Here is a 68,021-nt window from a genome sequence, read left to right as displayed (position 1 = left end):
TCAAGCTAACACAGAAGAGAACAACAGTCAGTCGACAGCTACCAGTAAGGAAATATTGTTGTTGATAATTATATATATAGTTAATACTTTTGTCTCATTAATTATATAATTATAATTATACTATCTATTATCATGTAGTTGATGCATCTGCACGTCGCAGTTGTGGCTATACACGTGGAATCTCTTTTGAAAAAAATAGAAGACACGAAAAATTGAAGATCACAATTCCTGATAATTCCACTGGAGGAGTGGATGATAGTGCAGCAGCGCTTTTCTCCTATATTGGCACAGTAGTTCGAGCTTATGCTCCATTTTATGTGCGCTCATGGCGAGATGTTCTGAATGAGATTAAGGAACACATTCGAAGTCGTGTGCTGGTGAGTTTATTTTTCAGTACATTTTTTTCACCTAAATTAGTATATTATATTTTTGACCTAATTCTCTTGTTAAGATGAAATCGACCTCGACTTTGGCTGTAGTGAGGATTTGAGAACCGTGAATGAGTTGATAGCTACACTATTCCGTCGTCACAAAGGACGATGTCATGACCACTTCAAGAAATTTGAGACGTTCAAAGAGGCTGCGTAGTCTCATTTTCAGCAGATAAAGTTAGATGATTGGAGAAAGTGTTGTGATCTTTTCGCATCTCCAGATTATCAGGTATTTTACATTTATATCTTTTAATTATTTACATTCATATTCGTTCTATATATTATATGTATACATATTACAATTAACATTCTTAATATATTTTGTAGCACTTGAATTCTACAAATTCACAGAATATTTCTGCTCTAACTGTCCACCATCGTGCTGGTTCAAGGTCATTTTACCGTCTTACTGAAAAAATGGTAATTAAAAAATTATAGAATTCATTTATTTTCCTGATATTCATTTATTTAAGTAATAACATTATCTTTTTAAAATTGCTAATGTCGCTTTGTTAGAAACGTGATGATCCTAAAAACTTTTCCCTCATTCATGTCTATACTGCTGCTCACACTAATAAGCATAGTGAGTGGATGGATCCTGTCACTGCAGATAATTATGTAAGCAGTGTTAATTTTGTTAAATAAATTATTTATATAACATTTGAATAATTTATTTTTTATTTCTATTTCTTTTAATACGTTACTAATTATTTACGATCATTACCTTTTAAATTGTAGAAAAAAATGATGGAGATGCAGTTGGCTTCTGAGGAATCCTCTCCTAGTGACATAGACATATTCACGCAAGTGCTCGGGCCGCAGTCTAGTATGGCAAGAGGTTTGGGACGATCTATCAAGCATAGATGTTCATCCTCCTCAACCTCATCAGCTTCACAAATTAATAATCTTATGGCTGATTTAGAAGCTGCACGGCATGTGAATGAGTATATGAGGTCGAGACATCAAGCATTAGAGTCTATCTTAGAACGACAGTCTCATTTAGAGACACGTTTCTAGGACCAACAGAGAGACCAAGAGGAAAGAATACGCAGTGAAGTGCAAGAGCAAGTGCAATGGGAGATGATAGTGCAAATTGAGCGTGTTATGTAGTTGCAACAGAATCACGGTGGGCCAGGAAAAAAGAAGAAATAAATTTTATCAATATTTGTGGCTAGTTTTAATATCTAATTTTGTGCTTTTATAAGACATTGTTACTTGTTAATTGATGGTATGTAATATGATACAATTTGTATTATGTTTTTAAATTTTATGAAATTAGTATTTCTGATCTGTACGTTCGAATGCAAATTAAAATCTTTCGAACATTGGTTCACATTCGAACCAACGTTCAAACGTAAATATATAAATTGGATTGTTCGAACGTAAAACTCTACGTTCGAACGTCCTCACGCTAAAACGAACAAACCGTTCGAACGATAAAGCGATTAACATTCGAACAAAGAACTTGCATTCGAACGCTCCTTCATTTACATTCGAAATAATGTCCGAACTTTAAACACGTTATGTTTGAACATTTACGTTTACGTTCGAATGAAAAATCAAACGTTTATTGTAATTAACGTTCGGACGCATTAACATTCGAACGTAAATATGATTCGTTCGAATGATAATCAACGAACGTCAAATTCTCTCATTCGAACACCAATCGGTCGGGTTAACGCCCAAACATTTAATTTTACGTCCGAACGTGACTTTCTGTGACAGTTCCCAACCGTCACAAAAAAAGGAACGTTCGAACGTTGTACCAAACTGAACACTTCCAACCGTCACTAAAAATATTTTTTGTAACGGCTGAACAGTAAACCGTCACCAAATGTTTTCTGTGACGCACTTTAGGTGACGGTTTCAAACCGTTACCAAATATCCTTTGTGACAATTTTCCATTTTTTTGTGACAGTTTCCACTATCACAAAAGACACATTTGTAGTGGTTTAAAACATTTGGCAATGTCCTACTAATTTCATTTAATATTTAAACACTAACAGTAGATCTAATCTTTCAATTATACTTAATAGCATAATTTATACTTACTACAAATTTATTAAGCAAGTCAAATAAAACTCAATTAAAAAAATAGATTTAATTGTATTCAAAATAATTAAAACTTGAATTCTCATATGATATCGTAGTAATTTGGTTTATTAAAAAACATAATCCAACTAGCACAGCCCATAAAAATTTCAGTTAAACCCAATAATAAAATGAGAAAAGATATTTAAAATTATGAATTGTGTAACTGCCGTGTAATCATTTTAAAAAAAGTGAGTAAAACATGGGATCTACATAAAAAAAATTAAAATTTTAATAGTAGACTCCACTCTTTTTTAAAGAAATTACACAACGTTTATATATTTCACGATTATATGTAAAATTACTCTAATAAAATTATCATGAGTAAAGCTCACATTCTCAAAGCCCATTTACAAACTCTCTAGAAATTAACAAGTTACTTAACCAGTAATGACCAAGGGTTGAATTGTAAATACACTAAATTAAAAGGCTTCTAGAGATTTCAATTTTCTACAGAAAGCTGTCTTGAAATGTTTAAAGGGTAGTTTTGTAAATTTATTGAAAAACAAGCATGCAAGGCTTTAATGAAAAGCAAAAGAAATCTAGAAATCTGTTAACATACGAAGAAAGCCGAAATGAAAAGTTTCAGTGAAGAAGAAAGGCATCACGCGATAGGGAGAAATCCTATTTTTCATTCACAAACCAAGCACGTTGCCATAGATTTCCATTTGGTTTGTGAGCAAGTTGCCCATCGTCATCTCAGATCAGTTCAGTTCATTTCTGGCAAGGACCAACCAATAGATCACATCCTCACTAAGCCACTTGTTGCCTCTAAGTTTGCCTTTCTTCTACACAGGCTTAGTACTGTCCTTGCAACCCCATTGAGCTTGAGGGGGCGTAATGATGATGACATCAATATCACCGAAGACCAAGCCAAGATATCCTCCTCCACAAATCATGACAGAGCATCCGAGGATGAAGCCATATCTACACAACATGATATTCAGCCCAATATCAAGCCTCCATGATCCATGGAGTTGACCCACTAATGGCTAATCCTTTCCTATTTTATTTGTGCAATTATGTTGATCATTTTGTATATAATACTGTGACTGTAAATGTAAACTGCGTGAGCTATAATATCAAGATATTCAATATTTCTTTAGGGTTTAACAATAGTGAATTGTTTTTCTAGAAATATTAGATTTGTTGATTTCATATAATAAAAATGTTGCTAAAATGATAGCTAAAGCTCAAAAAAAAAAAAAAAAAAAAAAATCACTGTAAGAAATTTGACTTTTAGAGACGAAATTTGTTAGGGACGAATTAAATTTCATCCCTAAAAGTCATTTTTGGAGACAAAATTTACATTTCATCTCCAAAAATGCTTGAGCTACTAAATTTATTCGAACAGAGAAATATCTATTCGAATAAGATATTTTGTGACGAACAAAATCATCTAAAAAAAAACCATTTGAACGGAACAAAATTGATTCAAATATAGAATTAATGTTTGTTCGAACAGTATATAATCTGCTCGAATAATAATATTGGCGAGAAATTAATTTATTTTTTCCGGAGAAAGTTAATAACCTTTCAAACTTAAATTTCTTTGTTCAAACATACATTTTTTCAATTAATTTATTTATCAGTATGGATTTGTGCATATATATTTTTTTTCATTAAAGTAATAAATATTTTTTCCATTAATTTGTTATAATTTTCAGAATATAAAAATGTGTATATATTATATATTATGATTTGTGGTGAGTTAAAGTATTTATAAATTCATAAATTAATTTTATGTAATTAATTTCAAAACTTTATAGTGATTTCTTTTATGTTAAATTGATATAAATATAACTTTAAAGATAGTATCATTTTTTATATCATCAGGAACAACAAGTAAAATGAAAAAATAAACAAAGTAGCAAATACAAAAAATAAAAACCATACATTAATTACATCTCAAATATATAATGCTCAATATAACATAAAAAAGTAAAATAATAACTAAAATGATCATATGGTCCTTAGTAGATCAACATTATCTTGTAATATTTTAATACATCGTTCCAGATTCCTAAGCTTCTCCATGATAGGCTTAACGAATTCCACAAACAGAGCTTGTACCTGACCCAAAGTAGCCCCAGGAGGCTTTCTCTCAACAGCAGCAATACTACTAGAAGCTGGATCTGTGGGAGGATCACTAGGCTGTTCTGGTGCAGTCTTCCGTAAGTGCCCATTGCTCTTGCTGAATGTGATCTTGTTAAGGAGCCCCATCTGTGGCGACCTCCGCACAGTCACAGACACTGTAACCCCCAATTGGAGTAGGAGGCTAAATATCAGCAGTGCAAATGGTAAACTACCTCCACTGGAAAAGCGTGACTCCAATCAAATGTGAAGAAAGAAATACAATGCCAGATCAATGGGGCCCCCCGTGCTATCCGCAGCAAAAATCTGGCTCTATCAATCTCGAAATCAATCTTTTGTTTCTTCGGATTGATGTTATAGCCAACAATCAAATTGAGCATTCTGAAAAATGCTATACAATTGGCCTGTCGGTTCACCTTCCTCCCATCATATGGAGGAGCCGATGTGTCTCGCACTAGCTGACGCACCTGATCTTCTATAAAACCATCATCAAGTAGATCCTCATCCTCACTACCATTTGAACTAGTATCCGACTCTACATCCGGGGCTAGCTTGGAGGATGCGACCGGTGTAGCCGCTGCAGGATATGAGTCGGCCACGTGCGGGATGTTAAGGAACTCATCAATAATGCGGGGAGAGAAATTAATACTCACTCCCAGGACCGATAAGGTGTAGGACAGGGCATCATTGTTAAGTTCTCCTATGGCATGGTAGAACTCACCGACCATGTCTGGATATGCAGTTCCCCGCTGCTGATAGATCGATATCCATCTCCGCTCGGTGTAGATGGACTGTACGCTCCATCCGTCCCATGAAAGATCCGAGAAATCAGAGAAAATGATCTCATGCTCGACAAGTATAGGCCTTGTCTCCTGAGCATGAGTTGCTCCACTACTTTGGTTTGGCTGATCTCTAGCACGTTTTCTTCTGCTGGATGCCATTGATATATTGTTTAACCATAAGGAAAGTAAGAATATAATTAGCCATTATATTTAAATTATATTATTGAAGAATTATACTATATTAAACTGAGAACGGAACATATTCTGTTCGAACTAGTAAAATCTATTCGAATAGACTGTTCTATTCATTTGAATCGGTAATCTTTGTTCATTCGAACAAATTTCTTTTGTTCGAACAGAAATAATGCTGTTTGGCAACTGAGCGTTCGAACGCACAAGAGTTAGTTCGAACGGGAACAAGCCAAACAACCATGGCTGAGTAGACTCAGCCCCGAACTTAGAGACCCAATCTAGATGTTATCGTTTGTTTTAATCGGTGAAGTGATTACTGAGTGAAGCTCAATCATTTGTACCGATTATTTTGATGTTATTTTTACGGAATACACCAAAATGGGGGATTTCGGATTCATACCCCCCCTCCACCCCCAAAACACAATCCATTCGAATATAAAACCAAATAATAGATGTAAAGACTTGACCCATACCTCTTAGAAGTTCAAATGTGGGGTTGCTACGGCGGTTGAGTGGCGGTTGAGTGGCGGAGATAAGGGGCAAAATCGGAGGTCTTGACGGTTGCTGGTTCAAACTGGAGTGATTTGTTTCATTATATTCGAACTAGGTCTATAATGACCGTGGAGTCTCGTTCGAAATGGATAAATATTCGTTCAAACGGTTATTATACTAATATATTTATAATTATATTAGTAATAGTAATATATAATAATACTAATATTACAAAGTACAAAAGTATAAAAATAAAACTAATAATAGTATTATAATACTTTTAATTAATATATTTAGTACATTATTTGTAAATATATTTATTCTATTATACTAAGTACATATTAAGTACTTAGTATAATTACAATGGCTTAATTATATAGCTACTATATATAAGTTATGATAATTATGCTCGTATATTTTATATAATATTATAACACTAACTATAGTTACTACTTATATAACTACTATAGCTATTATAAGTTTCTAGTAACTATACAAGTTAATATAATTAATATATATATATATAGTAGTTATTAGTTATATAGCTACTACAATGTAAGTATTATATATAGTTACTATATAGCTATAGTTATTATAAGTTACGATAACTATACAAGTTAATATAATTAATATATATATAGTAGTTATTAGTTATATAGCTAATATAGTGTAAGTATTATATAGTTACTATATAGCTATTATAAAACTATACAAGTTAATATAATTAATATATATATAGTAGTTATTAGTTATATAGCGACTATAGTGTAAGTATTATATATAGTTCTTATATAGCTATAGCTATTATAACTCATGATAACTATACAAGTTAATATAATTAATATATATATATATATAGTACTTATTAGTTATATAGCTACTATAGTGTAGGTATTATATGGTTACTACATAGGTATAGCTATTATAGTGTAACTATTATATAGTTATTATAGTTACTAGTTACTATTATAAGTTATCATTACTATATTTATTATATTTTATATTACGAGGTAGTAAGTTATATAATATATAGTACAAAATTAGAAATATAGTTACTATATATATATATATTAATAAGTTATGATAATTATACTTATATAAGTTTAGTAATAATATAAACTAAGTACTATATATTAATAAGTGCTATATATAATATAAGTATTATATTAACTATTAGATGAAAAGTATATTATATATTATCAAGTATAATATAAAATAGTTGCTATAGTATATACATATATATATAAATATATATATATATTATATACTATATAATATTAATATATTTTATACATTAGATTATTAAAATTATAGAAAATTACTTATAAGTATAATAATACTATTATTAGTTCGAACTCAATAACATCCTGTTCCAACGGATTTAAGGGCAAGATTTTATTTAAAAGACTAATAAGATATAAAAAAAATTATAGTTAAAATATAAATTAATATTGTATAATTAAAATTGTTAATATTAAAATGGAAACTTAAAATATAATATAACATAACAATTGTTAGAGCAATGCTAGGGAGCCCGATTTGGGCTCCCCTTTTTTTTTTTTTCCATTCGAACGAATTTCATAACATAGGCATTTTTGGAGACGAAATGTAAATTTTATTTCAAAAAATGACTTTTAGAGACGAAATTAAATTCGTCTCTAAGAAATTTCATCCCTCAAAGTCAAATTTCTTGTTGTGTTGTGATAAGTCAACGAGGGAGCAAATGTCTATAGTTTTAAGATCTGTCGACAAAAATGGCTTTGTGCCAGCTAGAATGGTTTTTTGGCCTTGTGCATGTACTACTTGATACTGCAGCTTTAGCCCTAAAATAACGAGATATATGATGTATTATTTGTTAGAGTTTCTGAATGTATGATTTTTATAATTGTGTGGGGATTGATTGAACGAATTGGTCGTCCGAGGTATTAATTTGTTAGGTCTTGATCCACCGATGGATTTCTATTCCTTGGAAAGTGGAAATTAAAATTGCGTTCCAAAGTTCGTTGAAAAGCAGTTTTCGTACAATCCCAACAACTTGATGATGGGATCACTGATCAGCTACCCTCGAATGTCTATGCAAAAATAGTCTTTTTTTTTTTTTTTTAATGCTTTCTTCTTTTTCTTTCTTACTTTCTCTTTTTTTTTTCAGCTGTACCATCGACGTTTATCTTGTTTGGGAAGTAAACCCTCTTCGTTAAGGTTCCTCGGCATATAAATAGACGTGCTTGACACTATTCTCCGACTACTTTCAGCACTACTCTCTGGCTATAATCTAAGATCTGGTGGTAATTGTGTCAATATTGTGCGTGTGTTTTGGGAAGGAATGGAAAAGATGGCGAGAGAACACATAGAAGAGATACGCAGAAAAAAGTTTTCAATCGGAGGAGAACTGAACCCATTGACGGAGGATCTTCATCAGGCCGTCAAAAACCTGTCTGCTGAACTTTACGCCAAGGATGTCCACTTTCTCATGGAACTCATTCAGGTATCTTGATCTCTCATATGCATGCAAGCCGTTTGCTTTAATTGTGTGTGTGTGTTTGATCTTCGTACATGCACGCATGTATCGGTTCTTGATGATCTCGTGCATGCATGTATCTGTTCTTGTTGATGTATATGTATGTATTGCTGTCCACTATATGCATGCATGCAGCATCGTCCATAAACTCTAGTTTTTATTTTTTTTAAAAGCTGGTGTGATCATGATCATCAAACGGATCAGCATGAGAATTATTTTTTTAAAAAACATTGTGTGTGTGTGTGTGTGTCAGAATGCGGAAGATAACGAATACATGGAGGGGGTGGATCCATCGCTTGAGCTCCTGATAACCTCGGAGGACATTACGGGCACGGGAGCTCCATCAACATTGCTTATTTTCAACAACGAGAAAGGTTTCTCTTCTAAAAACATAGACTCCATTTGCAGTGTTGGTCGGTCCACCAAGAAAGGCAACAGGAAACGCGGTTATATTGGAGAGAAAGGTACGTATAATTACGTCTACTTTAGTTTTCACACTTCAATATTTAATACTCCACTTTATACGATCGATCGATATTATTGCATCCATGCAGTACTACTACTAGATCTCACGTACTACGTTTCTGAAAAATGTATGCATGCTAGCTAGAACGAGCATGCTGCATAAAGATCATCGATGATCATGGAGTTACAATCTTGAGAACGAAAGGAAATTAGAAATAAATTTAAAGTAATGCTACATGTATTTATAATTTTACTTACAAAATTTATTTTATTAGTTTTATTTTAAATTTCAAATTTTATGATTTTTAACGTATTAATAACTGACATGTGGAGAAGTAAGTTTTTTATAAATTTTTCTTCAATATATTTAGCATTTTTCATAAATGTAATGGAAATTATATTTGCATGTATATATATATATATATATATATATAATCCTTCTAACTGAACAGTTTCCACCAATATATGTATTTATTTCTGTATATATATATATATGTATATACTGTACACATGATGATCTAATTAACCATGCATGCTACGTGACTATTTATTTCTGTGACTATTTATCATGCGTACGTTTGAGAATCATGTGATGTTACTTTGATGAGGTTTTGTTTTGTTTCTTTTATTTTAGTAAATAAAAATATTATAGCTGATAAGTTATCACAATCTTGGCCTGCCTTTGAGAAGTGTTCAGTGTAACTTTTAGAAATTACAAGCTTAGTCCTTAACGTTTGGATTGAGAACTCATCTTATCTCATTTTATTATTACAATTTTTTTTTTAAATTTCTACAGAAAATATAATAAACAATTCAATTTTTTAAAATATCAAAACAATAATAATATTTAAAAATAATAATCTAACAATATTTTATTCAACTTATTTAAAATCATCTCAACTCATCTCTAAATCCAAATTAGGCTAATAGCTCTCTCTCTCTCAATGCTCAAGAAATTACTTGATGATCTGTGCCATCATATATGAATTAATTATATGAGCTGTATTCTTTTCTTTTCTTTTTTGGCTGATCTGTGAGAATGGGAAGGATATGTATGTTCTTATCTCTAATTAAATTACCATATGGTTAAAAATGCAGGAATTGGGTTCAAAAGTGTATTTCTCATTACTGCTCAGCCCTACATATTCAGCAATGGGTATCAGATACGATTCAACGAAGAGCCTTGCCCACATTGCAACCTTGGGTACATAGTTCCAGAATGGGTGGAGGAGAACCAAAGACTTTCTTATATACAACAACTATATGGTTCCAAAAAATCTCTTCCTACAACAACAATTGTCTTACCTTTGAAGCCTGATAAGGTCAAACCTGTGAAGCAGCAGCTCTCAAGCATTCATCCTGAAGTTCTTTTATTCCTAACAAAGTTGAAGCGGCTCTCAGTCAGGGAACATAATAAGAATCCTAAGCTCAATACCGTTAGGGCAATTGCTATTACAAGCGAGACTAACTTTGTGATGAGGAAGAAGATTGATGCTGAGTCCTCCACACTCCATCTCTCTGCTAAGAGAAAGAATAATGGGTCTGATATTGCAGAATGTAGCTACTATATGTGGAAGCAAAAGTTCCCTGTAAGACATGAAAACAGAGTGGATAGAAGAATGGAAGTAGAAGAGTTAGTGATCACGCTAGCTTTTCCCTTTGGAGAGCGTCTCAACAGAGGGACTAGTTCACTTGGGATCTATGCATTTCTTCCCACAGAGATGGTTACTAACTTTCCCTTTATAATTCAGGCAGATTTTCTTCTTGCATCATCGAGGGAAACAATTCTCTTGGACAGTAAGTGGAACCAAGGGATTCTTGACTGTGTTTCCTCCGCTTTTATTGATGCTTTTGTCTCCCTAGTTCAAACTTCTGATCAGAATGTTCCACCATCAAGTTTGGCTCCCATGTTCAGGTTCATTCCTGTCAACAGCTCTTCCTATCAAGAGTTGAACAAAGTGAGGAATTCAATCAAGGAAAAGCTTGTTAAAGAAAATATTGTCCCGAGTAAGTCATACACGCAGCAGAAGTGCTTTCATAAACCATGCGAAGTCGGTAGGCTTATGCCTGATTTTTGGAACATTTTGGAAAAGGCAGGGGAGCAAGGGGTGAGCTTGTTTAATCTCTCATCCCATGGAAAGTATATACTGTGTTCTTCACTTGATAAAGGGGAGTATGATTGCATATTGAGTTTCTTAGGAGTAGAACCAGTCAACAATGAATGGTATGCCAAGTGCATCCAGAGTTCTAACCTTGTTGCAGGTGTCACCGAGGACGTGTATTTGGAGATTTTACTATTTGTTGCCGAGAATTGGAAGTCAAAATTTGACAGCACCAAGATGAGGAACATACCACTCATAAAATATTTGGGTGATGATAAGGATGTATCTTTGTGCAGCATAGAAGAATGCAGAAACTCTTTCAAGGTGGTGTCCTCATCCAAGTATTCTCGTCATTCTTCATGGCTAATTAATTGGAACTGGGAATTCCATTGTGTTGCGAGTCTTTTTTTTATGCCACAAAGCACACAAGAAGCTATCCGACTCTTTCCTAAGACGATGACTTTACAACAATGGCTTCGAGAACATGTCAAGGTTAGTGCTGTGGATGTATATGACTATGCAATTCACCTTAATGGCTGTATCAATAATGACTGTAAGCTCGCCATTGCCTTTGTTCACTTCTTATATCACTCTTTCTCAAAGAAACTTCTGTCAAAAGCTCAAATAGATGATTTATGTGGTATTATGCCCCTCGTAAATAAATATGGGAAACTAATCAGACAGAGGAAAGGGGTTCTGGTCCCTGCCAACCGAAGCAAATGGGCGGGATTGAGTGGTTCAAATCCGTGGATAGGTCAAAGCTATGTGGAGTTAGGAGGAGAATACTTGCGCCCGGGTTCTTTTGCAGGTGAATCTTGTTCTGGAGAACAGCTCTTGGAGTTCCTTAAAACTCATGTTGCTGCTTCTGATATCCCTCATATAGCTCCTCCCAATGTCGCAATTCCTGCTGTTTCTGCACCTCTCACCAAACAAAATGCGTTCTTGCTTATGGATTGGATTCAAAACTTGAAATGTAGGGGAACTCCAATTCCAGATAAATTCTTGGCGAGCATAAAGGAAGGTAGCTGGCTGAAGATTACTACCAATGGCTGCTCGGGTTACAGGCCACCATCTCGGTCATTCATGCTTACTTCTTCACTAGGAAACATTTTGCAGAACGGATCAGTGCTTGCTGATATTCCATTAATTGATCAAAGTTTCTATGGTGATCAAATAAATAAATATAAGGAGGAGCTAAAGACAATGGGAGTCATGCTCGAGTATGGAGAAGCATGTGAATTTATTGGGAAGCATCTAATGTCTCTTCTTGACTCCTCCACTTTAACGAAAAGCCAGGTGTTCTCTGTTTTGAATTTCATCAGGTTTTTGAGGGCCAATTATCTTGCACCGGAAAAATTCATCAGTACTCTCAATAGAAGAAGATGGTTGAGGACATGCAGAGGTGACATGTCTCCAGTTGGATCTGTTTTGTTTGATCATGAATGGAAAGTTGCATCTCAAATCAGTAACCTACCCTTCATCGATACAGGTTACTTTGGGGATGAAATCTTTTCTTTTAAAGAGGAACTCAGGTCCCTTGGTGTGTTAACTGGCTTCAGTGGAAGTTACAAGCTTGTTGTAGACAACTTAAAATCACCTTCATCCTTGTCTTCTCTGACAGCAGAGGTTGTTATATTCATACTGGAATGTATGCGTCTTTCAGGGAAATCCAACAAACTCAAACTCATCAGGACATTGAGTGGTGTGAAATGCTTCAAGACAAATATTGGTTACATGTCTCCAGGAGAATGTTTCTTGTTTGACTCTCAGTGGGCTTGCATTCTACATGTTTTCAATGGTTTCCCACTCATTGATCATGATTTCTATGGAGGCAACATCTTCTCGTACAGAAACGAGTTGCAGCAACTTGGAGTAAAGGTGGATTTTGAGGTGGCAGCCGAAGTATTTGCCCAGAGTTTCAAGCAGCAAGCGACTTCCATGACAAAAGAAACTGTTTTGTCCATTTTGTCATTTAAGTTACCTCCAGATCTTAGGAAATACGTCCGTGAGGTGAAGTGGCTGCGCACTAGGCTTGGTGATCTCAGATCTCCAAGCAATTGCATTCTGTATGGTCCAGATTGGCAATCAATTGCCCCAATTACATTGCTCCCTTTCATAGACGATAGTGACAATTATTATGGCAAGGACATTCACGAATACAAGAAAGAGCTGAAAAGTATAGGGGTTGTCACTGAATTCAAAGATGGTGTAAAGTTTATTGCTGATGGTCTTTTTCTCCCCCAGGACCCTTCCATCATAACTCCTGCAAATGTGGTTGCCCTGCTGGAATGCATCCGCATTTTATTGCATGATCATGGAGGGAGTTACAAATTTCCAGACACTTTCTGCAAAAGAATCTCTAAAAAATGGTTGAAGACGAATGATGGTTATAGGCCTCCAGATCAGTGCTGCTTGTTAGATTCTATGTGGGGCTCTCATTTGAAGCATAGCGATGGAACTTTTCTTGATGAAGGTTTTTATGGTTCTAACATTAGATCATACAGAAAAGAGCTTAAAGCTATTCATGTTGTCGTGGGTGTAAAGAGAGGATGCCCCTTGATTGCCAGGCACCTTGATTTCCATCATGAATTTTCCACTATAGTTCGAATTTATAACTACTTGAGTGAATTTAATTGGGAGCCGGACACTGAAGCAGCCAAAGGGATTTGGATCCCAGATGGAATTGAGAATGGAAAGTGGGTCAGCCCCGGAGAGTGTGTTTTGCATGACAAGGATGATCTCTTTAGTTTCCAGTTGCATGTTTTGGAAAAATACTATGATCAGAAGCTACTCTTTTTTTTCTCAAGAGCTTTCAATGTTAAAAACAATCCCTCTGTTGATGATTACTGCCAGCTTTGGAAGGTTTGGGAAAGTTCAAGACCCCAACTGCCACATGAAGACTGTTTCAAGTTCTGGGTCTATGTTTCTAAGCACTGGAGTGGAAAGACTGAGAGAACTCTCACTGATAGGTTGGAGAAATTACCGGTTTCTTCAGATTCAGATGGAATTTTGCTGTCCAACAAGCATGATGTTTTCATTGCCGATGATCTTCAGCTAAAGGATCTTGTTAAACAAGTTTGTCCTCGACCCATATTTGTCTGGTACCCTGAGCGAAGCTGGCCTTCATTGCCTCGGACAAAGTTGCTTGAAATGTACAGGATAATCGGAGTCCGAACTATATCTGAATCGGTAAAGAAGGTAGAAGCATCAATGGTGGATGTTGCTCAACTCAATCAGGTGAATCCAAAGGATATGATTAAGAAAGGGTTGGTAAGGCTCATCCTCGGTTTTCTAGCAGATCCTGTGTTGAAGATGGAAGCAGAGAGGCGACATGAAGCTGTCAAAGGGCTGCTGAATATGACTTTCTTTGAGACAGTTGAACCTATCACTGTAAACTATACCTTATCACTTTCTTCAGGGGAAAACGTGGAATTGAAACTGAACCGGAAGATACTTTGGGATAGAGAGGCCTCAATGGTGTTTGCACAAAAGTTGGACAGATCCAGTGGATATAAGAATATGATTGAGTATGCTACAGATTTCTCTGAAGCAATATCCGAGGGTTTGTTATGGGAAAATAGTGATCATATTGGTGCACTCTTTGAGCTGATAAAGTGGTGTTTCGTTCTTGAATATGATGAGGAAGCAGTAGGGTTTGTAATGAAGTCCAAGAACATGCAGATTTTCATGGAGGACGACGAGTTCCTTGCATCTATCTTCCCATGATTCACACTACTTATTCATGTGTATATATATATATATATATATATATATATATATATATATATATATATATTGCAGCTTTATGTATGGGAGGTTTTGTTTGGCTTGCGCTGATAAGATATTTCTATATTATTAATTTTGTTTTGAGTTTAATTAAATTTGAATTGAGAAATGTTTTAGCAGTAAAAGTAAACCTACAAATTTATGTTAGATTGTAAAATTATTTTATATATGAATTTTTAATTTCATTGCCCAAGCTTAGACTTTATTAATACAACGTGCTAGACCATGTACATCATAAAATTAGACATCATCAATACTTGATGCCTTTCTATTTATAGCTCACGATGTAGACATCATCAATACTTAATGTCTTTTCATAAAATTAGACATTATTAATACTTAATGCCTTTTCATAAAATTATTCACTACTATTTTATTACTATTGTAACGGCTCAATCCCAGAGGTATAGGGAGTTAGCTCATGTTACCTAAAATCATCTCCCATAACACATTTATATATACTCTAAAAGCTCCATAAAATATAAATTTATTTGTTCAACACAAATATATATGTTCCCCCTCAGGGACACCGAAGAAATACCTCAACGTAACAAATTAAAATCTCTACAAAGACTGGGAAACATCCATTTCTCAAAATATCCAAAATAACAGAAAATAATAAATCTACTAAATAGGAATCTCCAACAATTTCTTGTACCCTTTGGCACTTATTACTATACTATCATCAAATCTTGCTAATACTTCCTACTTTTGATTTCCTAGTTGAACCATCATAATTATCTAAAAAATATTGAAGAGATAAGGGATGAGTTATCAATAACTCAGTATGTAAAGAACATATGCTAGTATGTAAATATGAGCATTTACCAAGTTTAGAATGTAGAATAAAACATTTTTAGTTTCAGAATGTAGAACCATAAGATGTTATAAAAACATTTATTTGGCATTGCATAAATGAGTATCATCATCATCATATCAAAGCATCATATTATAATAGAGACCATATTTATCCCCCGTGGTAGGGTTCTGCATCTGCGGATAGTCTAGCAAAACCTAAATCACTCTATCACCAAAATGGTGTGCACTCATACAGAGACCACTACTATCACCCGTGACAGGGTTGTATTCCACTATTATTACCTGTAGCAGGGCCGTTTACAGCTATTATTACCCATGGCAGAGCCGTATACCACAATTATTACGCGTGGAAGGGCTATATACCATTATTATTACTCGTGGCAGGGTCGTATATCCCTATTATTACTCGTGATAGGATCGTATACCACTATTATTATCCATGGTGGGGCCTTAAGGAAACTGATCAGAAACAAAACGTCAGAACCAGAACAAAATCAGATGTAGAATTAGCAAGTCATGCCAAATGTTTTCAAATGCCACATGATATCAAAACAAAGTATTAAAAAAATTCATATCATCTTAGCAATATCAAAAATAGATTTAAACCATCTTCACTTAATCGATGAAAAAAAATTTCAAATCTCAAATTTGCACTTTTCGCACATTTTAGAAATAGAATGCCAAACATAGTTCATGTCTACACTAGTCACGATAGAAAATACTTTCTCATTATACAAAGTTAGTTTTATGAGTAATTCAGAACACATGACATGGGTTGTTTTCACATTTCTTTTCGAAACTTATTGAGCACATTTTTCATAAAACCAACCTCAATCCATTCATTTTATGCAAAGTCTAACATATGAACCCTGCTTACTTAGACTTTTTAACTTTTCTGAATATTTCCACAATCGTGCTGAACAAGTATCAATCATCACTTGTAAAAAAGACACTTAACTTATTTAAATCTTCTAATTAGACATGCATTTTGATATTTAAACCCGAAATACTAAAATAACTTATTTTTCCTAAAAATTTAAAATTCTCGCAACCACAAAATGTCATCACTTCCCAATTTTATCAATATCCACTTAACTTCTCCGGCTAATGCATTGAAGTCTAAATTATTTCTATAAGATAAAGTGTATGGCTAATATCTTTACTTAATTAAACTCAGCCCATGTAAAATACATCTCCACTTAATATTCACTTAACAAAATTCCAACTCGATCACCAATCTATTTAAAATCAAGCCTAGACCCACACAAGATATTATAGGTGTTTTGTAACTAATACAATCAGACTCAACATTCGACCAAGACCCATTTGAAATAAAATAAAACAATTTGCCATGACTTCCAACTAAAGTGCAGATACGTAATTAATATTAAAAAGGCTTAGAATCTTTCATTCGGAGCTAACGTGATCTTAAGGGCTTTTATGTAATTATATATAATAAGTGGGTAAAACTCAAAGGCTAGAACTTGAAGAAAAACAAGCTTAAGAGGAAGTGCATCTAGTGAGGGAGGGACCGAGCGAGATAACTCACCGAGAGAAAAACCAAAAGCCGTGCGACGGAGCTGGTGCGATGACAGACCTAGTGGCTAGACGGAATCGAGTTCAAGGAGGCAAGAGAGAGAGAGAGAACACGACGTGAGGGGAAGAGAGATTACTGAGAGAGTTTGTAACTCCCTCTTCCCGTAGGCTATGAGTGTCATGTGTTTTCCATAAAATAAACCCGACAAGAGATCTCATATTTAATAAATGATCTTTAAGATTTATTTTGTAGAAAAAGGTCTAATAAAATGTACTCCAAAAATATTAAATGAATAAACTAAATAAATTTATGTCATAAAAGCATATTTTCTTCTACAAAGTCTGAGACTAAATCAATTACTCCTTCTAATCTTGGTCTACCTGCTCGTATTCATCATTCTCACATGGGTGGTTAAAAACATTAAAACAAACTAAAATGAGTCGAAGACTCAGCAAGAAATCCATCACAACGTAAACATAATAAACATACGGTTTTCATAAAATGTTTTCATGCTGAGAGCTTAAAATCATGACTGTTCATACTGATGCTTATGCTATGCATGACTTGATTTATCTGAAGTAACTGACTGATTTGACTTAACTGACTGATCTAACTAGCTAACACACTTAACCCTATGTGCGGGGTTGTGCACCCGCTCCACGTCCCACGGCCAGGAGGGGAGTTGCTGATAGTATTCTGGCATACTATGATGGACCACGCTTGAGTTCGTGGGTTACACATCCACCTTAAACTGAACTGCATTGGTACCATGCATCTGAATGACCATTTTATTAACTGATCTTATCTTATCTTGTACTTGAACTTAAGATAGTTTACGTGTCTTATACATATGAGATGCATGACATAATACATACATAGTTATAATTTCTGAATTTGAAGATTGTGTGGAATGAGATGATTGTATACTATGTTGGATGACATGTCTGCATATGGCATGAGTGGTGTATAAATAATAGTTGTCAATGAACTGGCTTGAATAATACTTATATATAAACTGAACTGTGATGGTCCTAATTTATGATCAAATTACTTACCTCGTTGCGCTTCTTCTTGAATCTCACTTTGTAGCTCGTCACCTATATGCAGTGTTAACCATTACTAAATCTGTCTAGGAACAACATGTACTAATATCCTACTTAATTAAATTCATAATCTAGAAGATAGTCGAATAAATCTTTTGTTTAACACCATAATCAATAAATCATGATATTTTAAATTACTTAAATACTAATAACATATTATAATTTAGTAGAATACATGGGCTTTTCTAAATAAGTCATAAAATCCCAACTCTTAAAATAGATTTCTTTTCTTAACATAATTATTCAATCTTATAAGAAATCTCATAAATATCATTTAAATATTCTTAACATATTTCTTAATTTTTCTACTTAAAATATAACATAATAATTTTATTAAAATCCGACTAAATAGACAAAGAAGGATATTAACTAAAATAATAAGCTCAATAATATACTTTAAAATAAATTTCAAATATTTTATACATTTTCTTATAAAAATGAGTCTTTGACTAATATATTTATTTAAGTAAAAGCTCGCCTTTAAAATATTAAGCCCAATAAAATTACTAAAACAATTGTTGAAATAATATAAGATCAAGTCCAATTTAAAATACAAGTTCATTTAAAGATCACTAGAATCTGTAAAAGTTACAATCTGGCACATAATAATATTACTACATGAGTCCATCTAAATAAGCCCAGTATACTTAGGGTCCAAGGGCCCATTTGTGAATCAATGGTTCTTGGAGTTTTAAAGCACACAGACAAAACAAAGAAGAAAAGTGGTGTGAGAGAAAACAAAGGGCTCATCGAGAGAGGGGCACGCGACGGGGATGGGCTGGATGGCAGCTCTGGGTGGCTGGGATTGAAAGCGGCGCAATTGGAGGCTTTTCTGTGGTGGTACGATGCCGAGAGAGGGAGAGAGGGTTTAGAGAGGGAGAAAGGATTGATTACTAAAAACGAGAGAGGGAGAATGGCGGACAACTGTGGCTTACCGGGATGGGGTGGGTGCGACGGGGTTGTGTTGGTAGGCTTTTTCTGTGGCTGTGGAGAGGTGGTCCGTCGCTACCTAAGGTGGTTTGCGGTAGGTTGATCATAACACACGGGGCCTCTTTTGGTTGTTGACAATGGAGAGACGCAGCTGGCCATTGGCTTATGGTGGCTGTCCAAGGCGTCGACGTATTCTGGGTAGTGGTGGTTGGCGATGGTGGGCAACTGGTTGCTGGGAGGGAGGCTGCGGTGGTTGTTGGAGAACAAGGCTCATGGTTGGCAGCTTGAAGGGGATTCGTTACGAGGCTTAAAAGTTTCTGTGTTTATTTAAGAGGCTTTGTGGGTTTATATAGAGGGAAAATGAACGTTTGTTGATAGGATTTTAGAGTTCGTTTCCCATTAGGATGATCAACTACGAGGTAAGAATGAAGATGAGATTAGGATTATCCAATCAAAAGACAAGAATGAGGCTTATGGGTGGAGATAGGGAGAAATAATGTTTAAATTCAAAACAAAAGTCTAATGGCTATTGCAAAAAATGGGTCATAATAAAATACAAATAATAAAATGATAATAATCTTATTATAATTAACAATATAAAATCAGATGATGATGATGATGATAATGATGATGATGATAATAATAATAATAAATTTATAGTTATATGAAAAAAATATATAGTATTTATCTTATGGCCTAATCTTAGGATCTGGTTGTTACAGAGTTGAGGGCTATGCACAGGGTGCTCAGCGATGGAGACCCATTGTGTAGCAGTGACCAAACATGGCAGCTTTCGCCGTCGATTGAGATGTGGAGACATGCAATTTTTGTGTGTCATGGTGGGGGAGCAAGTGTTGTGTTCTGATGAGCAAAAACAGAGCATGCCGTGTGGGGTTGGATGCATGCAGGTTGTTGGCGTGAAGGAAAAGGATGTCTGACGGGGTTGGCTTGGCTTCAGGGTGCTAGTGCATGATTAGTGGTGTGAAATGGTGTGATACCCTGCAACTTACTTCTTACGTACGCTTCTTCTTTATGACGTAAGCAAATCCTGAGGGCAGAGATTTTGTGATTTGTCTGCCCCTTCTATCTAGCAACTGCGAGACTCGTCATGCATGCCGAACCATGATGGCGTGTTTCGAAAGATATCGTGTGACTTCTAGGGCACGCCCAGTGTTTCAAATATGCTGGAAATATTTATAAGGAGTATTTCCAGTGTTATTGAATTAAGATCGATCTTAAATATGACAATCATAATATTCTTGAAGAGCTCCAAAAATATTATAATTATCGGAAATCATTTTAATATTATTATTAAAATGATTTCAATTATTTAAGATATTATGAGATATAAATTATGTTGAAAGGTTTTATTAATCAAATGATTTTATTCTCTTCAATATGTTAAGTGAGACTTGATCATTTTATTAATGATGAAGAACATTATTTTATAAACTAAAGTTAGTATAAAATAATATGCTACCTTAATTCCTCTAAGCGCTTTTAATTAAGTTAATGTTTTACGCATTTTCAAATTAGTGTTTGAGATCCATCGTTAGATCATTACGTGGATCTCCAGACGAAGGGATTGGGTTAAATACCCAGACCCCCTCTCTTTCTCCCTCATTTCCCCTAGCTCTCTCTCTCTCCTCCCTCTCCCCAACATACGTTGTACGCAGCCCATCCCCCGCGTCGTTTCCTCCACCCCTCAGCTCGGCGCCGCCATGCGTCGGCAGCCCTCACTGCCGGCACCACCAGCTCCACCTCACACCGGTGAGTCCTCCCATGCCAGTCTCTCTCTCTCACGCTCCCTTTCTGTCTCTCCGCTGGCCGTGCATTGCCCGAAGGGGCTCAATGCTTACTGTGCTGCCGTGCGCCATCCTCCGGTGCCACCACCTCCACAACAGCTTCCCCTTCCACCAGCCATCATCCTCTAACAAGCTCAGCCTCCCTCTCCCCCTCCGTCGTGCACACGCACCATACCCATGAAAATGGGTTCACACAGCCTTAAGGCCACCGATGTCCCTAGTGTCGCTATGCGCGACCACCTTGGCCACCAGACACCACCACGAGCTACTCCTGGTCTCCCCTTCCTCCTCCACCTGATCTGAGGCCCATAGCCTCCCTCCAATGCACGGGCTCTCTCCCTCCTTCACGCACGAGTTTCACACCCTCCACCACCATGCACCTCCACCCACGGCGTGTAACCACTACCTTCAGCCTCCTCAAGCCACCACCAAGCCATCCCGACCATCCACGACCCCGATCTGCCACCCATGCACGCACACTCTCTCTCACTCTCCCATGGCTTATCCCCCCTCCTACACGGCCATTCCCTCCTTCCTCCACCGTGAGCCACCGTGGCGCCACCCCAGTGCCACTAGGAGCTCCACCAGTAACCCCTCAGCCCAACCTTAGGTCCAAACCACCACTTTTGAGTGGTAGGTAGTCACTGCACGTGATGGACAACCACTGCGCGTGGCTGACCGCCACTGTACACTGTTAGATCCGCCATGTTACGCTCCTTGCCATCATCACAAGGCCTTCACGAGCCCTTCCAAGACCACACCTAGCTATCCAAACGCCAAAACAGTTAACATACGTGGGTTAGCCTCCATGTACGACACTTCCCGTCGATGGTATAACCCTCTATCCCTCGTTAATTATGCTAGATATTGATTAGTTGACTAGGTTATGGATTGTGCTGTTGGTATTTGTGGAGTGTGGTATTGTGATGTGGTGTTGTGTGATGAAGTGTTGGGCTTACCTGTGTAGTGAGGTGATGTGATGTGATGTGATGCATAGTGAGGTGTTGGGCATATCTGTGTTGGGTGGAGATGTGTTGTACTGTGTAGTGTATTGTGAAGTGTTGGGGCGTAATTGGGAAATGTGCTGTGTAGCGTTGTGGATTGTGTTGTAATGGTGGCGTGGTGTAGGTGGAATAGGAACAGTACACGCTGAGTGTACTCTGTGTGTGTGGCGTAGTGTGAGATAATGAGAGTATATGTAAAATATACCCTGCTGGCATATTGTGGAACGGGATGAGTACAAGTGGAGTGTACTTTGTGGCGTAGTGCCTGTAAAAGGAGTACACGTGGAGTGTACTCCATGTGGTGGATTGATGCACCATATGACGGATTGATGCACCATATGGCGTGTACGCCATAGTGGTGATGTGGCATAATGCATATGAAGGGAGTACACAGGAAGTATACTCCATATGGTGGAATGATGTACCATATGGCGAGTATGCCATAATGGTGATGTGGTGTAATGCAGGTGAATGGAGTACACATGGAGTGTGCTCTATGTGGTGGAGTGATGCACCATATGACGGGAATGCCATAATGGTGATGTAGCGTGGTGTATGTGAATGGAGTACATGTGGAGTGTACTCAATGTGGTGGAGTGATGCACCATATGGCGGGTATGGCATAATGGCGATGTAGCGTGGGGTATGTGAAGTGGAGTGTACTCCATGTGGTATAGTGATGCACCATATGACGGGTATGCCATAGTGGTGATATGGCATATGTGAAGGGAGTACACGAGGAGTGTACTCCATGTGGTATAATGATGCACCATATGGCGGGTATGCCATAGTGGTGATGTGGCGTATGTGAATGGAGTATACGTGGAGTGTACTCCACGTGACAGCGACACTCCGTGTGGCTTGTCGTAGAGATAATGATGGTTATGTGATTGATAAGCGTGCAACGTGATGGGTAGTGTCTGGAACTGTGGAACAGTGTCCCGAAATAGTTATGACATAGCCTGTAGTCTGAGGAGGCAAGTGTCACGGTGATGGACTTATGGCTAGAAGTATTCGTGAAGTAGCAGAACAAGTGTAAGAGTGCGCAGCGGAAGCATGACTGGGGAATGTCACGAAGTGACATGACTATTGATAGTCGTGCTTGTGATGGACAAAGTAGCAGAACAAGTGTAAGAGTACGCAGCGGAAGCATGACTAGGCAACATCACGAAGTGACATGGCTATTGGTAGTCATGCTTATGATGGGTGAAGTGTTAGAGTGTAGGAATGGCGTAACGGGAACGTGATGAGATGTCACGGTGTAACAGGAGTACGTGAGGAACCGTACTCGTGATGAGTTAGGAGTTGACGTAGTAGAATGTTGGATAACGCGACAAGGTCATAGTGTAGCTTTGGAGCAATCTCGAGCTATATGACGTGACATAAGGCATAGTTGTGAATGGGGTCTTGTCGTATTAAGTGTTGGGAGGAACTATCAAAAGGGACGGGTAGCATGAAGAGTCATGCTAGCCGGGTTAAGTGAAGGTTAATGTCGGAGTATGGTGCTTGTTTATACAAGCAGGTGATCAACGTGTCACATGTTGATCTTAGGTGATAAAGGGGTAAGGTACATGTGTAATCTGGTTAGACACATGTGCTGGACGGATTCACCATGTGTAATGGGTAATCTGTTACTAGTACAGTTACACGGTGCTTAAGCCTCAGAGTTGGCTTAGAGTCGTGTGGCCTGTATGGATGAGAATGAGGATTAATATGGGCTAAGGTGTATGAAGATAGTGACGGGTGTATTATCTAGGATTGGGATACATGATTCCATCGGTAGGAATCATGCGTCGGAATTTGATTGTAAGAAGAGTAAGACGAATGTCTTAGTGTCTTAATCCTAAGGTGAATCATGGGTTCACTTTAGTGGATGAGCACTCGAGACAAGACTTTGAGTTGGAAGATGTGGTGACCGTAAGTGGTCCTCGAAGGGTTTAGCATAGTAAAAGGCACATAAGTGCACGTGATAAAAGGAGAGTGTTCTAAGTGTTGTGTAGCTCTATTTTTAGTTTAAGTTGCTTATGCATTAGATAGAAAATGACGTTAAGGATGTGTATGCATGTAGGTTGCCATCTGACAAGCACATGAATGGACTGCATGATATGCAAGTAGCATGGAGTCCAGGTAAGTGTTACGTTCATACTCTTCTAGAGTTTTCCAAGATACAAGAAACACTTTTCTTTTAAGATGCTTACGAAAAGAAACAAAAGACATTTTACGAAAGAAAATGCTAAGTGTTCAAAGGTATAAGTATGTACGGCCCCTCCTTGGCAGCCACTATTTACGCACCCAAAGTATTAATTGTACGCATGTGAATGGATGACTATACGATGTATCTATTGTATGTATTTTCTAAAAAAATCCATAAACTGATGAAAATGCATGAAAGGCATGACAAAGGATGCTTTTATGGATCCTACGAACCGATGCTTTTGTGTGCGCCACGAGGTGATGCTTGTGGATGCCATGATTGACGACGTTCAAGGTGACGCTTATAGATGCCATGAAAGCTGGCGTTTAAGCCCATGTATGTTCTTAAATGACGTTTTCATGAACGAACTGTTAAAGAAATGATAGAACTGAAATGGATTGAGAAAGGAAAAGACGATTTTTGGGCTTACGCCCCAAACGATGCTTTCTCATGAAAAGGAAATGTTTTCTCACGAAAGGACTGTTAAATGAAAAAATGAACTAAATGAAAGCTCCAGCTCTTTCGAGCTGACATGAATGAATGAATGAAAAGCAAGAAAGACATGAAAGCATGAAATGTATGAAGATACGTAATAACCACATGAATGAATGAAAAGGGTACCAATGAATGGGCAGATTGCAATGCTGGGTAAGTAGTACTGGAAGTGCACCAGTGCTGCCCTCTATGAAAGGGATTCCCAACCCGTGACCACGGGCGGAGTCCGGGTCCAAAGGAAGACATTTAACCCCAATACACGGGGCGTAACAGTGTGTACTGGCCTATGAAATTGATAAGAACGAATGGATGTATATGCATGAATGTACGAACGCACGAATGCTCGGACCTTTAAGAAATGAAGGCACTGACGGGGGACACGTTTTAAAGAAAGGAAAGCATTTTGAAAGAAAACCCCGTCCAGTGACGTTTTTAGAAGAAGGCACGCATGCACGAATTCTTGAAGAAATGAAGGCACTGACAGGAGAAATGTTTTACGAAAAGAAAGCCCATGTTTAAAAGAGAAAAACTCCATCCAGTGACGTTTTCAAATGAACACATGTATGACACGTATGCATGCACGTAATAGTACGCATGAATGATGAATGTATGAATGAAAACCTATATTGTTATATTTTAACTGTATGAAGTAATGCTTACGAGTCTTCGACTCATTTTAGTTTTTATGCATGTCCCTCCCCCCACAGGAACTGCATGATCAGGACGGACACGGCCCATGGGGAAGAGCATGAATGTGATACCCCATATGATTTGAAACTTTTGGAAGAGTATTAGCAATGTTGGAGTTGATTATCAGGTGTTTTGAGTTAACTCCGGCGTTACAGTTGGTATCAGAGGCAGGTTTGAGATTCTGTAGACTATAGAGTGTAAGATTTTGGAGTATAGATAGGCTTTAGGAAATCATTTCAGATTGGATGTGATTGTGGAGCGGGCTATAAGGAAGAATATCATAGGTATTTGAGATATTAAAATTTACAAACTTTGGGAATGATTTTAACGTGTAGGGTTTTATAGGTATAGGAGTTGAATTCATGTTGTGTGTGGTGTGGTTTCATTTTGGAGACTTTTAATAAATAGATTTGATATTTTAGACTTTGGAGATTAATCATTACTACTGTTGCGCGTACTTCTTTTCTCTTCATTACAGGATGCCACATCGTCGTCGAGAACGAAATATGTCCGATTTGAACGTGAACGAGAACGTGAGGGGAGCAAACCCGAGTGCTTCCAAAGTACTATGAGCAGCAGCCCATTAGTTAATAGATGATCTCGCACAGAATCCATTGGGTCACCAACGCAACTATAATGAAGGAGGGTGTACCATAGAATAGTTCAATCGGATGCACCCCCTTCATTTGATGGGAAAGGCGAATCCACCCTAGCTGAAGATTGGGTGCAAGATATTGAAGAGATGTTGCGGGTGTTAACCTGCACAGATGAACAAAAGGTGGCATATGCAACATTCAAACTAACCGGTGAGGTAAAAAGATGGTGGATCTCAGAAAGAACTATCCGAGAAGCAGGGGGGACAGAAATAGTTAGTTGGCCACATTTTAAGCAGATTTTTCTTGAGCGATTTTTCCCAAGCTCGGCCCGAGAGGATAAGGCAATGGAATTTGCCACTCTAGTGTAGGGAACCATGACAGTACACCAATATGCAGCTATATTCATTGAATTATCCCGTTTTGCCGCATATATGATTCCTAACGAAGAAAAAACGGGGCGCAAATTTGAACAAGGGCTGAATGAAAAACTTTATGAATGAATAGTGGGCTTCCAGATTTGGAATTTCTCAGAGTTGGTAGCTAAGGCCACAATTTTTGAGCGAAGCCTTCAAAGGAGCGCGACATTGCATGATCAGAGGAAGAGGACTTTTCCATCGGGGCCTCATTTTGGTATGGACCAGGGATCGTGGAAAAAGAGAAATGAAGGGAGCAGCTCAGGGCAAAAGCGGACGCATGAAAATCAATCGAATAACCTCTGCAACTTTTGTAATAGTGCACACATGGGAGAGTGCCGAAAGGAAATGGGGACGTGTTTTCGATGTGGAAAGTCTGGACACTTTATCAAGGATTGTCCTTTACTCATGTCGGATAACAAGAAGCCTAACCCACCTCCCATTTCCCAACAGACAAGTCAAGGAAATAATCAACGTAGAATGGGACCAGCTTGAGTGTTTGCATTAACATCTGAAGATGCGGAGGACGACAATAATGCGATCATAGGTACCCCACTCTTGTTCTCCTTGAAAGCTTTATGTCTTAACTGAGTTGGGATTAATCTTGCTTACGTGGAAAGTTTCTAGTAGTATAGTTTAGAATATTAAGGTTTGGTTGAAGAGGTTTGCAAAGGGTTTTAGACACAATATTTTATATCTATGAGATTCCTTTAGCTTTAGTTGTTTGATGGGTTAGTTTTTGTTTCGAAAGCGAGAAGTTTAGGAAAAGTATGGTTGAAAGTAGATTTTCTATGGATTCCGGAATTTTGTGAACTGAAGTTACTTAGGACTTAAGTTTGGAACATTGATTATATTATTCTTCGGAGGTTCTAAATATTATTTTGGGAGTTCACTTTTAGTTATTTGTGAGGTTTGCTGTTGGTGAAGTTTAGTTCTCTTTTAGTTATTATTTTTGGGGCTTGCAAATCTATGACTAAAAATTCATACTGTTAGGTTTGGAGTTGAAGTCGCGTCTGAAATCGACACTTGGATTTTGGAGATTTCTGAGTTGAGGAGTATTAGAAAGTAAGGATTGTTGAAAATATGAAGGATTGGTGTATTAGACATGATTTTGAGTGCAGCAAATTTTGAGGACAAAATTTATTTTAAGGGGGGAGGATGTAACACCCGGGGCAAGCCAAGCCACTTTAAAAAAAAATTTGAGTTATAGTTATGAAATATCGTTTGGGATTACAAGTAAAATTTTTAGAAGAGAGTTTGAGCCTAAGATATTTTTGGCAGTATATAATTTCTCTATAGGTTTGATAATTAGGTTTCAAAGTCTTTAATGGATCAAGTGAATGTTCATAAGAAAATTTATGGGATAATTATATTTGTTTTAGGTTGATTAGAAACCCAAAACTTTAGATAAAAGCCATACAATAATCAAGTTAAGAGTCCAAGTCGTGGGCCTAAGTATATTTTGTTTTTCTTTACTTTATGTTATGTTATGTTATGTTATGTTATTTTATTTTATTTATTTTTTTATTTTTATTGTGATACCCCATATGATATGGATAAGGGTAGGTGGTGTATGAGATCCCACATTGCTTGGGAAGAAGAAGTTCTTGCTCTTTATAAGGTTCCAATGAGACTCCAATTGTATCATTGACTAGTCCTTTTGGAGTATAGGGCATGTCGTTTGGGCTTTCCATTGGGGCGTTACAAATGGTATCAGAGCCTATCCCAACCAGAAATGTGGGACTTAAGCTGTGCCGCCTACAATGGATAGGCCCGACGAGGACGTCGGGAATTTAAGGGGAGTAGATTGTGATACCCCATACGATATGGATAAGGGTAGGTGGTGTATGTGATCCCACATTGCTTGGGAAGAAGAAGTTCTTGCTCTTTATAAGGCTCCAATGAGACTCCAATTGTATCATTGACTAGTCCTTTTGGAGTATAGGTCATGTGGTTTGGGCTTTTCATTGGGGCATTACAACGGAAGTCTAGGCACGAGTTTGAAACATACGAGAGTCCTTTTATTGTAAAAATTAATGTTTTCCGTTGTAAACCTGTTTTATTGTCAAAGCACATTTTAATTTATAAAGGTAGAGTCTCGCACCCTGGGTATGCAAGTGAAAAGTTTTAAATCGGACGGTAACTCCCGTCGTCTTTTATAAAAATATTTTGTAAAAGTTCCACCACAAGGATGGGCGTTACATAGTTGGTTTCAGAGCAAAGCCCAGGTTATGCTAAACTCTATAGTGTTCTTTTCAAAAATAAAAGAGAGAAAATCCTTTTTTTTGAAGAGATAACTTTTTCCAATGAAAGAAAACTTTTTCAAGGAAAGAAAACTTTGAAGAGAGAATTGCATGTGAAGGAAAAACCTAGACTGACATCTTCCCAAAGCATGTCTGGTCTTGCAATAAGTACAAGAAAGTATTTTTATTCTTATACTATGATATTTTCAAAGTATGACCTAATGAACGCATGTATGTCAGATTGGCAACTAGAAAGAGGTAGTCATGCTAAGTGCATAGAATGTAAGAGGTATCAGAGACTGAGTTAGAGAATAAGGAATGAATGATGGAACGTTAGGACATGCAGCAATAGCTGCATGCTAACTAAGGAACAGACTAGAAACGTTAGGAAGACTATAATGGTTAAGAAACACATGAATGACCACGAACTAAGCTAAGACCGAAATGTAAAACGAGATGGCGACTTCAAACCTCACCGCCAAGAATGTCAGAATGGAAGGTATGAGCGCTACATGATGGATGGACTCAAGTACATCAGACTAACCTTAAGTATGTCGATGGAGGAATGACAAGACGTGAGGGCAAGTATTGTACAAGACGTGACTAAGATGCTGAATGTGTGCGGAGATGCGTAAAGACAACACGAGGACACGTATGAATAGATCCCTAATAAAGATGAGCAAATTCCTTAAAATACTGCACAAAATTCTTAGAACACTAAGCAAATTCCAAGAGTACTAAACAAATCCCTAGAACCTTAAGCAAATTTCGAGGACAAAATTTATTTAAGGTGGGAAGATTGTGATACCCTGCTCATTCCTTCTTACGTACACTTCTTCTTTATGACGTAAGCAAATCTCGAGGGCAGAGATTTTGTGATTTGTCTACCCCTTCTATCTAGTGATTGCGAGACTCGTCATGCATGCCGAACCATGATGGCATATTTCGAAAGATATCGTATGACTTCTAGGGCACGCCTAGTGTTTCAAATATGCTGGAAATATTTATAAGGAATATTTCTAGTGTTATTGAATTAAGATCGATCTTAAATACGACAATCATAATATTCTTGAAGAGCTCTAAAAATATTATAATTGTCGGAAATCATTTTAATATTATTATTAAAATGATTTCAATTATTTAAGATATTCTGAGATTTAAATTATGTTGAAAGTTTTTATTAATCAAATGGTTTTATTTTCCTCAATATGTTAAGTGAGACTTCATCATTTTATTAATGATGAAGAATATTATTTTATAAATTAAAGTTAGTATAAAATAATTTTCTACCTTTATTCCTCTAAGCGCTTTTAATTAAATTAATGTTTTACGCATTTTCAAATCAGTGTTTGAGATCCATCGTTAGATCGTTAAGTGGACCCCAGACGAAAGGACTGGGTTAAATACCCAGACTCCCTCTCTTTCTCCCTCATTTCCCGAAGGTCTCTCTCTCTCCTCCCTCTCCCCAGCATATGTTGTACGCAGTCTATCCCTCTCGCCGTTTCCTCCACCTTTATTTAAGGTGGAATATTAGTGATTGTTGATTAAAGGCAATATTTCCAACTTGCAAATCTCAATCGTGAAAAGGATTTTTTCAATGTCGCCGTGCAATTTCTCCTAAAAAAGAAATAGATTTGTCTCAAAGTGTAATATTTTCGTCCACATTTAGTCACGTGTGTTTACTCATATTAGAAAACACCTTTACCCACCGTTTTCCCCTTGTCTCAAGTAATTTGGCCGCAAGTGCTAAAGTGTTTTTTTTTTTGCGTCAGTATTTTATTGTAATAAAGTAGTAGTTTCCAAAAATTTAATTTGTAGAAAAAGAACTTGCGGAAAACGGGCATAAATGTTGTAGTAATATTCGAGATTATGAAATGTTTTCTGGACGAATGTGCAAAATAGGGCAACATATCAATACTTTTGGGATGTTGTTATATTCAATACGGGATACCAGATAAATAAATACGGCATGTTGCTCTTACCTTTCGTGAGTGTAAACCATCATCATGCTTAATCAATCATTTTTTAAGCTTAATTGATGTCAAGTAAATATATAAAAGTTTTTGTGTGCTTGTTTCAAACCAAGTTAAAATGTACAGATGAAAAATACTATTATAAATAGCCGAGTTAGGAACATAAAAAGCATGGTTGTCATTGCCTTTCGAGACACAAGACAATTGTCTATGGCACATCATGAGAAAATAGTTGAAAAAGCTAACTTCCCATGCTCAATACAATTGTAGCCTAAAAAGTGCGTTACAACAATGTGTTTATGATTATCAAACTTGTGAAGAGTTTGAGATGCCCTAGAATCTATTGAGTAATACATACAATTTTCATTATGATGGCTAGCAAGTTTATACAATGAGAGAACGTTTTGGACACTGATATATTTGAATGATGCTTTTTGTGCTCAAATCAATGCTACACAATGGATTAAGAGCTTGAACGCCTTCTTTGACGAGTTTGTGCATTCGAGGACACACTATAAATTATATTTCAAAATAAGATCAATGCAAGTCTTAAAAAGTTAAAACACATATTTATAAAATTCAATAATACTTCTAAATCCTCAATCCAACTATTAAAAATATAATCACTAATCTTCGTCACAAAAAGGGGAATAAAAATTTGATTTTTAGTCATCGAGCAAATGGGATTAAAAAAGTTAAGAAAATAGTCTTCAGATTTAAGAATTGGAGTGAAAATTGTGAAAATACATTGAAAATATAAAAATTTAAAATTTTGGTAGGCACATTGAAAATTGGCCAGTATTGACTGAAACGCACCGATACGAGCAGTATTTGACCCAATATGAAACACATAACTTCCATGGCCGTATCAGCCGGTACGACACAGTATTTAAAACTCTGGTTGCAAATAGTACTTATTTGAGACGAAATTTAAGTTCATTCCAAAACATGGAAGCGGTTTTTTATCCATTCGAATAGATAAGTATCTACTCAAACTATAGTTTCTGGGACGAAACATAACATCCCAAAAGAGAAAATCATTTGAGCATAATGTAATTGTTTCAAACGGTAATGTATTTTACATTCGAATGATGCGATAAGAGTTCAAACAATATTTGTGGCGAGAAGTTTTATACAATTGTGGCTGGAGAGGGTTACACATAGCTCAAACATAAGTTTCTCATTCAAATTGAGACTGAGACCATTCGAAGGTATGGTATTTTCCATTCGAATGTTGAGATAATAATTCAAATGATATTTTTGGTGGGAAGTTATATACAATTCTAGAACGGATATTTGATATCTCAATCAAACATTAATTTTACATTCAAACAGATTTATAAATCGTTCAAAAGCTCAAAAGATTTGTTCAAATGGTGATGAACAAAATTGAAATAACAGTTGTTATAGAAATTTATTGAAGGCATTCAAAAGTTTTAAAAACAATCATTATTTGAGTTTATTAATTTTCATTTCTAAAAGATGAAAAATTTACCTATACTGGTTTATTATTTATGGTAAATCAAAATAGATTATATATGTCGTCCCAAAAATTAATATAATTAGTTGGAAATATAAATTAGTAGTTTTTTTTATAGTAAATAACAATTTGCAAATAATTTTGTTCCTCCAACGAAACTCATTTTTGATATCGCTAAATGATAAGAAAAAAAATCATTTTTAATGAACAAACAATATATGTAAAATAAAAATTATCCAAAAGTGACAATGTTTGAGATAAAATAAATATTCGATACAAAATAAAACTACGTTGTTGGATTATATATTGAGGTCCTCCTGCTTCACAGCCATGCGTCCCTCAACATCATTTAGTCTGAAAATGATAGGCATAGTGATCCTCTCCATGATCCTCTCCTTGTCCTGGACTGAAAGTGTGCGATGCTCCTCGAATAGGGCTCGCATCTCCCTAATACTAGTCCCTGCATAAATCACAATGAACAAAATAACCCATTTAAGAAAATGACCAATTAATTTTGAACCCAAAATATATGACATAATTGAATAAATCATTAATAACTTTTACTTTTACTTATCAAGAAAAAAAAATCACTAATAACTTATATCCCATAGAACACCTTACATTAATCACTAATAACTTATATCCAATTTTAAAAAATGACCCAATAAGTTATTATGCCCTAACATGCTGATATCCAGTTATTGTCGTTTACACGGATAAATTATTTAGAGTGTTTGCATAACTGTGTTTCTATCCAATTTAACATTAGACTTGTTTGAGAGTTATACCCCTATTATTCGTGATGAATGTTTGGGTACAACTTTTGAATTGTCCCAAATAGACAATTTGAGTTCTATCATCTATATAGTAGATATATTTAGTTTAAACTCTAATGTTAGCATTGAGATTTTGGTTCAGTTTTTCCCATTCTTCGAGTGGATGGTCTGTAAGTATCTCGTTCGTAGATAGGTGCGAACCTTTTCTGCGACTAGCATACTTAGAGAATTGGGGGGAAATACAGTCAAAATTTCAATTAACATGAGTAAAGAACTGAGTATGTATGTGATAGACGTAATATCTCGAATGAGATATTTTTTTTACACCCCTAATGATCACACTGGTGGCCAAGCAGATCTGGCAGCTTGGCTTACTTCCTATGTTGGCACCCTTACCTGGACATTTGCACCCATGGCTAGATCCTCCTAGGCCAAGGTTCTCCAAGATGTGAAAGACCACATAAAAACTCATTGTTTGGTAATAATTTACTAAGAAAATAATTTTATTTAATTATTACTTCATTTATAAGTAGTTCTTTTTGTTCTTATCGTTCATAATTATTTCAATGATGGGCTTGAACTTAATTTTGGTAGGTGAGAGGAGCAAGTAACGGTTGATGAGCTGATGAATAATGTATTCTACAGGTACAAAGGTAAATACCATGCAACCTATCAAAAGTTTAATAGTGCAATAGAGGTGCGTCAAAACACATTCCAAGACATGCGTCGAGATGAATGGGAGAAGTTTTGTAATATGTTCGAAGATCCAGCATATCAAGTAATTTTGCTGCTACATTTCATTATGTTATGTTAAATGCATGAAACAAATATAGCAATGAAGTTATTTCTTTTCTTGCAGCATCGGAGTATTGTCAATAAAGCAAATAGATCAAATTTAAATATATACCCTCATGCAGATTCTAGATCTTTTCATCTACTATCAAAGAAATTGGTAACGTATATCAACATTTGTGATTGAAGTTATAATATATATTTCCCTTTTGCAGGAACAAGATAGTCCTACTGACTATAATCTGACCCAATTGTATGCTAAATTGCATACAAATCGCGATGGTGTTTGGGCCAGTCTTGAGGCAGAAGCAAATTATGTAAGTTTAATCCATTTTTATTGCCTAATAATATTTATGTTATTTATACTACCTATAATATATTTTTTTTTGTAGGACAAGATGGTTGCACTTCGGCAAAATGTTGCATCTGATGAATCCTTCGTTAATGATGTTAAGAGTTTTTTCTCAAATTCTTGGACCCCGTTCTAAATATTTAAAGGGTTTATAATGTTGCATGAAGCATTCCTCCTTAGCCTCACCCTCTTCTTAGAGCAGATTGGATAACACCTCTCGAGATTTACAGGAAGCAAGGTGCAAATTCAAATAGTTGAAGTCAAAGCAATGAGAGTTGGAAGATCAATTACATCAGATAGCAAATATAGAGGCATGATTAAGAGAACAACAACAACAACACTTGAGGAGGGAGATAGAAACTCAAACCCAAAAACTATTTGAACAGATGCAGTTAATGATGTTCCAAAACTTTATGCCACCACCAACTTATAACTTATTCTCTTAATTTTTATGTCTTTTAGAATTATTATACTAAGTTTGTAAGATGTTTTAATGAAACATTTGAACAATTTTGATGTTTTAATTACAACTTTTAAATGTAGTTTTGTTATTTTAAATTTATAATTTACTATACCATTGATTACTGTTCGAATGGAAAATATTCAGTTCGAATGGTAATAATTATTTATTAACTTTCAAACACATTTACTATCGTCATTCGAACGACCAACATAAAAACCATTCGAATGAAAATGAAATCGTCAATCTAGTTCGAATGGATTGCTACTAAGTTCGAACATTTTGCATGTGTGAGCATTCAAACGCATACAATTCGTTCGAACTAAACCCATCAAGTAACTCAACCGTTCAAACATAGTTCATCGATCTGAATGTTCAAACAGAGTTCCATTCGAACTATTTTCATGGACGTTCAATATGATTCTCTATGTTCAAACACAAACTTAAACCTTTGAACAACAAGAAAGTGTTCGAGAACTTATTGCATTCGAACAGAAGCAACCAAATTCGCGTCATTCAAATCAAATTACCAACTTGTCCAAACAGTTAATCATATGTTCAAACAGAATATATTCAATTTGAACAGGATTTTGGGATGAAACTATTTCATCCCCAAAAAGGAATTTCGTTTGAACCTCTTTGAATGGGTCGGTCCCATTTCCTCCCTAAAAATATTTTTTGAGATGAGATTAAGATTTTCATCTCGAAAGACCTTTTGTGACGATCTTTTAGGGATGAATAGGTGACAAAAGATTACCGGAAACACTTATTTTATTATTTCATCTACCTCTCACTTTTTCCTTCCCTCGTTCTTTTCTCTTTCTACTACCCGAAGTCGCCCATTTCCCTCGTTTTTACTTTCTTCTCCTGAAAGCTCCTAGCATTTGATCCTTCGTTTCTTCAGCCCGCAAGCACTCTTCTCTCCGTCGATTGTCCACGCTGCCATCATCTTTTAGTCCAAACGATAATCTCATCCTCGCTCCTCGCTCCTCTCTCCCTCTTCTCTGTATAGGCTTTCCTCTCCCTCTTATCTTTCTATTTTCTCACATTAACATAGATCTCGTGTGACGACGAGAAGTCGCGCCTCACACCGATGAAGCTTTGTTGAAATCTCTATTTCATTTTCGTTTTTCTTTTCGTAGTTTTAAGTTGTTCTTAGAAAATCAAAGTAGGAGTGACAATCCGAATTTGGTGAGATTTTTTTTTTCCTTTTTGTTTTCATTTTCTCATTCTCTTTGTTTCTCCTTCAAGTCTTCTTTGCCTCTCTCTGGCTTGTAGTATTGTCAAGGTAACCCTCACAACATTTTCAGTTGACCCAAAAGAAAGCCACTACTTCTCTCCTTTCTAATATCTATTATTCTATAAATATCATTTTAAACCTTCCTGCATTTCAGCTTTCGTGCAGGATTTTGTTAAACAGTTATGGAACTCATAGTTAATGTCTCTCATTTATTTTGCTTTTTATGTTCTTTCTCTTGTTCTTGGTTGAGATGTACGAAGTTACAGTTTTGTTGTTGCCTTATTTTAGCAATGGCCTTATGGCTGAAGTTGGATCCTCAAGCGTTGGGTTAAATAGTTAGAGATCACCAATTAATAGAGTAGTAAAACAGGGGCTGGATCATGAAGATTCACAGCTGGAAAATCAAGCTTTGGGTAGAGTCGAACACTGAAAATGGTTAGAGAAACTCTTCCCATTTGAAAATGTTGGGTTAAATATCTTCGCTCTTCCTTTTTTTTCACTCCAGTAGGGAAGGATTCTTCCGGTATATTTTCAGTTATGTGTTTGATGGAGTTTCCATCCATGACCATATTGAACCAAATTCGCGTAGCTATGTTTGGATTAGGGACTTTGAGGAGAGATTTGAATTTGTAATTTTAACCTTGATATTTTGTTCAAACTCTTTCCACCACTACTTAGTCGTTGTGACCATTATTGTGATTCTAAAGATTTTTCTTAAAAGGACAGAGTGATTAAGCTTTATAAATTATTTCAGTGAGTTTGAATGATAACTTGAACATACCTTTTGGGGTATAGTGAAAACATAGTTAGTGTCTCTTGACTGGTGATTGTCAAAATTAGATGAAACACTGTATGAATGGACAAATTCCTTGGCCTTGAGGGTTCTGTATATTATATAATCTGTACAAAGCAATTCTATACATGGAAATAAATCAGTATGCGCCTAATTGTAGCCCTATACATGGAAGTTACAATCTGACAAATATTAACTAGAGAAATAAGGAAAGAGTTGTATAAGGAAAGAATAAAGAACAATAATATGTAGCATTGATGTTCATTGACAGCCCCCCTCAAATTGATGTGGGTTGATCAACAAGCATCAATTTGCTACTTAAGAAGCAATGTCAATGGTGAGTGAGAGTTTTGGTGAAGATATCAGCAATTTGTAGTTTAGTGGAAACATGTGGAGAGTGATAACATGGGCTTCAAATGCTTCACGGATAGAGTGACAGTTGACTTCAATATGCTTCGTGCACTCATGATAGACAGGATTGGCCATGATCTAAATAGCACTCGTATTATTAGCATGTAAAGGTGTAGGGTCGGTCTTAGAAAATACTAGCTCAGCAAGCAAACCTCAAAGCTAAATAATTTCAGAACGAGCAAGAGACATCGCCCGATACTCAGATTCGGTAGATGACTTAGAGACTCTATCTTGCTTCTTACTCTTCCAGGAGATCAATGCATCACCTAAGAACACACCAACCAATGATGGAACGACATGTATCCGCACAACCGGCCCAATCGGTGTCGTTATAAGCAGTAAGACGAGGAGAAGTGCCTGAAGGAAAGAATAAACCATGGGCAGAAGTGTCCTAAACATAGCGTATGTTCCTACAGATAGCAACCAAATGAAGATGACGAGGAGTCTAAAGAAACTGACTGACTCGCTGTACTGCAACGGAAATGTCCAGTCTAGTAAGGGTGAGATAGACAAGGCTACCTACCAACTTTCGGTATAAATTGGGATTAGCAAGTAAGTCACTCTCTTCTTTGTGAAGCTTGACATGCAATTCCATGGGAGTATCAACGTGGCCTTCTGTAGGCTAGCTGTAGCCACTAGATCATTAGCATACTTCTGTTGGTTGAGAGAAATACCAAATGGACTACGATGCATCTCAAGACCGATAAAAATATGTGAGAGACCCAAGGTCTTTCATATGAAAGGGCTCAGAGAGATGAGTCTTGAGCTGGCCAAGTAAAACAGAATCGAAACCAGTAATCACAATATCATCAACATAAATCAAAAGAACAACAATACCCATGTCTGATTTCCGAAGAAACAAGGAAGTGTCATACTTGCTATGCTTGAATGAGAATTGTAATAAAGTGGTTCGAAATTTACCAAACCAGGCCCTCAGAGCTTGTTTGAGACCATAAAGGGAGCGACAAAGCTTACACACATGTGAAGTTGATGAAGAAAATAATCCCGGGGGTGGCTTCATATAAATACACTCTTTAAGATCCCTGTAAAGAAAAGCATTCTTAACATCCATCTGATATAGTGACCAATCATTGGAAGGAGCAAGAGCTAGAATCGTATGAATAACAGTCATCTTAGCCACATGAGCAAATATTTCTTCATAATTGGCACCATACTCCTGATTATTCCCAAGTGCAACAAGCCGAGCTTTGTAACGATCCAAACTTCCATCAGATCGAACCTTAATTGAGTAAACCCATTTGCAACCCTGAGGAACAATTGTTGGAGGACATGGCTCAATGTCCCAGGTGTGATTGGCCTCAAGAGCAGCAATTTCTTCCTGCATAGTTTGGTGCCAACACTCATGCTTGGCATCTTGTGAGTAGGATGTGGGAATATCAAAATTGGACAATGCAGCTGTAAGAGCTGAAACCCATACCTATCTGGGGGTATCGACACTCGAGGAGAGCGACGTACCAATGACGCTAGAGGTACTGTAATCGACTGATTCTGGAGCATGGTAGGATCAGATATCAGGGGAGCCACTGAAAGGGATTGTGGGCGAGAGCGTCTTGTATACACAATACCTGATTTAAAGCAGGTTTTGACTTAATGATGAAGATCTTAGAACTGCTACTCAAGATAGGGAAGGACAACAGTAGAAGAGGAGGGCACAAAAGACAAAAGAAAGAAATGCGTGTACGATGTAATGTAGGATCATAGCAAACAAATCCCTTTTGACACACATTATTTCCCAAGAATGCACATATAACAGATTGAGCAGATAATTTATGTCGCTCATGAGGAGGTAAATAAACAAAGCATACACAACCAAAGGTACAAAGATTATCGTAACTAGCTTGCTTAGCAAATAAGTGGAAATAGGGAGACTCCATGTGTAAGACTTGAGAAGGTAAACGATTAATCAAGTGAGTAGCAGTTTTTAGAGCCTCGACCCATAACATGGATGGAACAGAGGATTCTAATAAGAGAGTACGTACCACATCTAGGAGATGACGATTTTTGCATTCAACTACTCCATTTTGTTGTGGAATAGCGAGTCATGAATGTTGATGAATAATACATTTGGAAGACAAGAATGCCTGAAACTCAGTAGACAAATATTCACCACCAAAATCTATGCATAATGTCTTAATAGAAGCAGAAAATTGATTATTAACATAAGCTAAAAACTCAGTGAAAGCACGAAAAACCTTAGATTTAGAGTGAAGAAAATAGACCCAAGTAAATCTGCTATGATCATCAATGAAAGTCCCATAATATTTAAAATTTTCATGTGAACTAACAGTGGAGGGTCCCTAAACATCACTATGAATAAGATCAAAGCAGTGAGAAGCTCTACTAGCATGCAAAGGAAAGTGAAGAGTTTTGCTTTTACCAAGTTTGCAAGAATGACACTCAAGAGATAAAGAATGACGTTCTTTATTACCAAGAAAATTAGAGTTCAATACATGAGATAAGATCTGAGTATTGGGATGGCCTAAACGACGATGCGTTACCATACTAAGAGCTGGAACATTATTACAAGCAAAATATTGAATAGAAGAAACTAAAGAAAGTGTTGGAACAGGCAAAAATAGTAGAAACAAGTGCCTCACATTAGGTCCCTTCACGATCAGCTTCCCTGTTACCTGGTCCTGCACAACACAACCATTACCAGAAAAATTAGCAGCACAATTGTTATCAACCAATTAACCAATAGAAATAAGATTCGTGGAAAGCTGAGGAGCAAGAAATACATCAGTGAACTTAGAAGAGGCATCTCCAACAGTAGTTATTGGCAAAGAACTACCATTGGTAGTCTGAATGGCAGATTGACCAGCATAGGGCCGAACATGACACAGAGCGGTGGGATTATTCTACATGTGATTAGAGGCCCCCGAGTCTACATACCAGAGTTTAGTAGAATTTTTACCTTGGAACCCCATTGCCGATAATGTCGAAATGAGCATCTGTTGCACCAATTCTGGTGTGCAGTAATTTGCTGCTGGAGGTGCAAGAACAAAGGAAGCACCTGAAGAAAAGTCATGTGCTGCAGAAGTTGCCGCTGGAGGGTTAATAACAGAAGTATGAAATGCTTGGGCCTAGCGATTTTGGGGGTGGATACGACATTCTTTGATAATGTGACTCTTTTTCTTACAATAAGAGCAGTATTTCTTAGGAAAATTTGCAGCAATATGCCCATATTCCTTGCAGCAGAAACACTGCAAGTTTTTAGAATTCATAAGTGGTCCTCGTCCCTGGGCAGCATAAGCCACAGTTGTCGTCCCTGAACTGCCATGAGATTGCTCCAAAATTGCTTGAGTACTAAGACGTTGTTCTTCGCGAAGTAACTCATGAAAACAAATATCAAGAGAGGGACCAGGAGATCTGTTCAGTAGAGAGGAGCGAACATATTCATATTCCGGGCGTAGTTTCATAAGAAACTGATCACGCCGGCTAGTTTCGTGAAGATTGTGAATAGTCGACAGAGCAGCAATAGGAACATCCGTTGTAACCAAATCAGTATATTCATGCCAAAGAGTAAAAAATGTCGAGTAGTAGTCTTGGATGGAAAGACTACCATGTTGAAACATGGCAATCACATGTTCCAATTGAAAGCGATGAGCATCATTAGCTTGATGATAAACCTTCTTCAAGTAATTCTACATGGATTTAGCTGAGCGATGAGCCCGCAAGTTGGTAACATTATGTGGCTCCACTGAGCCAAGAAGCCAAGAGATAATCTGAGCGTCAAGAACAGCCCATGAAGGAGAGGCCCAGAGATCCTTGGATGTGTTAGTAGTGGATGTTTGGGCAACATTCATACCGTCAATATGATCCTGAAGATCTTTTCTCTTGAGAAAAAGTTCAAACTGAAATGCCCAAATAGAATAATTTGTGCCCATAAACTTGACACTCACAGGTGCTGAGTCTATAGCAAATAAATAGAACCCGAGACAAAAGAATGGACCAAAATATTACTGCTTTGTACCGAGAGACAAAACAAAGAAGCCAAATGTCGAAAGAGCAGAGCTAAAAATAAAAAAATAGGAAACCCACCTGCCGAACAACCAAAGGACCGAGACACGTTGAGTTACCACGCGAGAGGGACAGACTGAGACTTCACCGAACAAGGAGAAGCCCACTGTTTCGATATGTGGTCGACAGCCACAGATGAACAGACTGTCACCTAAGCTCAAAAACTGCCGAAAAGAACACCAAGACCTCAAACAGAGGCTGTTGAAAAACAGCAAGACGACAGCCGAAACGTGTCGATGAATTGAGAAGGGCCGAAAATGGTCAGACCTGAGCCAGACGACGCCGACAAACACCAACCCAGAAACAAAAGGACGAAAACAAAGAACCTTGAACGTCGGGTTATCGAACAACAGCACAGAACACGCCAAAAACATGAGAAATACAGAAACCGAGAAAAAAATTCGAGCGCGAGAAGAACCTTAGCAGTTGGCTCCGAGAAAAAAATTCGAGCGCGAGAAGAACCTTAGCAGTTGGCTCTTGATACCATGCCAAAATAAGATGAAACACTGTATGAATGGCCAAATACCTTGGCCTTGAGGGTTCTATATATTATATAATCTGTACGAAGCAATTGAAATAAATCAGTATGTACCTAATTGTAGCCCTATACATGGAAGTTAGAATCTGTCAAATATTAACTAGAGAAATAAGGAAAGAGTTGTATAAGGAAAGAATAAAGAACAATAATGGACAGCAATTGACAGTGATATCCTTGAACAGACTTTTTATTTTTTCTTTTACAATAACTTGTTGAGACCAAAACCAAGAAAGTATATCTTCATAATCACGAAGTCACTAATCACTATTATCATCATCATCATTATAGCTATTTTATTGATCAGATTTTTTACTCTAAAAAAATGCTACTTTACCTTTATCCTTGCACATTTCATTTGTCAATTTCCATCAGAACAAGAATTGGCACGACTAGATGACTAAACAACCTGATGAGTTGACTTGAACATTTACAAATAAACAACCAGAATTCTTCTCTTTTACTGGTGGATTATAGGAGTATTGCGTTTTGGCATTCTAGAAGTAATAAGAGTAGCCTACAAAAAAGAGTAAGTTGCTAGTAAAGTAGGAGCTTATGAGTAGTAGGAGTAGGCTACAAGTAAAGCAGAAGAGTTTATGGGTGGCAGATAGAGACAATCGCAATAGCTATCTTGGACACCTTCTGACTATTAGAGATAATATCGAAGATAACCAACTGGATACACATTTGTTATCTAATGTTCCTAAAGCAAGGCAACTACTTGATCACATATAAAGTAATATTTCCTGAGACTTATCTTATCTGATAAGCCTTCCCTCTTGTTAGTTATCACTTGTATTTATCTCTTATTATTTGAACTTTGTACTTATATACTGCAATCTTATGTGTTGGCTGTTACTTCTAACTCTATATATATTTATGGTATATATATACTTGTTTTGGTAACTTGACCAAAACACATTCCTTAAAACTCTTTCATGGTACCAGAGCAATACTAGGCTCACGCCCTCACGATCCTATGGAAACTTCAAGTTCAAATCCCACCTCTTCCGCTTTCACCTTTCCCAATTTCACTCACTTAATTTCCATCAAACTTGATGGAAACAACTATCTTTTGTGGCTTTCTCAACTTGTTCCTGTTTTGAAAAGTCATGATCTCATGGGCATCGTTGACAGATCTGAGCTGTGCCCCTTTTCCACAATTCGTGATGATCTTGGCAAAGAACTTACCAATTCAGATTATTTTCTCTAGAACAAGAAGGATCAAGTTCTCTTGAGTTGGATCAATGTCACTCTTTCAGAGAAAGTGTTGTCCACTGTTTATGGACTCCACACCTCTAAACAAGTGTGGACTGCTCTAGCAAATAGATTTGCTTCACAATCTCGGTCTAGAGTGTCTCATCTCAAGCGCCAGATTCAAAGTCTGCAACAAGGATCAAAGACTTGCACTGAATATCTTTAGTTGGCAAAGTCTTGGTCAGATCAACTTGCTGTTGTTGGCAAGTCACTTGATGATGAAGATCTTATTTCCTTCATCATCAGTGGTCTTAATCCATCATTCAACATTTTTATCACCTCCTTCACACTTGCAACTAGAGATAATCCTCTAGCATTTGATGATTTTCGGGATGAATTACTCAGTCACGAGATGCTGCTAAATCAGCAAGCTGCTGTTGCTGAAACCAATGCATTTGCCTTGCTTTCCCAATGCCAAGGGCACTTCAATGCCAAGAACAGAGGAAAATATCCTCCATTCAACAAGTTCTCTTCCAAAGGATTAGGTCATCACAACAAAACCAATAAATTCCAGCCACAAGGTCGTCACAACTCTGCTGGATTTCAAGCTTCATAGCAGACTACTCCTTCAACAGCACCTCGGGCTTCTTGTCAAATTTGTGAAAAACGTAGTCATCAAGCCCTTGATTGCTATCATAGGATGGACTATTCTTATCAAGGTAGACACCCTCCTCCTCAGCTAGCAGCCATGGTAGCTCATACCAATGCTGCAATAGAAGAACAAGAGTGGTATGTTGGTAGTGGAGCTAATGCTCACATTACCAATGATCTCAACAATCTGCAAATCCAGTAGCCCTTCCAAAGTAATGATGCTGTTGTTGTGGGTAATGGTGAAGGACTCTCTATAAGAAATAAATGGTTCCTCTACTCTCCTCTCTTCTAACTCTTCCCAACCTTTTTCTCTTAAATCTCTTCTTCACTATCCTAATGCAGCTGCTAACCTATTGTCTATACAAAAATTGTGTCTTGATAACAACTGTTACTTCCTACTAACCCCTTCCCATTTTTATGTGAAGGACAATTAGACGCATGCACTCCTTCTGGAAGGCAAGAGTAAAAATGAACTTTATCCACTACGGCTACAAGGAAATTCTCACAAGAATCAGCCATCTTTTACAACTTTCTTAGGAATAAAAACCAGTCTCTCTGGTTGGCAGTCTAGGCTAGGTCATTCATCTCATAAAGTTGTATCTAGAATTATTAAGACTCATTCTCTTCCTTTGTCAAATAATGATCTGAATAAAAATATTTGCAATGCTTGCCAATTGGGCAAAAGCATTTGTTTGCCTTTTTCTAATTCCACTCGTGTTTCACTTCAACCACTTAATTTAATTCATAGTGATGTTTGGTACTCACCAGTTCAATCTATAAATGGCTGCAAATATCATGTCATTTTTGTGGATGACCACTCTAGATATCTATGGTTATACCCTTTTCAAACCAAAGCTAAAGTTTTTGGAGTTTTTGTCAAATTCAAGTTGTTAGTTGAAAATCAGTTTACTTCCAAAATAAAACAACTACAAACTGATGGTGGGGGAGAATACTTTTCCAATTAGTTTCAAACCTTTCTCAATCAAAATGGAATAATTCATCGCAAATCATGCCCACACACTAGTCAACAAAATGGCTTAGCTGAAAGAAAGCTTAGACACATTCTTGTGACTGGTCTTTCCTTGTTGGCTCACTCTCATCTCTCCAACAAATATTGGGTAGAAGCCTTCCTCGCAACAGTCTACATTATTAATAGATTGCCTACTCCAGTCTTAAAATATCAATCCCCACACTTCACAGCCTTCAAAAAGCTCCCTGATTACACTATACTTCGCACGTTTGGTTGTAGATGCTATCCATTGCTGAGACCCTTCAATAGTCACAAACTTCAGTATCGCTCTAAGGCTTGTCTTTTCTTAGGTTATCGTCATGCTGGATACAGGTGTCTTGATCTGGTCATTGACAAGATCTATCTCTCTAGGCATGTTGTTTTTTATGAGAATTCCTTTCCTGCACTGGATTTGGCTCATTCTAATCATACCTCCAGGTTGAATGCAACAGCTAATTCTCCTTTGATTATACCTTCAACATCTCAACAACAACAACATTCAAACCCTGCTACTCCAACATCTCAAGAATCCTCCCAGGTATTGACTACCCCTATCTCAAGTTTACCTCTTGAACATACTACCCCCATCTCAAGTTTATCTTTTGAACATTCAGGCTGTCATTCTGATCACTTTTTACAAGAATCAGTTCCAATTAGTACCAACCACTCAAAAAATTCTGGTAGCATACAATCTAATCCAACAACCACTACAGCTCCCAATCATCCCATGATTACCTGAGCCAAGACCAACTCCGTCAAACCAAAAGACTACCCTGATTACCATCTATATTATTCAACCAAGTACCCTACAACCTTTCACACCACTCTTATTGAGATTACTTCCACCTGTTATACCAAAGCAGCAACTGATTTACAATGGAAGGCTGCAATGGAACAAGAAATTGAAGCTTTGATGACAACTGGAACCTGGTCTCTGTGTCCTCGACCCAAACATCATAATGTCGTTCATAACAAATAGGTGTATCGCATCAAACAAAAATCTGATGGTAGTGTTGAAAGATTTAAGGCTAGACTAGTTGCCAAGGGATTTGAGCTACAATATGGGGTTGACTTCATAGAAACTTTCAGTCTTGTGATCAAACCACCAACCGTTCAAATTCTACTGGCCTTGGCAGTACAATTTGATTGGGATATTAGGCAGTTGGATGTCTCCAATGTCTTCCTTCATGGAACATTATTGGAGGATGTTTATGTGGAGCAACCTCAAGGGTTTCGAAGTCAAGAGCATCCAAATTATGTTTGCAAATTAAACAAGGCCATCTATGGTCTTAAACAAGCTCTACAAGCCTTGTTCACTCGCCTGTCTACTGCCCTACTTGAAATTGGCTTTGCAGCATCTCTAGTTGACAGCTCCCTCTTTGTATATCACCGTGGAAATATACATATATTTCTACTGCTCTATGTTGATGATATTATTCTCACAGGTACTCATCCTCAAGCTTTGCTTAATGTCATAACTAAACTGCAACAGACCTTTCCACTCAAGGATCTTGGACCTTTGAGTTTCTTCTTGGGAATTCAAGCTACCCGCAACTCAAATGGTCTACACCTTACTCAAGCAAAATACATTTATGACCTGCTGCATCGAGCTCGCATGCTAGGTGCTAAACCGTCCAAAACACCAGTTGCTTCTGGTAGCAAATTGTCACAATTTGAGGAAGAATCGCTACTTGACCCTACTGAATATCGCCATGTTGTTGGAGCTCTTCAATACTGCACATTAACCAGACCAAATATCTCTTTCACTGTGAACCAACTTTGTCAATATATGCATGCTCCAACTTCTTCTCATTGGATTGCAGCAAAAAGAGTCCTAAGGTATCTAAAAAACACCATTGATCATGGCCTATTCTATTCTAAGGGAAATCTGCAACTTACAGCCTATTGTGACTCAGATTGGGTAGGCAACCCAGATGATTGAAGATCTACCTTTAGTTTTGGCATATTTCTTGGGAACTGCCTTATATCATGGAGTGCAAAGAAGCAACCAGTGGTGTCTAAATCAAGTACAGAGGCTGAATACAGATCTTTAGCAATTGCTACTGCAGAACTTTATTGGCTGAGGATGTTATTTCAAGACCTCTATATTCCACTTACTTGTGCACCCTTAATATGGTGTGATAATGTTAGTGCTCTAGCATTGGCCTTTAACCCTGTCTTTCATGCTCAGACAAAGCATATTGAAGTAGATTATCACTTTATTCGGGAAAAAGTGATAAATGGTGATATACATCACAAATTCATTTCCACTAAAGATTAGATAGCAGACATCTTCACCAAGGGATTGGCTTCCACTCAATTCTCTGTTTTGAAATCCAAGCTTCATGTGTGTTCCTCCCCCATGAGCTTGCAAAGGGCTATTAGAGATAATATCAAAGATAACCAACTGGATACAACTTTGTTATTTAATGTTCCTAAAGCAAGGCAACTACTTGATCACAGATAAAGTAATATTTCCTAAGACTTATCCTATCTGATAAGCCTTCCCTCTAGTTAGTTATCACTTGTATTTATCTCTTATTATTTGAACTTTGTACTTATCTACTGCAACCTTATGTGTTGGCTGTTACTTGTAACTCTATATATATTTACAGTAAATATACTTATTTTGATAGCTTGACCAGAACACAATCCTTAAACTCTTTCACTGACTTCCCCATATTACATAGCCATCTGCTGCTGTTTGTTTTTTCATAGCTCTGCCAACTCATTCTTGGCTTTGGCTGATCACCATCTTTAATTAAGTTGTTCTCTTTATGTTTTATGACTTGAATTATATAGAGATTACCATTAAGACAGTGATGACAACCCTGCTATTGTACTGTTTGATGAAATCTAGACCCGATATTAAATTTCCTAACTTTCTATGAATTCAATTATCTTGCAACCCAATTCAAGTTTTTATGACAATAATCAAGTATATTCTCCTTAATAGGTGAACATTTATTAATGGGTGATATTTGGTATAATGGGTTTGAGCTTCGTAGTATAATCATGTTTATTTATAACTTATTGTTGTATACTAATGCATTTTATCTACAATTGACAGATTGATGTTTGAATGCCAAGATGTTGACCTTATAAGAAAATATCCCACTTATATAAGGACATGGTTGCAGTGCTATTAAATGGAGTTTCACCCACCCCTGCCATCTTGCGTTTGAATTATAGCTGCATAGCATCTATCTACTTCAATAGAGGTATTTTTGGTTGAGGTCCTACTCTGTACTTGCTCTCCATTAATTCACAAGTGTATATACAAGTACTACATATTATGTGAATCTTCAACATCTAGATGAATGAATGGCATTATTAAATTGGCATGTGCCAATCATGATTCTAACTAGTTTTGTTGATGTGGATTCTAGACGCATGTTCAACAGAGTATATCATGAAATTCCTAAGTGCTCCTTTATGTTTGTGATAGTCTTGTCTATATGCAATATGGTAATGGGGTGATCACAAGAAATATCAGGTCCATGTCCATTTTCACACTGCAATATTTAATACTCTACTTTGTATGATCCATCGATAATATCGCATGTATGCATCCATGAAGTACTCTCATGTACTATGTCTCTGAAAAATGTATGCTAGCTAGAATGAGCATGCTGCATAAATGTTCATGGAGTTACAATCTTGAGAACGTTAGGAAATTAGAAATAAATGTAGAGTCACTACAACACAGTTTGTCTTTTGTGACAGAGGAAACCGTCACAAAAAATAACCAAAACGTCACTACAGACATTTGGTGACAGTTTGAAACCGACACCATGACCGTCACCTAATGTGCATCATAGAAACTAATTGGTCACAGTTTACTATTGAACCATCACTAAAAATAATTTTAGTGATGGTTGGAGGTGTTCCGTTTGTTGTAATGTTCGAACGTTCCCTTTTTTGTGACGATTGAGATCTATCACAGAAAATAACATTCGGACGTTCAATCTAACGTTCGAACGTCAACCTCACCAATTGACATTGGAATGACAAAAGTTGATGTTTGTTGATTACAGTTCAAACGTATCATCTTTACGTTCGGACGTTTATACGTTCAGACGTTAAATGCAAGAAACGTTCGAATTTACGTTTGAACGTTAACGAACCAATGCTCAAACGTAATGGGTACAACGTTCGGATGTTAGTTCGAATGTTAATGAACAAAAGTTCGAACGCATGTGGTATGTTGGTAGGTATGTTCGACATCAATCGTTTAAATGTTCGAACGTTTTGTTCATTTCAGGGTGAGTACGTTCGAATGTCGACAAGTACGTTCCAACGTTATGTTATAATTTTGTGTAATTACTTTTGAACGTTTGTTCAAATGTGAACCAATGTTCGAATGTTTTTATTTACATTCGAACGTACAGATCATAAATACTAATTTCACAAAATTAAAAAACATACCGATTGTATCATATTACACACCATCATTTTACAACTAACAATGTCTTATAAAATTTTAAAATTAGTTATTAAAAGTTAGATACACTAATAAAATTGATAAAATTCATTTATTCTTTTCTTGCCCACTGCGATTCTGTTGCAATGACATAACACGCTCTATTTGCACCATCATCTCTCGCTGCACTTGCTCTTGGACTTCACTATATATTCTTTCCTCCTGGTCTCTCTGTTGGTCCTACAAACGCGTCTCTAAATGAGACTATCGCTCTAAAAGGGACACCAACTCTTGCTGTCTCGACCTCATATACTCATTTTCTTGCCGTGTAGCTTCCAAATCTTTGATAAGATTATTAATTTGTGAAGTCGATGAGCTTGAGGTGGATGAACCAGAATGCTTGATAGATCGTCTCAAACCTCTTGCCCTATTAGACTTGGACCCGAGCACTTGCATGAATATATCTATGTCACTCGGAGAGGATTCCCCAAAAGCTGACTGCATCTCCATTATTTTTTCCTGCAATTTGAATGAAAACATACAATAAGTAACGTATTAAAAGAAATACAAATAAAAAATACATTATTCACATATTGCATAAATTATCTAACAAAATTAATATTGCTTACATAATTATCTGCAGCGGTAGGATCTATCCACTCGCTACGCTCATCAGTCTGAGCAACAACATAGACATGAATGAGGGAATAGCTTTCAGGATCATCACTGTTCCTAACAAAGCGACATTAGTAATTTTAAAAAGATAATGTTAGTACTTAAATAAAAGAATATCAGAAAAATATTCTATAATTTATTAATTACCATTTTATCAGCAAGACGGTGGAATGACCTTGAACCGGCATGATGGTGGATAGAGTGGATATATTCTGTGCATTCGTAGAACTTAAGTGTTACAAAATTAATTAAGAATATTAATTGTAATATACATAAATATAATATATAGCCAAAATATAAACGTAAATAATTAAAGGATATAAATCTAGAATACCAGATAATCTGGAGTTGTGAAAAGATCACAACATTTTCTCCAATCGTCTAACTTCATATGCTGGAAAGGAGACTGCGCATCTTTGTCCAACGTCTCAAACTTCTTGAAATGGTCATGACATCGTCCCATGTGATGTCGGAATAGTGTAGTCATCAACTCATTCACGATTCTCGAATTCTCGCTATGGCCAAAGTTGAGGTTGACTGCATCCTAATAAGTGATGGCCAAAAATATGATATACTAATCTAGGTTAAAAAAAATATACTCTCAAAGTAAACTCACTAGCACACGACTCTGAATGTGCTCATTAATCTCATTCGGAACATCTCTCCATGATCGCACATAAGATGGAGCATAAGCTCAAACTACTGTGCCAATATAGGAGGAAAGCGCTACTGCACTGTCATCCATTCCTCCAGTACAATTATCAGGAATGGTGACCTTGAGTTTTCCATGCCTTCTATTTTTCTCAAGAGAAATGCCACGTGTATAGCCATGACTGCGACGAGCAGATGCGTCAACTAATAGATAATAGTACAACTAATAGATAATAGTATAATTATAGTTATATAGTTATTGAGCAAAATTATTAATTATATATAATTAATTATCAATGAAATTTTCTTACTGGTAGGTGTCGACTGGCTGTCGTTCTCTTGCGTGTTAACTTGATCTTCAGAAGCGAATTCCTTGGGTGGGGAGTCCTCAACAGGTTCGGGACTTGGACTTGGCGGAGGAGGCACATTTCTTTGTTGTCATTTTGGCGGCATCCTTAAGGCATGATTAATATGATAAAGAAAATTAATTAGAAGAAATTATGAAAAATATAATATCTAATAGTCACTTATATGAATAAAATATTTAGTACTTTTATTCTTCATCTTCGGATGTATTTTTCATGCTTGTTTCAGAATCTCTCTCAATAACATCTTCATCGTCATCATCAACCTCTTCTTCATCCTCCTTATCCACTTCCTCCCCAGATTCTTCTTCGTCTTCTTCTTCCTCATTTATTTGAATTGAATGATCATTTAATACGGATGGATCGAGATGGATGGGTGGGACGTCATCTCTACAGAAGGGAAGCAGCTCGAGTGCACCGAGGTCAACAAATAAGTTAATACATTCTCCATCTTCTTGGTAGGTCTCTACAATCGAAGTGTCATCTTCATCTCCACTATTCTTGTAATCCACACTTGTTCTTGCTTCATATATATTTCGAGGGACAAATTTTTGTACGACTCGCCAAGTTATCTCTCCACTATCTTCATTAGCGTTTTTCATTTGAACAATCAAGTAATAGACTTGGGTAGCTTGACAAGCCAATACGAATGGATCATTTTTGTACCATTTAGATGCATTATTGACACTCGTAATGTGATTATCCCTGTGTATCGAAACCCGACCACCGCCTAGATCCCACCAATCACATTTAAAGACATATGTTACAGATCTACCCAAATATTTCAATTTGATAATATCACGTATGACACCATAATAGTCAATATCATCTGTTCCATGACTCCCCTCGACCAACACACCATAATTTTGAATCTTTCTATTACGTTCAGGACTCAGAGTATGGAATCTATAACCTCGAATAGTGCATGTAGTGTATCGAAGTGCTCTATTTGAGGGATCACGGGCCAATGTATACAATTCATGAGAAACTGATCTGGCATCACAAGCATGTTGTTCCAAAATATATCAATTGAAATAGTATATACTTATTAAAAGTTTCCTAGAGTTAAAAGTTTGAAAATCTAACATATATGTAATTTTTTTTCATACACGTTGTTCAAACCATCTGGAAAATTCTTCCTCATGTCTTGCTTCCATATTCTCTATGCCTTCCGTCCCAAGTTTGCCATATGCTCATTGTATATAATTGCAAAAGAATATTATTTTGAGCACAAAAGTTATAGTTAAACTTTTTTAACTAGAATTATTCGAAGCATGAACGACATACCTGAGATAGTCATCAATCTCCCAGCAATTATTTAACACGTACCATCGAATTTTACCCAACTCTCCATTAATTAAATCGTAACATGTTTATGCACCCAAGGGTCGTATATTCTGGGAAGACACCGATAGCTCACAAGGAGGTGGAGCAACAAGATTAAATCGTATCTCAACACCACGAAGATATAGAGAGCAAAATGTTAACCATTCATCATGTATATAGGCCTCTGTTATTGCACCCTCAGCTCTGGCTTTATTCCCAACAGTGCGCTTCAGTTGACCCAAATATCTTTCAACTAGATATATCCAACGGAAATGCACTGGTCCACCCAACAGTACCTCCCGGGGTAAATGTATTGTTAAATGGACCAAGATCTACTCGAATTTACATAGTATAGTAGCAATGTCTTCTTCCATCTTCCGCACATCTACATCTGCACACGACACACTCGATGCAGATGTAGGCACTTCTGCATCATCTACTAACCAAGTTGAGCCATCATCAGCCAAAGATGCAAATCGTTCAAACGCTAAGGGTACTGACCGTGAGGCTCAGGATGATGACCGAGACAAGGATTTCTGCATCCTCACCAGGAGAGACTGCACGCAGATCGAGAGGAAGAATGCCTTCAACCAAATACATATGCTACCTTTCTTCAGCATGTTGCAGCTTATTGTTGTAACAAACCTGGATCCTATGGCACATAAGATTACATTTAGTCAGATTCGGGCACAGTTTTTTATACGAGTGGCAAGTGGAGGTCCCATCGATTTGCCACTGCACATCTCTGAGAGGATCTGTTACAAGGCGAGCATCATCTCCGCAGACAACCTCCCATATGGTGTCATCATTAGCTGGCTATTACTTGCTCGGAGAGTGCCAACGCAGCCAGAGGAAAGGGTCACGGATCACATGAGTCCCCTCGACATGAGCACGCATCGACATAACATTGGACAGATGAGGGGGTATCCTTGACGTCAGCCCCCTATAGCGGATCTAGTTCCTCCGATGTAGCCCAAGTCCAGTGTGGGGAGTTGTAGTCAGCAGCCAACGAGTACATATGCGGGAGATGCGCGGCCTGCTTGGGTTGATGCAGTGTTCTCACAGCTAACTATGCATATCGATCGACAGATCGTGGCCGAGATAGCGCATCATGTAGGTATCCTCAACGAGAAGGTTGATAGCTTGATTGAGGAGATACATAGTACAAATTTTGTGAACAACGCATTCGTCTGAGTGTTGTTTACGAAATTCTATCATATTTTTTATTTTGTTTTTAATATATGTAAGGAAAAATATTATTTAATATATCTATTTTTTTTTAATTTCAATTCTCAATCTTCATGTTAGATTTTTCAATTTTAATACTAAATCACTGCACTTCAAAATATATGTAAACATAAATATATATTTATATATGTATATATATAAATATATACAAGTCAATTTCTTAGACTTGTTCACAAATTATGCACTATAAAAATCACATAATTTTTAAATTAGAGTCATATTTAATTTAAATTTACAATTAATGTTCGAACGTTGGCGCCAAAATATTTCATATTCACACGTAAGTAGACACAATGTTCGAACGTATATATGACGTTCGAACTTAAATTTCTCATACATTCGAACGTCAAAAAAATCTCATCTGTCTTTAGTGACGATTTCCAAAACCGTCACAGAAAATGCTTTTTAGTCACGGTTTGGAGACTTTCACAATTTCTCAACTATCACTAAAAAATCAATTATGGTGTAATGAGTAGTGCCTACATGTACTTAAAGTAGTTTTATTTACAAGACTCATTTTGTTAGTTTTATTTTGAATTTCAAATTTTATGATTTTTAACATATAATTAATAACTGATATGTGGATAAGTAAGCTTTTTGTAAGTTTTTCTTAAGTATGTTTAGCATTTTTCATAAATGCAATGAAAATTATATTTGCATGCATAAATTTTAAGCAACTAATTAATTTGGTCCAAACAAAGTTAACAAAAATAAGTACTGAATTTCACACATATATGTATATATATAATCTTTCTAACTGAACAGTTTCCACCAATATTTCTCAAACAAGTACACATGATGATCTAATTAACCATGCATGATACGTGACAATTTAAACCCCTTAAAACAACTATTTATTGCTGTGAGTTACCCATTTTTGATCGCCCATCATGATAGATCATATTGTTTTTTTAACTGATCAAGATAAATGCTTACATGAAAGTTAATATGTTTGGGAAGTAATTAGTAACATCTCCTTGAAAGCTGTCATATGAAAGATGATTACAATAGTTGCTTGAAATTAGCTTATTCCTTTGCAAAGTACTGTTCAAAGTGTAACTTCTAGAAATTACAAGCTTATTCCTTAATAGTTCTTTCTCTGATCTCTCTCTCTCAATGCTCAAGAAATTACTTGATTTGTGTCAACATATATAAGATATAAACCTTGTTTACAATGAACTAATTATGAGCTATATTATTTTCTTTTCGTTTTTGGCTGATATGTGAGAATGGGAAGGATATGTATGTTCTTTTATCTCTAATTAAATTACCATATGGTTAAAAATGCTGTAATTTGGTTCAAAAGTGTGTTTCTCATTATTGCTCAGCCCTACATATTCAGAAATGGGTATCAGATACGATTCAATGAAGAGCCTTGCCCGCATTACAACCTTGGGTACATTGTTCCAAACTGGGTGGAGGAGAACCCAAGACTTACCTTTGAAGCCTGATAAGGTCCAACCTCTGAAGCAACAACTCTCAAGCGTTCATCCTGAAGTTCTTTTATTCCTAACAAAGTTGAAGCGACTCTCTGTCAGGGAACATAATAAGAATCCTAAGCTCAATACCTTTAGTGCAATTGCTATTACAAGCGAGACTAACTTTGTGATGAGGATTGATGCTGAGTCCTCCACACTCCATCTCTCCGCTGAGAGAGAGAATAATGGGTCTGATGCAGAATGTAGTTACTATATGTGGAAGCAAAAGTTCCCTATAAGACATGAAAACAAAGTGGAAAGAAGAATGGAAGTGGAAGAGTTAGCAATCACATTGGCTTTTCCCTTTGGAGTTGTCTCAACAGAGGGACCAATTCATCTAGGATCTACGGATTTCTTCCCACAGAGATGGTTACTAACTTTCCCTTTATAATTCAGGTAGATTTTTTTCTTGGATCATCAAGGGAAACTATTCTCTTGGACAGTATGGAATGCCCCGTTCCCAGAGGTCTGGAGAGTTAGCTCTTGTAACCTAGATCCAACTTCCATGACATATTTAAAATACTCCAATATTCCCAAAAAGTATAAATCCATTTAGTCAAACCAAAATATATGTTCCTTTACTAGGACACCAAAAAATACCTCAATAAGATAATTAAAAAAAAAACTCCATAAATATTTAGAAATATCTAAGACTCCAAATATCAAATAACATAAAATCATAAACTTATTAAATAAGACTCTCCAATAAACTTGTACCCTCTAGTACTTATTCCTCTATGATCGTCAAACCTTACTCTTGACTTCCAGCTGGTGCATTAAAATTATCTGAAAAATATTATGGAGATAATGGGTGAGTTATCAACAACGTAGTAAGCAAAGAATATATACTAATGTGTAAACATGAGCATTTATAGAGATCATGATGCAGAACAAAACATTTCCATTTTCTTATCAAAATATCAGAGTGAAAATTTAGAAATAATTCCATTCAAAAATATCCTTTTGCATAGCATAAATGATGATGATCATCATTGTAACACCCCGTATTTTAGTGTAATTTTTACTGAAGGATTTTTATTATTTATTCAAAAATTTATCCTCTTATTTTAAAATTGGTTGGATTTTTAGTGAGTTTATTTCTATGATTTTAATTTATTAATTTGGTGAAAATTATTTTATTGTGTGCTTTCTTGATATTTATTTATTGTTATGCATTTAAATTGCTTATAATATTTAAATTAATCACTGGGTGATTTAATTATTTCAATTTGACTTTACCATTACGTTTAAATTATTTTATTTAATTTGTGGTTTTAAAATCGTTTCCGTTTGATCATTTTCGTGACCCAAGTTATGAGGATTGGACCTCATTTTTTTCCCCTCTTTTTCTTTCCTCTCCTTTTCTTTTTCTCTTTTTTTCTTTTCTCCTTATTTTTCCTTCGGTTTCTTCTCTCCCGCGCGATCTCTCTCTCTCCTCTCCTCCGCCCGTTTCCTTCTCTCCCTCCCAGCACCGTCGTCCGCCGGCGGTGGTCGACACCGCCCAGCCCCTCCGCTTCCCCTGCCGCCGACGAAGCTACCCCTCCATTTTTAGCCTCCCTTGTGCCGCCGTTAGCCACCACGAGACCCACGAAGCCGCGGCACTCTTTCCGCCGCTGCGCCGCCGTCGTTCCACCACCGGCCACCATCTTCCTACCACTTCATCCCCGACCTCTTGGCAATCCTTTGGACCCAACCCCGGCTCCGATCCGTCACCGGTGAAGCCCCACCAAGTCCATTTCCGATTTGTATACTTTTGGCCTTAAACCACCATGTGCGCCGTCTTCCACGGCAAACCACCACCACCATTGGCTTCACCGACCTCTCTAGGCCCTACCCTATCATTTTGGGGTCTTCGTTTGTCTCCGTTGAAAAGTGGGTATTTGTGACCCACGGCCACAGTGTATTTTACACTGTGGTGTTGCTCAGACGTCGCCTTTTTCAGTTTCGTGATCCTTCGGAAATCATTATATAGCAATGTAAGTTTTTTTTTTCAAAGAATTCTCGTGAATTTAATGTATTTTTGCAATAGCACATTACACTGTATTTTAATTGCTGGTTGGTTTTGCCGGACTGAGTCCGAGGAGTAACGGGGTTGATTGGATTGGGTGATGGAGTTGTTAGTATGATTGGTTTAGACTATGAGATTTGTTGGCTGTTCGGGTTTAAATATTGGTGTTTTGTGTATGACGTGGGTTGTGGTGGATATTGGTGATTTTATGAAGTAATGATATACTTTGGGATTATGAGGATTTTTAAGTTTTGAGAAATTAAGATAGATTATTTTAGAAGCTTAGGCTTAAATATGGAAATCCGTAATTGGTTGAAAACTTACGGAAATTGTGTGATTATTTTTTTATAGGTGACCATTATTAGTCGACTCAACATTTTTTGAAGAAATTTCTGGAAAGTTAAGTCGTCCAGGTAAGCGGGGTTTATATACTAGTTTTGCATAAAATAAATGAAAGGAGGTTGACTTTGAGAATAAATGTGTTTATTTTTTTGAAAGAGATGATCTGAAAACAACCTCAAATGCTTATTCTGCATATGCATAAATTCTTTATAATGGAAAATGTTTTTCTGTCATGACTAGTGTAGACATGAGTAAGTTTTGTGTACTTTATTTCTGAACTATGTAAAAGAGCGAATATGAAAATCTGGAAGTTTTGTTATGAATAAATGAGAATATTTTGTTTATGTTTATCTCGAACATGTGAAATGATCTGAAGCCTTTCAATGTTTTGTTTTGATATGAGGTATCATCTGAGAATCTTGGCATGATGTTCTGATTCTGTATATGATTGTAATCGGATTTTCGATGAAATCCGTTCTGTTTCTGTTAAGGCCCAGCCACGGGTAAAATGGTGGTTTATAACCCTACCACGGGGGTGAAACATGGAAAATGGCCCAGCCACGGGTATAATGGTGGTTTATAACCCTACCACGGGGGTTAAACATGGAATATGGCCCAGCCACGGGTATAATGGTGGTTTATAACCCTACCACGGGGGTTAAACATGGTATTGTCCCGATGTGATGCTAAGAGATGATTTAATTATAATGTTTCAGTTTGGAAATGCCAACGGAAGTTCTTTTTGGAATAAGTTTATTTTCTGAAAACTTCGCTCTAATGTTTTGTAAAAGTTTTGTTTCTGCATTCTGAAAGTAAATGTTTTGTTCGGCTTATCAAATGTTATAAATGCTCATGTTTACATGCTAGTATATGCTCTCTGCTTACTGAGTTGTTGATAACTCACCCCGTTAATCTTCATAATATTTCAGATGACATCGATGGCTCAGCTGAAGATCAGTATTAGAGTCTATGGAGAAGATTAGCATTGTTTTGTTGTTGGGTATCTCATGATATTAGTGTTGGTGTTGGAGGTTAATTATTTTTCTTAAGTTTGCTTCAATGGATTTAGACGGTTTATGGATGCTTATGTTAATGTTATATTATTTCTAGTTGTTATTTGAGACATGAAGAAGAGTTGATTTTATTTGGGTTGTTGGATTGAATATTGGATAGATGAGTTTATTTGATTTATTTAATTGAAGTATATACGTCAGATTTGAGGTTTGGGAAAATGGATAAATTCTTGAATTTGGAAGTACTCTAGCCTTGTTAGAGTTGATTATCAGGTTTTATGAGTTAACTCTCCGGACCCTCGGGGTCGGGGTGTTACAATCATCATCAGAATATCATATTGGAACAGAGGCCATGTATAACCCCCGTGGTAGGGTTGTGCATCTGCGGATAGCCAAGGAAAACATAAATCACTCTGTCACCAATGTGTGCACTCAAAGCAGAGACCACTACTATAACCCGTGCAAGGCCGTATCCACTATTATAATCAGTGGTTGGGCCGTATCCACTATTATTACCCGTGGTTGGGCCATATCTACTATTATAACCTGTGGTTGGACCATATCCACTATTATAACCCGTGGTTGGGCCGTATCCACTATTATAACCTGTAGTTGGGCTGTATCCACTATTGTAACCCGTGGTTGGGCCGTATGCCACTATTATCACCTCTGGCAGGGCCGTAACTAAACAGAGCAGAAACATAATCAAATTCGGAATCAGAGAGTTATGCCAAAAGTTTTTATAATTTACGTCTTATCCAAACAGAGTACTGAACAAAATCATATCATCTTAAAAATCATAATGGATCCAAAGCATATTTACATAATCATGCACAAATTTTCATATTCGCACTTTTTGCATAGGTCAGAAATAGAATGCCAAAAATAAGCTCATGTCTACCCCAGTCATGACAAATGATTTCTCTTTCATCAGAGTTCAATAAGTAATGAAGAATAAATAACTGAGGTTATTTTCACATTTCTTTTCAAAACATATGATGCACATTTTAGTAAAAAACCTCAGTTCATTTTTTTATTTTATGGAAAGTCTAGTATAGGAACTTAGCTTATCTGGACTTCTTAGCTTTTCAAAATTTTCCTCAAATCAATGTCGAGTCAACTATAAATCATCACATATAAAATAATCACGTAATTCCATAAATTTCTAATCAATCACAAATTTACACCATTTAAGCCTAAACTTCTACTATATCTATTTTAATTCTTCAATACCTAAAAATTTCCATTACCTTAAAATATCATAATTCTCTAAATTTCATTGATATCAATCAACATTTAAGATGAGTACTAGTAAAAATTTCATTAAATAATAAAAAAAATAGCTTTAATCATAATTTAAATGTTCAAAATTAAATTACACACTTAGTATAAAAATAATTTGGTACTAGTAGTACAATTTAAAAATCCTATTTATTTTCTGTACAATTTCTTATACTTCCCACAAAGACCATGTAAAAACAGATTTAATATAAACATAATTCCAAATTGAAATCATCCAATAATAAGGGCAATATTGTAATTTCCTATCCAAATAATATGTAAAACTAACTTTATGTAGACTCTTGACAAAACGTTGAATGCGTTTACAGTGTAATAGTCGGCGAGGCAGGGGCACGAGATACTCACTGAGAAGGGAGGAGTTGCGTGCAGTGCGGCAAAGAAGGTGGTTGTCCCGGCAGTGGGGCACTGAGAGAGAGAGAGATGAGTGAGACAAATTACGAGAGAAACATGGTGACAGAAAAGGGGAGAGACGGACAGGAGAAGCAACCAAAGGTCTTGGCCTTATCGAGTGGAACAACAACATGGGTGCCGAGAGGTACATGGCGGGCAGCACCTTTATGCAAAGGCGATGACGGTGTGGTGGGCTGTCGACGTTGCTGAGTTCACCGCACCGTGGTTGGTGTCACCTAACTTAACAAGCTTGCTTTGTTTTGAGCTGGAAAAACATGGGTGTAACTTGCTGAGTTTCCGAGATGGGGGTGGCGGCGTACTGGGTTGTGGGTTGGTTTATCATATGCTTACGAGGGGGTGCACTGGTGTAGCGGCAGTACGGACGACAAAGGGCTGGGCTTCGGACGGTGTGGAGTCAAGGAGGAGGTGCGACCTGGTTGTTGGTTGGGTGGACACTAGTGGCAGCGGCTTTTTATGCCTGCATGCAATGGTTGGGCGTGACTAGGGTGGTGAACGTGGGGTTGAGGAAGAAGGATGGGCTACTATGAAAAGCCTAGCTTGGGGAAGATGATTAGAACGGCAAGAGGGGTTGTGCAGTGTGCGTGAAATGTGTAACGCAATATATAAATAGTAAAATGAAAAAGAAAACCCAAGGAGGAACAAAGAGAGAAAACTGAAAGAAAGACGTGCATGGTGTGGAGTACTGCGTGTGGAACTGATCCCTGAGCTTGGGTGTTTTGTTTTTTTTTTTTGTTTGGGTCCACATGAAAATATTAGGCCCATAACTTGTATATTGAAGCATAAAGATTTGGGCTTTTTCTTGAGTCAAGGGTCTCAATTCAATTTCTAAGAATAATCCAACTTGTCCTAGAAAAATTCTCAACTCAAATCTCACCTTGGCCCTTTAGAAAAATAATCATAATCATCCAACCCAATAAAATCATAATCTGTCATAACAAAGATTTTAGGCTTGTAGTCTACTGTATATAAAAGGACAATACTCAGAACACTCAATTGGGTTTTTCATTTGAATAAATCCGAAAATATTAAAAAAATCGGGTTTGGCTGAGTCCGGGTGTTACATCCTGCCCCCTTACAAAAATTTCATCCTCAAAATTTGTTGCACTTAAGCAAAGTGTTTCCACGCTTAATTTAATCCACCACAATCATGTCGAACCTAACATTCGAAAATTTTAACTTTCCCATGTTTTGTGCCTGGTGCCTTAAATATCTCCTAATCCTCTTGCCTTCCATAATCACACACTTATTGTCAATCGTCGTACACCTCAAGGTCTAGCTCGAGTAAAAATTAATAATATTTAAAATCTCCAAAATAAAGAGCAATCAAAAGTTCCAAACTTAAGTCGTTCAATTCACAAATTTTTGAATCCTCAGAAAATCTACTTTCAACCATAAATTTTCCTAAACTTCTCACTTCCAAACACATACTAACTCATCAAACACCTAAAGCTAGAGCCATGTAGATATAAACTATTGGGTTTAACCCCTTTGAAAAATCTCTTCAACCAAACTTCAATATTTTAAACTATACAACTAGAAAAGTTTCATGCAAGCATGATTAATCCCAACTCAACTAAAACAAAAAAATTTCAAGGAGAAAAACAGTGGGGTACCTGTGATCGCATTGTTATCGTCCTCAGCATCTTCAACTGTCAATGCAAACACTCGAGCTGGTCCCATTCTAGGCTAATTGTTTCCCTATGTCATCTGTCGGGAACCTATAGGTGGGTTAGGCTTCTTGTTGTCTTCCCTCAGTAGTGGGCAATCTCAATGGCCAGCCTTTCCACATCGAAAACATGCCCCGTTTTCCTTTCTACAAAACTTGCAGGGGTTATACGATTGATATCCCTGCATCTATCTCTAACCTGAGTTGCTACCTTCATTTCCCTTCTTCCATTGCCCTTGATCCATACTAGAGGATCCATGTGGAGTAGCTCTTTTTCTCTGTTCTTACAACTCAGCGCTTCTCTTAAGATTTTGCTCCACTAGCATCGCTTTATGTACCAAGTCTAAAAGTTTTGAATTTGTAGAACCATAACCTGTTCGTAGATCCTATGATTTAAACCCTCTTCAAACCTTCGGGTTTTCTTCTCTTCGTCGGGAATCAAACATGAGGCGAAGCGTGATAGCTCTGCAAATTTTGCAGCATACTGGCGTACCTTCATGGTCCCTTGCACCAAGTTAGCAAACTCTCGGGCTCTAGCCTCCTGGTCTACTTTCGGAAAGAAGCGGTCGAAGAAGTTTTGCTTAAAGTGAGGCCAGCTCACTTCTCCAGTTCCATCAGCTTCTCTAATGGCTTTCTCAGAGTTCCACCATCTCTTCGCTTTTCCAATCAATTTAAAAGCTACAAAATGAACTCTCTGTTGATCAGTGCACTCCAAAACACTGAATATCTCTTCGATGTCCTGAATCCAATCCTCAGCTGCATTGGAATCGCCTCTTCCATCAAAGGTGGGCAGATGAGTGTGATTAAATTGCTCGAACATGCAACCCCTCTCATTGTTATTTTCGTTCAAATCTTCAAGGTTTCGAACTCGACGACGAGCAGCCATCCTGAGATCTTAAACTCAGTTAAACATTCTAAGGAAAGAAAACAAAATATGTATAAACAAAATATAAATACCAGTTAAAATATTTAAAACAAGTTAAAAATAAATAAATGAATCAATAAAACTTGAACTTGTTTTACCCATTCTTAGCCATATCTTTAACCAACTCATATAGTTCTTCCTACCATCTATAATTGTAAACCCAACATCGCTCTAAACTCCCGTACGTCTTTAGAATCTAAACTTAAAAAAAAAATCTAAACCTTAAATTAATCTTATAAAGATTATCTCCTATAGTCCCCAAAGTAGCTTGTCGGATCTAACATCCCTAAACCTCAAAATCCTAAAACTCAATCATAAAGTTTGCAAAATCTAAAACCTTAAATATCATCATAATCATCTCCTATTCTTTAAAATTCAACACCTCAAATCTGAAGTTTCTTCCTAAAGCCACGGACATCCAAACCTCAAAACTTGTGTAACGCCCCGACCCCGAGGGTCCGGAGAGTTAACTCATGTTACCTAATAAACACTCCAACAATACTAATATGTTTCCAAATCCAAGAATCTACACTTCCAAAAGAAATGTAAATATTTCAAATTAATAAACCACACATATTCACATACTAGATCCTCAATACAACAACCCAAATAAACTATCAACTTCTCTTCATATTTCAATTAACAAACTAGAATAAAATAGAATTGACATAAGTCTCCATAAACCGTCTAAACATATTGAAATCAACCTACTAAATAAATAAAATCCACCAGTAGCACTAGTACCACAAGATACCCAATAACTATCCACGGCAAATCTTGTCCACAAACTCTAATATTGATCCTCAGCTAAACCCTCAATGTCATGAAAATATTATGAAGATTAAGAGGTGAGTTATCAACAACTCAGCAAGTAGAGAGCATATACTAACATGTAAACATGAGCATTTATAACGTTCGATATGTAGAACAAAAAATTTTCTTTCAAATGTAGAAACAAGATATTTTACTTTCGAAATGCATAAACAAAACTTGATGCAAAATATCAGAGCGAAATTTTCAAAAAAATAAACTTATTCCCAAAAAGAAAAATCCATTGGCATATCCAAACTGAAACAATATACTCATATCATCTCATAGCATCACATCGGGACAAATACCATGTTTAACCCCCATGATAGGGTTATAAACCATCATTATACTCGTGGCTGGGCCGTATACCATGTTTCACCCTCGTGGTAGGGTTATAAACCACCATTATACCCGTGGCTAGGCCGTATACCATGTTTCACCCCGTGGTAGGGTTATAAAGGATCATTATACCCGTAGCTGGGTGTTAACAAAAATAGAACAAAACATCATCGGAATCAGAACACATTCAGATATAGAATCAAAACTTCATGGCAAGGTTTTCAGATGACACATCATATCAATACAAAATACTGAATAGCTTCAGATCATTTCACATGTTCGAAATAAACAGAATTAAAATATTTTCATTTATTCATAACAAAACTTTTAGATTCTCATATTCACTCTTTTGCATAGTTTAAAAGCAAAATGCACAAAATTAGCTTATGTCTACTCCAGTCATGATAGAAAATACTTTCACTTACATAGAATTTATGCATATGCAGAATAAACATCTGAGGTCATTTTCAGATTTCTTTTCATAAATAAACATGTTTATTTCAAAGTTAGCTTCATTTCATTTCTTTTATGCAAAACTAGTATATGAACCCCGCTTACCTGACTTCCGTGTATTATCTACGCTTTGAGTCAGAATTCTAGTAGAAAGACCACCTAAACAAAACATATACCCAACATTTAATAAACCATTCCAGTAAGCTACTATTTATTGAGTAATAATCCAAAACATCCCATTTTTAACTCAGTAACTATCATAAAACTAAACCCGAACAGTCCCCTCCTCAAACCATTAGCATTTAAACCCCATCACAGCCACTAAAATCTTCACGCAGCAGCCAAATACAACTCATAAAGCTTACCCCTTACCAACATGCATTTAATCAAAGACAATAAACTACAAAGACACCACTCCACCTTTGATCACCGCTATTCCCCACCAGCCATGTAATTAAAATTCCACACTACCACCCTATCAACAACATTTTATCCACATTTCAAAATCCAACCATGTAATACCCAAAAATGCTACTAAAAGCTTAAAAAGAGACTTACCTAAAAGAGTCACAAAAGCTTCGAACCACCTCGAATCAAAGCAACCACTAAAATCTAAGCCCAAAATTCACTGAGATCTCTAGTGAAAGAGATAGTGGTCTGTGCAAAGAAAGATTGAGGGCCTGACTGTCCACAGCCAACAAAGGTAGAGTGGGTGTGTGCGTGAGAGTTACCGACGGTAGTGAGAAATCACGTGGGGGAGGTCGACGAAGATTGCTCCAAAAACCAAGGGTTGAATGTACGGTTAAAGGAGGGAGAGGTTGAGAGGAAACCGATTGAGAGAGTACCTGTTGAAAGGTAAGGATTTTTGGACGAGAGAAGAGATACAAGTAACTGCAAGATCATGGGTTTGGTGTGCACAGGTTGGAGGGATGTGCGGGACTGCAGCACAAGTGGAAAAGTCGTGGAGAAGAAAAACAGTGCTGGCAGAAAGTGAACTTACCAAGTGACTCCGTTTCAAGAGTGTCAGCTTGTCGTGGGCCAGGCTTCATCAAGTCTGGGCTGGGCTTTAGCCCAGGCGTCACATCCTCCCCCTAAAAAAAAAATTACATCCTCAGAATTTGTCACAAGCTATTAAGATCTTCGTCGAACAACTGTGGGTATTATACCCCTCATAAATAACTATGGGAATCTAATCAGATAGAGGAAACGGGATCTAGTCCCAGCCAACTAAAGCAAATGGGTGGGATTGATTGGTTCAAATCCCTGGAGAGGTGAAAGCTATGTTGAGTTAGGAGAAGAATACTTGCGCCTGGGTTCTTTTGCAGGTGAATCTTGTTTTGGAGAACAGCTCATGGAGTTCCTTAAAACTCATGTTGCTGCTTTTGACATCCCTCATATAGCTCCTCCCAATGTCACAATTCCAGCTGTTCCTGCACCTCTCACCAAACAAAATGCGTTCTTGCTTTTGGATTGGACTCCAAACCTGAATTGTAGGGGAACTCAAATTCCAAATAAATTCTTGGCGAGCATAAAGGAAGGTAGCTGGCTGATGATTACTACTAATGGCTACTCGAGTTACAGTCCACCATGTCAGTCATTCATGCTTACTTCTTCAATAGGAAACATTTTGCACGACGGATTAGTGCATGCTGATATTCCATTGATTGATCAAAGTTTCTATGGTGATCAAATTAATAAATGTAAAGAGGAGCTAAAGACAATGGGCGTCATGTTTGATTATGGAGAACCATGTCAATTTATTGGGAAGCATCTCATGTCTCTTCCTAATTCCTCCACTTTAACTAAAAGCCAAGTGTTCTCAGTTTTGATTCTCATTAGGTTTTTGAGGGCCAATTATCTTACATCGGAAAAATTCATCAGTACTATCAAAGAAGATGGTTGAGGACTTCCATAGGTGACATGTCTCTAGTTGGATCTGTTTTGTTTGATCATGAATGGAAAGTGCATCTCAAATTAGTAACCTTCCCTTCATCGATACAGGTTGCTTTGGGGATGAAACTTTTAAAGAAGAACTCAGGTCCCTTGGTGTGTTAACTGTCCCCAAGAGAATGTTTCTTGTTTGACTCTCAGTGGGCTTGCATCCTACAAGTTTTCAACGGGTTCCCACTCATTTATCATGATTTCTATGGAAGCAGCATCTTCTCGTTCAAAAAAAAGTTGCAGCAATTAGGCATAAAGGTGGATTTTGAGGAGGCCGCCGAAATATTTGTCCAGAGTTTCAAGCAGCAAGCGACTTCCATGACAAAAGAAAATGTTTTGTCCTTTTTGTCATGTTACATACTCATGAAGGATACTCCACATAAGTTTCCTCCAGATCTTAGGAAATATGTCTGTGAAGTGAAGTGGCAAAATACTATGATCAGAAGCTACTCTTTTTCAGCAGAGTAATTAGGGCTATTTTGCTTGATAAGGATGATCTCTTTAGTTTTCGGCTGCATGTTTTGGAAAAATACTTTGACCAGAAGCTACTCTTTTTTTTTTTCAAGGGCTTTCAATGTTAAAATGAATTGCTCTATTCATGATTACTGTCAGTTCAGGAAGGTTTGATTTTTGAATATAATGAGGAAGCAGTAGTGTTTGAAATGAAGTCCAAGAGCATGCAGGACAAAGATCAGTTCCTTGCATCTATCTTCCCTTGATTCAGACTAGTTATTGTCTGTAGTTGAACTAGCTAGGTGCATATGTCTGTGAGTATATGTTTGGCTAAATACCAAGCATATATGAATCAGTTGATGCACTGCTGAGTCTAATGCTCTTTCCGTAATATGTGTAAACCAGCTTGTTTTGTTTACATTTTTTAATGGATAAATTCTCCAAATGTTGTTGATTATATATATATATATATATATATATTGCAGCTTTATGTATGGGAGGTTTTGTTTGGCTTGTGCGTATAAGATATTTCTATATTATTAATTTTGTCTTGGGTTTAAATTTGAATTGAGAAATGCTTTAGTGACTTGATGTGGTCCGTTAGATTGTAAAACTATATGAATTTTTAATGTCATTACCCAAGCCTAGACTTTAATACAACGTGCTAGACCATGTACATCTTCATAAAATTAGACACCATCAATACTCAATGCCTTTTTATGCTCATAATGTAGACCTTCAGTTTTGCTATATATGGAGATAGGAAAACTTTATGCAAAAACAAAAACCTTTCTAATTCTTTTTAATAAATTGGAAAAACCTGATTATAATTATAGAGGTGAAGGTGTGGATACCATTAATTTGAAGGAACAGCATATAATATTGCTAATCCTTAGACTTGGCTTTCGATCCCTTCAAAAATCCAGATCTTTCTTATATTGCCTTTAATGCAAAGATTGTGAAAAAAACTAGAACTTGAAGCTGAATTTGAAGGCCATCCCCTCATTTCAAAACCCAAGGGGGATAGAGAGAGAGATATACATTCTAAAAGGAGGGAGAGAAAAGAGTTGAGAGAGGGATTTATCTAAATTGGTTTTTGGAATTAATAGGCAATGTGCTAAGGTTGAAGGTGTATGGCGGCAATGATTGGAAGTTGAAGGACGATGACTTGACTGAGTTGCGAGAACTAGGGATAGAACTTAGGTTTTTAAGAGAGGAAAAATTAGAGTGGCGTTCAAGAGGGATGTTTGGGAACACAATTGTTTTCATATGTTCTCATACTACTTTACTACTATTCACCACGAATTTATTACTATTGTAACATTGTCCCATAACACATTTATATATACTTCAAAGACTTCATAAAATATAAATCTATTTGTTCAACACAAATATATATGTTCCTCCTCAGGGACACCAAAGAAATACTTGAACATAACAAATTAAAATATCCACAAATACTCAAAAACATCCATCTCTCAAAATACCCAAAATAATAAATCTACTAAATAGGACTCTCCAACAATTTCTTATACTCATTGACACTTATTCATCTATGATCTTGCTAATACTTCCTACTCTTGATTTCCAGTTGAACCATCACAATTATCTAAAAAATATTGAGGAGATAAGTGGTGAGTTATCAATAACTCAGTAAGCAGAGAATATATAATAGTATGTAAACATGAACATTTACAAAA

At 36.7% G+C, this 68,021-nt stretch overlaps 2 protein-coding genes across 2 annotated transcripts; one reads left to right on the top strand and one right to left on the bottom strand.

Annotated features, from left to right (window-relative positions):
- The first annotated feature begins 8,346 nt into the window (after positions 1-8,346).
- Positions 8,347-14,904, top strand: LOC108986730. The gene is made up of 3 exons (XM_018959446.2): positions 8,347-8,567; positions 8,854-9,064; positions 10,164-14,904. The coding sequence occupies exons 1-3, from the start codon at positions 8,406-8,408 to the stop codon at positions 14,891-14,893; spliced, it is 5,103 nt and encodes a 1,700-aa protein (XP_018814991.1). The 5' UTR covers positions 8,347-8,405; the 3' UTR covers positions 14,894-14,904.
- Positions 14,905-37,218: 22,314 nt separating this feature from the next.
- On the bottom strand, positions 37,219-37,654 carry LOC108986737 (uncharacterized mitochondrial protein AtMg00810-like). Its single transcript, XM_018959455.1, has 2 exons — positions 37,523-37,654; positions 37,219-37,416 (listed from the first exon to the last, which is right to left on the bottom strand). The coding sequence occupies exons 1-2, from the start codon at positions 37,652-37,654 to the stop codon at positions 37,219-37,221; spliced, it is 330 nt and encodes a 109-aa protein (XP_018815000.1).
- Between the last annotated feature and the right edge of the window lie 30,367 nt (positions 37,655-68,021).

The sequence above is a fragment of the Juglans regia genome, chromosome 15 (genome assembly GCF_001411555.2).
Source record: "Juglans regia cultivar Chandler chromosome 15, Walnut 2.0, whole genome shotgun sequence".
NCBI classification, from domain to species: Eukaryota; Viridiplantae; Streptophyta; class Magnoliopsida; order Fagales; family Juglandaceae; genus Juglans; species Juglans regia.
The sequence above is the reverse complement of the archived record's forward strand: the minus strand, read 5'-3'. Positions and strand labels throughout refer to the sequence as shown.

Coding starts and splice junctions, on each gene's coding strand:
- LOC108986730 (XM_018959446.2), top strand. CDS start 8,406: ATGGAAAAGATGGCGAGAGAACACATAGAAGAGATACGCAGAAAAAAG. Junction 8,568..8,853: donor TTCTCATGGAACTCATTCAG/GTATCTTGATCT, acceptor TGTGTGTGTCAG/AATGCGGAAGATAACGAATA. Junction 9,065..10,163: donor CGGTTATATTGGAGAGAAAG/GTACGTATAATT, acceptor TTAAAAATGCAG/GAATTGGGTTCAAAAGTGTA.
- LOC108986737 (XM_018959455.1), bottom strand. CDS start 37,654: ATGGAATTGCATGTCAAGCTTCACAAAGAAGAGAGTGACTTACTTGCT. Junction 37,417..37,522: donor TTTCCGTTGCAGTACAGCGA/GTCAGTCAGTTT, acceptor TCTTTCCTTCAG/GCACTTCTCCTCGTCTTACT.